Source organism: Lynx canadensis, chromosome E1 (assembly GCF_007474595.2).
Source record: "Lynx canadensis isolate LIC74 chromosome E1, mLynCan4.pri.v2, whole genome shotgun sequence".
NCBI classification, from domain to species: Eukaryota; Metazoa; Chordata; class Mammalia; order Carnivora; family Felidae; genus Lynx; species Lynx canadensis.
Genome location: NC_044316.2, coordinates 22,608,298 through 22,661,458, shown reverse-complemented (window position 1 = coordinate 22,661,458; position 53,161 = coordinate 22,608,298). Strand labels below are relative to the sequence as shown.

Genomic DNA, 53,161 nt, shown 5'->3' with positions numbered 1-53,161 from the left:
CACTCTGCTATTTATTTATCGGGTACTGCACGATGTCAGGCAGTGCTCAGTTACTTACAGATCTTATTCGCTCATTAAATGCTCCCTACAACCACATGACATTGGTATTCTCATTATCGCCATTTACTGATGAGAAAAATATGTTCAGAGAGGGTGAGTGACTTGCCCATGACCACGCAGACAGCAAGTTAGTTGAGGCAGGATTCACACGACTAGCAAAGAATCAGATCTGGAACTCAAACCCAATTATTCTGATCCCAGCCCAGGGCTCCTTCTCTCCTAGCCCAGAATCTCGCTCCCTGCCAGCCTGACTGAAATAATCAGTGACCCTCTGGTAGGCCAAGACACCACCGCCCCGCCCCCGCTTGATCGAAGTCTTAGGGTAGCTACAGTCTCCCGAAGACCCCTCTTCCCCCGCCCTCCCCGGAGAGTTCGGATCAACTGGAGGTGGCTGGAGAGAGAACGGGTGGGCAGGGCGGCGGCGGGCACCGGGCCAGGCTCTGCAGCCGGAGGAAGAGGCTCCGGGACTGCGGCGCGTTCCAGCGGCGGAGCGGAGTGGGTGGGGCCGGAGTGCCCGGCCCCCTCCTCCCTCCCTTCCTCCCTTGCTGTCCAGGTCCTCCGCCGGCGACCCGCCGGCAGGCACTGCCTGGTCTGCACCACTTGGGGCCGGATCCCCGCGAAGCGGCCAGAGGGGCGGCCCGGCGCACCGAGCTGGGGCCCCGGCGCGCCCCTAGGCCCTCCCTCCTCCGCGCGGGGGCGGCGCAGAGCTGGAGCATCCGCGGGGTCCCGGGCACCACTGACCGCCTCGGGCAGCCGCGCGCTCAGCGGCTCCCCACGTGCCCGCGCCCCGTGGCGGGGGCGGCGGCGAGATGGCGGCGCGTGTCGGCCTCCTGCTGCGTGCCCTGCCGCTGCTGCTGTGGGGCGGCCTGGACGCCCAGCTCGCCGAGCGCGGAGGCCAGGAGCTGCGCAGGGAAGCGGAGGTAAAGGATGTGTGCAGGGCGGAAAGGGAGCCGCGGGCTAGAGACCCCCCAGAACTTTGCAGTCAGGTCACCCAGCCGTCCCATCTGAGCCGGCAATCTGCACTACCCTCCCGGTGTCCGCGCTCTACACACTTGCACACAAAGAGTCTGGGGAACATTCTCCCCCGTGCCACGCCTGGGACCACCCAGGCACGCGGATCTGCATTGATTTTCCCGGACGGGGGAAGGAGGGAGCGACAAGATGGGACAGGCGGGCAACAACAGAGAGAGAAGTGGCCTCTGCACCCTAGTTTGACACGGACCTACTGCCCCTCACCGCCTAGGCTGGGGAGACTTGGCCATTCATTCATCCGATGCCCCGAGCCTTCCCAGAGGCTGCAAAGCCCCCCAGATTGGTGAGGTGGAGAGAGAACCGCTGACTGGCCAGGGACACAGGAGACAACACTGGCTTCCTGGGCTGGTGCTGCCACTGAGCCAGCGGCTTGTCAGCGCCCAAGCTCGGGACTAGTTTCATAACTTGTAAAATGGGCAAGAAAAGTATATATAGTCTCAAGGATTGCTTCTAAGGAGCTTTGGAACAGTGCTTCAGGACCGAATTTGACAAAGGGGGCAGAGAGTTGGAGGTGAGCCTTAAACACTTCCCATTTCACTTTCCTCCTTTTGGAATTCAGCTGCTTGCTGTAGATTGCACAAGGGGAACTTTTTGAAGGCAGGGGTGGGGCTCCACTTGGGGTATCTATTTTCCAGATAAAGGTGATTGTAATAATACATCAGTATCCATCTCTGTCTGTATTCGCAAGATTAGAACTGGGGTCTCCACTATTTTAAGAAGTTCTAATTTTTTTTTTTTTTTTTGAGAGAGAGAACGTGCCTAACACAAGCGAGGGAGGAGGAGGGGCAGAGGGAGAGAGAGAGAGATCTCCAGCAGGGTCCACTCGGGGCTTGATCTCATGAACCCAAGATCATGACCTGAACCAAAACCAAGAGTCCATCGCTTAACGGACTGAGCCACCCAGGCACCCCAAGGAGAAGTTCTAAGTTCTTGAGCCCAGTGCTCTGCCCTGAGACTCTTGCTCCCTAAGAGCTTCTTTCCTGTTCTGAAACTGCCAGCCAAGAAATTCTCAGTACCTCCCATTCCTCTTCCTAAGAAGAGGCATGCTGAATCTAGTAAACCTACAGAATGAAGAGGCCCCCATTGAATGGCTCTTCATCCCATCAGCCAGCTCCCATCACTATTCTGGAATATTTGGAAATTACCTTTATTTCAACAAGGGGGTCCTGTGTCAAACTCCTTCACCTGCTCCCCTTCCAAGCACTGTGCTCTCTGCTTTTGCATGTTTGGGAATCACTGTGTTTCACTGAATTTTGAAACTTACAACATCAAGTGCGCAGTTCTCATGGCCCCGGGAGAAGGCTTCTGTCTACCAAGCCAAGTCCTATTAAGAGTCCCGCCCCACCTCCCCCAAAGTCTGGGTCCCAGACAATCCTTGGCAGGAGAACAGAGACAATATCTCTGCCGCCCATGCCTGTGGTGGCCCCAGATGGAGAGAATTTTATCTTGGGGTGTGCTTGGGAAGCATAATACTAAGCAGATTGGGTCTCTTGCAGTCTATTTAACATAAATTGGGGGAAGGGGATTTTTACCTCGGAGAACAAGAAATATTTTAAATGTATAAAAAATCCTGGAAAAGTGTAATGGGTGTGTATGCATCTTTATATGCCTAGGCATGTACATATATATGTATATATAATGCAGATTGGGGGGTGTGAGTGTGTCTGTATGAGCTTCTGTATATGGTCAATTGCATCAGCTTCAGTGTCAGACAGACCTGTGTGCAAACCATAAGTGAATCATTTAATCTGTATGAAGTTTTCTTCTCTGTACAGAGGAGGTTAATAATAAATGCCTATTTCGTAAGACTGCTATGCGGCTTCGTTGAGATAATGTATATAAAATGATCAATACAATGCCCAGTCCATAGAAAGCAGTCTATAAAAGGAAGTTGCTTTCAATATTGTTGCTGTTATTATTTATCTTTATCATTATTTTAGAGAACAGATTAAAGTCCTGGCTTGGTGACTTAGCTCTCCTAGAACAATAACACAGGGCAAAATATGTGAGGCAACTATTTTCAGCATCGGACAAGAGGCAGCACAGGGCTATAATTCCTAAGAGATGGTGTTGCAGTTACTATGGCTACGTTATAAATGACCCCAGAACTTAGTAAAGTAAAACAAACATTTATTATGTTCATAGACACTGTGGGTCAGAATTTCAAACAGGGCACATAAGAGCAGCTTGTCTTTGCTCTACAATGTCTGAGGATGGGATCATCTGAAGGCTCGCTGGCTGTCAACTGGGGGCCACGATTTTCTCCTATGGGCCCATCCACATGGTTTCTCCATGTGGGCTGGTTTGGGCCCAAATGTGGTGGCTGGGTCTCCAGGATGAGTGTGCTGAGAGACAGAGAGAGGGCAGAAGTCCTATCCTCTTTATGACTGAGACTAGGAAGTTGCACAGCATTGCTTCTGCTGCACCCCATCAATCGGCTGGAGCAGTCACAAGCTCCAGATCAAGGGGAAGGAACACAGACTGGTGGCAGGAGTGTTGAAGTCATTGTAAGAAGAGCATGGGAATGTTCTTATTGTTGTGGTCACTTGGGGAAATACAACCATCCACAGAAGGGAACCACACAAAGTGAGCCCCGTGATCACCCTGGCTCTTTGCTCAGGTATAATTCCCTGACTGCGGTACAGAGCTAGACCCCCAAGCAAAGCACAACACTCCTGCTGAGCTTGTGGGCAAAGTTCAGAATTCAGGACTGAGAAGGAAAGAAAGAATAAAAACCAGCTGTGTGATCTTGAGCTAGTCCCCTCACTTCTCCAGGCTACAGTTTCCTCCTTTGTTAAAATGAGGGAGTAAAATTTCTTAAATGACTCTCCCAGAGCTAACATTCTTTGGCTTTGGTATGTTTGTGTGCCAGTGCCTGTATGGGTGCGTGAGTGTGTGTCCATTTCATCTGCCTGTGTGTCCGTGTCTGTCTGTGTGCATGTGTCTGCATTCCCATTCCCATGTCTCCGTGTTTATCCCTGCGTCCTGTGTGCATGGCTGTATGTGTCCCTTGTATGCATACAAAGTAATAAAGTCGAGGGTTTTCCAAAGTGGGCTTTGCCTAGGAGGAGACTGACCTCTCACAAAGCTACATTATGAACAAGTTCATTGTTGCCCACTTGGGAAAACTAGGGCTGCTTACGAGACACTAGTGAGCAGGAAGGGCCTCCACTGCTGAGTTGCAGGATTGAGAGTTAATGAATGACCTCATCACCTCGGACCCCCTCCTGATCCCAATCAGGCCCTACTCTGTTTTTGGGTGACACAGACTGTCCCAAGGGATCTACCTACTGTGCTGTGCTTGGACCTTCTTTAAAACACCCAGGTGGTATGTCCAAGACCTGCCTTCCCCTTGGTGGTCTATGCATATCTGCATAGCTACTCCCATTGTGTCAGTACAATAAGGGGCTGGCTAGTTCATTTCTCCAGGGAAACATTGGAGCTTCTGTGGAGTCTCCACCCCCAGATGCAGTGTCTGTTTCTCATACCCCAGAGCTATTCATTTGGCTTTTTGTGAGTCAGAAGCCCAGAAGCCCGGGCGTGGAAGCCATTCCTCAGCTCAGCTCAGTAACTCATGGGTGCAGGGTAAATAGAGGCTCTCAAGGGTCCCAGAGAACCGTGAGTTGGTGGAAAAGCAGTAGTCAAAACAGTAGAAAACCAAGAAATCTAGCAAAAGCTGGGTGGTGGAAGCAGGAACATAGCAGCAAGATAGGTGGACAACTCTGGTTAGAGGATGATTTCATGCCCTAAATTTAGCCCTGCAATCCTAGTGAGGACCATTCAGTATGATTATTTGGCGTTAGAAGAAGTACAAGAGGGGTCTGGGTGGAGACTGACCAGCTAATTTTTTCCAACTTCCTTAAGGATGCAAAATGAAAGAAGCGGGGAATACAGCAAGAGATATCAAAGCTACTCCCAGACAGAACTTTGTGAATATGAGACTAGGGACAAGGGAAAGAGGGGGGAGAGGCAGGGAGTCAGAGGGAAGGGGAGACTTTGCCCAAAATAAAGGGAAAGGGTCTGAGCTGGTCCGACTGCCCTGGGGCCTTCCGTAGATTCCAGGAGCCAGAGAACAAAGGCAAAGCATCCCGGAAACATGTTTGTCTTTGGGAAGGAACATGCTTGAGTCCTGATGAATGAATACCTGTAGCTTGTCAGAAGACCTGTTTGGGGTGTGATGGGAGATGTGATCCCAGCTTCTATTGAAAGCCAGAGTCCACCACCTAAACATCTTCTTTCCTCTGCTCTGCCCCTGAACCTGCTTGCAGAAGAGGTGGGAGGAATCCAGCTAGAAACATCCCCAGCTTTGCCTTTTTCTCATTTAAGAATTGTCTCCCCAGTGGAGAGAGCAGGTTGGAAGCTTTGCCTTCAGTTTTAAAGCTTCTGAGTCACTTGTTTGAATGTCAAATAAGACATCCAGGGATAGGTAGAGGGGATCTGAACTCACTTAGGATCCTCTAGCAAGGCACTGCTTGCTCTCCTAAGACTTTCTTTCCCCATCTTTAACATGGGATTAGCAACACCCATCCTGCCTATGTTCTTGCAAGGTGATTCTGAAACTCAAAGGTGGAAACCCCTTAAAAGCTCTGCACTAGTCAAGGACTCACTGTGTTCCTGATTACCAGAAAATATTTTTATTTCTAGAACATGCCAAGGCAGAACACCAACTATCATCCCTTGCATCTTGACTTGGTTAATAGTGCTCAAGATGTATTGAATGACAAAGACAATCACAGAGTCACTCTGGAAAGAATGAAATCACAATGAAAGGTGATACGAGATGAAATAAGTCACAGGAAAAGCAACATGGTTTCTGCATAAGCTTGCCATTTTGCAATTTAAAAAGTCTTGGTCTCAGTTTTGCTCCTGCAGTTCTTTGATACTGAGGGTATCACGGCCACTCTTTAGATGTAAGACTGGGCCCTGCCCTTCCTAGACTTACCTAACACAGTTCCTTTCTAGCAACAACTCTCTGTGACTATAGCGGGGGACACAACGTTTTTAATGGGGCAACTACCATAAAGCTCTCCCAAGGCATCTACTTACTGGATTTTTACCACACTCCTGTGAGAAACCTAAAGCATTCTTACCCCCATGTCACACTTTGAGTCACAGAGAGGTTAAGTAACTTTGTCATAGTTCACGTAGCTAATCAGTTACAGAGGCAAGGTCATGATGGTAGATTAAGGTGGAGTACATTTTAGCTCTAATTCAACTCTCTCATTCTATAGAAGAAGAAACTGAGGCCCAGAGAGGCACAGAACTTGCCTAAGGACACACAGTTCTTAGTAGCAAAGGAATAAAACTCAAGACACAGCCCAGTGCTGTTGCCCTGCCAGGCCAGTGACTCAGAATTCTCGACTCAGGCCTCAATTCATTTTGCTACACCTCATTGCTAGTCTTGCCTTGATACAAAATGACCAGAATTTCCCCATCCCTCAAGCACTAAAGGGGTTGGGCTCTACACACCCTCCCACGGCAAGTCAGGACAGACGCAAGGCTAGAACCCCAGAGTTCCAATTCCACTCAGTTTCCTGGGTCCCAGGGAGAATCATTTTCATTTTACCCAGACACCACAGCCCCTCCCAGGACTTCTTAGAGACGACTCCCCGGGGAAGCGGCCCCAGCCCTGAGCAAGTGGGTGAGGCAGGTTGTCACAAGCTTCTAGGTCTGGGCAGGGTGAATCACGGAAGGGCACAGTCCTCCGCCTTCCTCTCTGCTCAGTTCAAGCATTGGGATCTGCAGGAGAGAGGATGGGTGGAGAACAGGGAAAAGAGAAAACGTGGTGTCTGGAACTGCAAGGCTGAGAGGAGCTGCCAGGACACAGCCTCCATGGGGGTGACCCCAAGTGGAGCTCAGGGGGTCCCTAAGAGATCCCAGGAAAAGCCCTAGGAAAATGACAGCCCAGAAGGGAAATGACACCTCCAAGGTGTTAGTGATCAAGCTGGAATGAGAACAGGAGCTCCACCTCCTAGTCCTGTGTCTCTTCCTGGGATCCCTTGGCCACACTGTCACCTGCCCCACACCCCTGCTCTTTATCCCATGCAGACAGGGCATTTCTGTCACCTTGGCAGGCAAAAACTGAGGCTTGGCAAATGGGCTCACAGAAGAGAGTTAGGGGACAACACCCAGGGATGTGGCTCTGCCTCCTCTCTGCAGGACTTTAGAGCCCTCAGCACTGAGGACATGAAGGGGCCCCTTCCTATATGTAATTTTAAAATGTTCATATTAAAAATATTAATGTTCATGGGGCGCCTGGGTGGCTCAGTTAGTTAAGTGTACAACGTGGGCTCAGGTCGTGGGCTCAGGGTTCGTGAGTTTGAGCCCCATGTCAAATTCTGTGCTGGCAGCTCAGAACCTGGAGCCGCCCCCCTCTGCCCCTCCTCCCTCGCTTGTGCACTCGCTCTCCCTCCCCCTCTCTCTCTCTCTCTCTCGTAAATAAACATTAAAAAATTAATGTTCATATTAAAAATAAAATAAGTACAAGGGAATCCTTAAGTTCTGATCATTGCTATTATAATATTTTAGTGCTTTTATGGAAATATAGAATGTCAAATTCTTAAAATTTATTTTTCTCATTCCTTTGGTGTCTCTTGGCCTGGTCACGTGCTCACACAGCCTCCTGGGAATTCAGCTCTGGCTTGCAACCCGCAGGGTCCCAGAGACCAGTCAGGAAGAGAGGCCCAGGATTTCCTCTCTGAAGGACCCCTTAAAAAAAAAAAAAGGCCTCCACCCCCATCCTGCCCTCCACACCACCGTGCCTGCCAAAGTACCAGGCGCGGCAGCCCAGCCAGGAAACAGGAGACGCCGCTAGTCAGTACCCCCTCCCTTCTCCTGCACTGTCCAAGGCCTCATAGTTCCAGAACCAGAGCCAACTTTCTGATAAGGGCTGGGCGGGTTTGCGGGGAGGAGCACAGGGAGTGCCAGCTTGTTAGCCTGTGACCCAGCCTCTCCCAAGTCACTCGGCAAATCTGCTTCTAAGGGACATTGATTTCCTGGCTTCCTTTAGAAAGCCTGGCTGGGCACCTGGGGCACCTGGGTGGCTCAGTCGGTTAAGCATTGAACTTCAGCTCAGGTCATGATCTCATGGTTTGTGGGTTCGAGCCCTGCATCGGGCTCTGTGCCGACAGCTCAGAGCCTGGAGCCTGCTTCAGTTTCTGTCTCCCTCTCTGTCTGCCCCTCCCCACTCGTACTCTGTCTCTCTCTCTATATAAAAAATAAACATAAAAAAAATTTTTTTAAAGCCACTCTATCCATCCTCACCAAGGGAAAGGGAGGAGGCAAGGAAGAGAACAAGGTACCTGGCTGGGGTGAGGCAAGTCTAAGATAGAGCACCCGAATGGAGAACAGAGGTGTAACTGCCTTGTTCAGAGCGTTCGTTTCCCATCTTGTTAGATGGGTTACATTCCAAAAGTCTGTTAGGTTTCTACTAAGGTAAATCAACTAGATCAACTGTTCATTGAGTATTTACTATGCACGCTAGATGTCCGTTGCTTTACTTCATCCTTCTGAGAATCCTTTGAGGCTATTCTTGTTTTCACATTGTGGGTAAAGAAGCAGAGGCTCAGAGATGTTAAGTAGTTTGTCCCTGGCCACCCAAAGTCAGGGTCAGGAACAGATGCTTGATTCCAAGCCTGGTGGCTAGTCCATGATGCCACACTATTTTAGGCAATACATAGTCTCCAGATTAAGCCACTAGAACCCCTTTAATCCATTATGCATCCCCAAATAGTATACATTTGGAAAGAGAAAAAAGAAAATAGTACTGAAATTCTAATAAATTAGTGCAGAAAAATAATCAAATGGACTTGGGGAGTATTCTTTTGTCTAGAATAAGGGTTCCTTATAGGAACCCTTTATTGAGAAGAGGATGTGGAGGTCGCTGAAGGCGGGTATAATGAAATTCACAAAACAGAGGCTGGATACTTGCAAAGGCTTAGGAACTTGCCCATCCTGGCTCTTAGTGTCTCATTTCATTCTCTGTTTGCACTTTTTCCTTGAAACAGCAGCTGTGATTGGAATTGACTTAAGAAATACAGCAGGAGCGCCTGGGTGGCTCAGTCAGTTAAGTGCCAACTTTGGCTCAGGTCATGATCTCGAGGTTCATGAGTTCAAGCCCCATCAGGCTCTGGGCTGATAGCTCGGAGCCTAGAGCCTGCTTCAGATTCTGTGTCTCCCTCTCTCTCTGCCCCTCCCCCTCCCCCGCTCATGAGAGCACGTGCACACTCTCTCTCTCCCTTAAAAATAAAATAAATATTTAAAAAATTAATAACAATAAAAAAAGAAATACAGCAAAGAGGAGCACCTGGGTGGCTCAGTCCGTTAAGCATCCAACTCTTGGTTTCAGCTCAGGTCATGACCTTGCAGTTCGTGAAATTGAGCCCCACATTGGGCTCTGTGCTGACAGCACACAGTCTGCTTGGGATGTTCTCTCTCCCTCTCTCTCTGTCCCTCCTCCCCTGCTCACTTTCTCTCTCTCTCTCTCTCTCTCTCTCTCTCTCAGAATAAATAAACCTAAAAAAAAAAGAAATATAGCAAAGAAAAGTGAGTGAGAGAACAAGGAAGACAGAAAATTATTTCCATATAGGTAACACAGCAAGGAGGGTAAAATTGGAGACACAATGTGTGTCTGCATAAGAATTAAGCAGCTGAGGTGACATTTCTTTTAATCCATTGATGAGGCTTTAGCAGTGACAAGGGCAAGCAGGGAGCCAAGTGCATCGTTTCCCAGAAGGGTAGGGCTGGTGATAGGTAAGGACAGTGAGTCACACGCTTCTCTCCACTGGCCTCCAAACACGTGGCTGCGGGGAGAGCAACTTCCAGGTGTGTGAGGACAGGCAGTGGGTAACAGGCATTTGGGCCACAAGATGTTCTCCAGTTACACTAATTTCCCCAGAGGATCACATGCAGCTGTGATATCATAGCGGTCACATCATCTACATGCTGGAAGATTCTAGCTTTTCCCCTGAGCTTCAGGATCATACAACCAGGGCCGCCTGACATCTGAGTGTTCATCTTTGTCCCAACCACCCCCATCTGTTCCCCCCCTTGGTTTCCTCATACGGTCTATAGCATCGCCATCCAAGGCAAAACTTGAAGAGCCATCCTGGATTCCTCTCTTTCTTTTTTTTAAAAAAAAAACTTTTTTTGTGTTTATTCATTTTTGAAAGAGAGAGACAGAGTGCAAGCAGGGGTGGGGCGGAGAGAGAGGGGGACACAGAATCCAAAGCAGGCTCCAGGCTCTGAGCGGTCAACACAGAGCCCAACGCAGGGCTCGAACTCATGAACCATGAGATCATGACCTGAGCCGAAGTCGGACGCTCAACCGACTGAGCCACCCAGGCGCCCCCAGGATTCCTCTCCTTCTTTCATTCACCACAATTAACCCATCATCAAGACCCAAATAAAACTCCCATTTCCTACCTTGGTGACAGTCCTGCCTCTCCCTGTGGCCTCATCCCACATCCTGCTTCTTCACACTTCTGTGTTCCAGCCTTCCTTCTGCTCCTTGGACACAGCAACATCGTTCCTAGCTCAGGGCTCTGCATTGGCTGTTCCTCTGCCTGGAATACCCTTTCCTACCTCATTGCATGGCCAGTGACTTCTCATTCTTTAGGGCTCACATCAACTATCAGCTCTTCAGATGGCCCTTCTCTGACCTGGTGGTCCTTCTCTGACCTGGTCCTTCTTCCTCCTGGTGGAAAGTTTCTATTTAAGTTATTCTCCATCACATCGCCCAGTTTCTTTTCTTTATAGCACCAAAAGTGCCCCCTTTACTTGTTATCTGGGTTTCTATTGTCTGTTTCTATCCACAAGTGTATAAGCTCCTTTAGGGGTATCTCGCTGACCATTGCAGGGTACCTAGTACATTGTATGAATTAACAAATGAATGCATGAAAACAGAGTGTTGCAGGTTCCTTTTTTTTTTTTTTAGTGTTTATTTATTTTTGAGAGAGAGCGCGTGCACAAGCGGGGGAGGGGCAGAGAGAGAGGGGAACAGAAGATCTGAAGCAGGCTCTGTGCTGACAGCAGAGTGCCCGATGTGGGATTCGAGCCCACGATCCACGAGATCATGACCTGAGCCAAAGTCCAATGCTTAACCGACTGAGCCACCCAGGCACCCCATGTTGTAGGTTTCTAATTCAAAAAGATGTATTTAAATCATCTCTACACCCAGCGAGAGACTCAAACCCACAACCCTGAGATCAAGAGTAGCATGCTTCTCTACCTGCACCAGCCAGGCACCCCCCAAAACGACTTTCCTAAGGAGCCAAATTTTTAGACAAACCGTAGAATTGAGAGCAAGTGCATTTGTTGTTCATAGGGCCTTAAATATATATGGCAGGTTGGGGGGGGGGGATGGGATTGTTTAGGAAGAAGCCAGAATTAGAAAGGGAATTAATTCCCAATCCAGGCATGACAAAGCCCGCAGGTGACCAGCCCAACTTCTGATCAATACAGGGCAACTCCCTGAGCATCTGGGTGGCTCAGTCGGTTGAGCATCCAACTCTTGATATGGGCTCAGGTCGTGATCCCAGGGTCATGGGGTATAGCCCCGCATCGGGCTCTATGCTGAGAATGGAGCCTGCCTGGGATTCTCTCTCTCCCTCTCTCCCTTGCCCCTCCCCACCTCTCAAAAAATAATAATAATAATAATTCGGGGCAGCTCCCTAGAGAGGAGAGATGCTTCAGGAGCAGAGTTGAGGCATATGAACAGTGTATATTTATATTTATAATAGCTACTCTGTATGGACCCCTCCTAGGTGACAGGCACTGTGTTGAGTACTTTGTATTCACTATTGTGATTAAGCCTCACCAAAAAGCCTGTAAGTTATGTACTATTCCTAAGCCCCTTTTACAGATAAGAAACCTGTGATTTACAGAAATAGCTTGCTAACTGAGATTAAAACCCAGGCCGACGTGACTCCAGAGCCCCTAACTCCACTGTGCTGCATGCCCTGCTGTGATTGCTGACCATGCGGTGAAATATGCTGGGTGGGGACTGCTTGGCCAGTTTGAGAATGAAGGACACTAATGTTCAGAAATATTGAGTGACTTGCCCAAGACCGTCAAGTTAGTCAGTGGTGGCCAGGAACTGAGTCTATATCCTTCTGACTTTGGTCCCAGGACTCCTTCCCCTTTGTTGAGATGAAGGTGAGATTGGGCATGATATATGTGCCACTGAGTCTCAGAGACCAAGGGAGGGGAAAGGATGCCACACCATGGGAAGGCTGACACTCCTCTCTCCCCCAGGCATTCCTGGAGAAGTACGGATATCTCAAGGACCAGGTCCCCCAAGACCTCACCTCGACAAGATTCAGCAATGCCCTCAGGTAGGATGGAGGGATGTGGGGAACTTGGGGGTGCTGGAGGGCAAAGCTTGGGTAGCCTCCTCCATCTTCCTGGGAGGCTGGCCTCCCACCTGTGTCCAAGGGCCACACTCCATGGCTCCCTCCCTTCTCTGTCCCCAGGGAAAGCTCCCTGCCCTCACCTCCACCCCCCACCCTTGCTCTGTGACCCTTTATCTCAATTCCTCCTGACAGAGAGTTCCAGTGGGTGTCCCAGCTGCCCATCAGTGGCGTGCTGGATACTGCCACCTTGCGCCAGATGACACGGCCCCGCTGTGGGGTTGCAGACACAGACAGTCAGGCGGCCTGGACGGAGAGGATCAGTGCCTTGTTTGCTGGACGCCTGGCCAGAATGAGGCGGAAGAAACGCTTTGCAAAGCAAGGTGAGTGAGCCCTGTTTAAATCTAGCTGAACTGGGATTCCTCAATACCTGGAAGCCCCGTGGCCGGAGAAAAACCCAGTTCAGCCTCCAAGCGGCTTTGTCTGTAAACTCTTCCCTAGGGCGAGAGAGGGGTGAGCAGTGGGTAAGCAGTGGGTGAGCAGGACCCCTCAACTAGAGGGCCGTGTTTGTGAACACAGACATTTAAATCAGAATTACACCCACGTCGATGAATTTTCATTGGGCACATATTTTCCAGAGCAAATCCCATCAAGCCCTCCATCAGCTGGTGATGCAGGGCAGTTCAACTGTTGCCAACATTTTGCTTTATAGTGTCCCAAAGTTATTTTCGTCAGATTCCATGCCTTTTTCACAAGAATTCTTCAAAAAAGATGTGACTTATTGATCAGTTTTATTTTGTCTACAGCACATTTTAACAGCTTTATTGAAATATAATTCACATACCGTAAAATTTACCCGTTTAACAAGTACAATTCAGTGGGTTTTAGTATATTCGCAGAATTGTGCAACCATTACCACCATCTAATTCCAGAACATGTTCATCACCTCAAAGAGAAACCCCATGCTCAGTAGCAGTCACTCCTCCTCCCCCTCCCCTCCCCCCTACCTCCTATCCCCTCCCCACAGCCCCTGGCCACAGGAAATCTACTTTCTGTTCCTAGTAGAGCAGATTTGCCTCTTCTGGACATTTCATCACAGCTCATTTTACACACCACAGTTTCTGCTATTGTGATTTTCCTTTTGTAGTTTTGTTTTTATCTTTCCTTCTCCTCCTCTTTCTCCTTTTTGTCCAAATGCAATCTTCCAGGGTCAAAAGTTACAGATCTAAGATTTATGAAGATTTGATTACTTCTAGCAATAATTCATCAATAACAGGTTTTACTCTGTGTGGTTTTAACATCTTGTTTGTACTAATTTTCTCTGATCGATGTTGGCAGTTCTTAAGATTTCCAACAAGATAGGCTTGTTCAGTCAGGCTTTCATCTACAATTGAGTTTACCATGAGCACTCTGGGTCATTGCCTTTTTTAATTTGCATTAACCACTTTCGCCGACGATATCTGTTATGAGCAGATCAGGAGGCACATAGGTCGTTTTTATTTCTTAGCTAATCCAGAAGGAAGTCATGGGTGGCTCCCCTTAGCTACTGGAGGGTGGCAGCTATGGGGGCCAGACTCTGGGCTCCAGACATCCTTGGTGTTGACCTGTTCTGCATCCCACTGTGTTTCTGAACAGGCAAGGTGGAACGGAGGCGCAGCCTTCCTGGAGCTGGGGCTCTGGGTTCAGCAGTGTGTCACTGCTCCATTTCCTCACCCAAGACCCAGGCCCTTTCTGCCTGCAGAGTAGAGATGGGCCCTGACCACCCAGGGGAAGGGGCTTGCGGTGGAGGGTGGGGGCAGCCCCAGACACAGTCTCAGCATGCCACCACCAGGTTAAAGGTGGTCTCCCAGAGAACTGGGACGATGCCTCCTGGGCATCCAGGAGCAGTAGGGAGACTTCCTTCTGGCGACATTTTCTCATGCCTTCTCAAGGGAGTATCTGAATCCAATGGAGTCCATTTGTCGCTGTTTAATTTGGAGCCTCCATCTGGGACAGAGATTCAAGCTAAGGCATCTCCCAGGCAGGTGGCCTTGTCCTGCCAGCCTGGCCCCATGCCACTGTCTGACACTGACCCCTGGTCCAGACAGCAGTGGCCAAGTTAGGCAGGGACTGTCCCTCTTGCTCACAGCGTGACCCGAAGAAGCTTGACATCCTTTATCCCCTAGGGGAAGAGGTTCCCTAGAAAGGAGCTGTATGCTTGGTAGGCACTGAACACTTCCTATGTTTTCCTTAGGAAAGAAAATGTAATAATAACAGTTGACCCTTACTGAGCATTTATGATGCGCCAAGCATGGTTCTAAATGGATTAACTCACTTAATCCCATAACAACCCTATGAGATTGGTGCCATTTATCCTCATTTTACAGTTAGGCAAACTAAGGGACAACGAGCTTGGGGAACTTCCCCAGGGCCACATGGCCAGGGTGTGGCCAAGCCTTCTTGTCATTGGGAGGACTGAGTGAGATTCCACATGTGAAAAGCCCCAGAACATGGGCAGGTGCTTTAAAAATGATGTGGATTTCCAGGCCCATGACCGTCTATTCTGTGAAGAATGCTATGCTGACAAAGTCGGGTTCAAGGGTATGATTACCGGACAAAATATAGGATGTCCAGTTAAATTTGAATGTCAGATGGACAAAAAATAATTGTTTTGTTCTCACTTTTATATTAAAAGAATTATTTGTTGCTTATCTGACATACAAATTTAACTAGGTGTTCCATATTTTTAATTGCTAAATCTGGCAACCTCATTCTGAATGTCTGGTCCCCTCTGTGCCTGCAGGGGAGATTTTCAATCCCCCTTGGTCCTTCATGGAGCTGGTGGGGGGTTGGGGCTGGTGGAGGTTGGGGGGCAGGGCACAGGGGTGAATCTGGTGGGGGTGGAGGGGATACAAGGGTGAATCTGGTGGGGGTTGGGGAGGCACAGGGGTGGATCTGATGGGAGTTGGGGGACATAGGGGTGAATCTGGTGGGTTTGGGGGACACAGGGGTGAATCTGGGGTGGAAAAGGAAGGAGAAGTGAATGGATATTTACTGAGCACCTACCATACGCCCAGCAGCTATATGTTGCCATTTCATTTGCCATTTCATTTTTACCAGAAACAAGTCTTATAAATTGCACTTTGCAAATAAGGAAACTAAGGTTTGGAGAGATTCCATAATTTGCTATGTAAGGTTATAAGTAGAAGTACTAGGATTCCAACCCATGCTCTTTCCTCAGTATCCATTGACTGTTGGACGTCAGGACTCCAGGGTCCTCCCCAACAAGGTGTCTGCACTCCTCCTGGTGTCCTTTACCTTTCCTCTTCCCTTTTGGATTTTGGAGCAAGGGTGTGGGGGATGCACTGCCAGGTGCTTCTGTGGCCTACAAGTCGTTACAGAATCCAGCCTTACCTGGCCTGGAGTTCAGGATGGGGCCGGAGGCGGCCAGCCTGCTCTAGGATGGACAGAGGGCTCAGGCTGCTGGCCAGGGCATTCCTTCCTTCCTGGCGGGCACACCAACAACCCCTCCCAAGAAAAATTAGCCATTTTCTTCTCTCAGTCCTGTTCCTGTTTGTCCTCCCCATCCTCCCCAAAACACATGCACACACACACACACACACACACACACACACACACAGATTCAGAGGATTTTTATCCTGTGAGCTGTCACCTTCCCTGGCTACCTACAGTGAGAGAAGTGCCCACCCTCTCCCTTTCTTGTCCAGGGAGTAAGCCCCCCCTCCCCCACCATTGGCAAAGAGGCAGAAGGAGCTGCCTCACACTTCTAGAAGCTTGAAGGTGGGCGGGGAGAGTCTGGGGGTCAGTCATCCACAGCGAGGTGTGGAAGTGCCCAGCGCCAGCCAGTCCAGAGCCCTCTGAGGCACCTCTGGACCCCAGACCTTCCCTCTGCCTTTCTTTTCTCCCTCCCTTCCTAAGAATCCCTCCCTCTTCCCTCCCAGAGGCTGGGTCACTGGCTGGGAGGGGTTGGGTGGCCGCCAGGCCAAACAGGCCCAGGGAGGCAGCATTGCCTTGAATGGAGCTTGGCTCAGGGTGGGAGAAAAGACCCGCCCCTCCCCCACTTCCATGGGGGATGAAGGGGGGCGCCGGGGAGGGAAAGGGCATTCAGCTCCTCTGCTCTCTACCACCCTCCCTTCCATCTGGAGAATTTCAGCTCATGCAGAGCCCCTGTTTTGACTGAAAGGAGCCATGTTTACACAAATGTACAAGCCCTGAGTCTTAGCAAATGTGCCTGCTTACCTGTGTAGTATAGTGGAAAGTGCACAGTGTCAGATGTCAGGGCCTGGGCTCAGGGCCTAGCTTGGCTACTCACTCATTCTGTGACCCTGGACAGGTCCCTTCCCCCTGGTCTCAGTTTCCCGAGAACACAGCAGAGAGGTTGGTAAGGAGATGGCTTTAGCCCTCTTCCCCAGTTTGGGCAAGGACTTCCCCAAGACAGAAGGGCAGCAGGTCTGAATCTTCAATTGTTCCTCCAAGGAAAGAGAGGGCTGTGCTCACTGGCCTGGCCACCTCCTTGTCACCCGTACATCAGGAATTCTGGTCCATTTGGGAAACTGGGGCCCCCAAAATAGCATGATACCTGTGCACTCCCTGGGCCCATGAGGTCTGCCTCTGAGCTGTGAATCTTCCACCACCTGGGGTCACCGTCTCAGCCCCTGAGCTTACAAGGCTCAGAAATAATCTGTGAAAAACTCGGGTTCTGGACCTTCTAAGCACCCTGGTCCTGGGTGTGTGGTGAGCTGTAGGGGGTTGACCTGAGGCTTGGGCAAGAGTCCAGAGTCTTAGGCCTAAGGGAGGAATTACAATTCTGGGCAAAGGAATAGAAACTCGTAACTAAGTGGAGATGGAAAAATTTCTCTCTGTCAGTGAGTGACAAAACACACCCTTTGTTCTTATTTGTTTTCACCTCCGAGCTCTTGAGAGTCCCTGAGGAAGTGGGGGGTGGGGGCTAGGGGTCAGGGAAAGACGCTAATAAATGGGTCTTGGTAGCTTCTCTGGCAGCAGGCCTGAGGCACTGGAACGGGAGGGGCAGGTGGGCCTGAAGAGTAGAGAGGAAGAAGGGCTGAGAGGGGGTCACAGCTGTGGCCCCGGTGGCCCCATCTTTCCTCCAGCCCCTGACACAGTAGGCAGGGGTAGGGATTTGTCGCCAGCAAGAGGTGCAGACTTGTTTTCAGGCTCAGCCCAGGCTGTGGGGAAGAAAAAGACCCCAGACCAGAGAGTCCTTCAGGTTTTGGGGGCTCTTCCTGGGCAGAGATCACATTTTCCCCGGGGACCTCCCCCGACTAAGCCACTAGACCGGGGACTCTCCAGGACAAAGGTAGTCCTGTGTGCAAGAGAGCAGTGTCTCCCCAGCCAGATGGGATCTTCCCAGGGCAAGGGCTGTGCCTTTCTTGCCTTCACATCCAGGACTCCCTGGACGAGGGCCTGTCTCCCCATCATACGGGTCCCCGGGGACCAGCACCAGGTTCTGCAGGCAGGTATGACTGATGTGGCCTCTCCGGCTGGCAGGCAGCAAGTGGTACAAGCAGCACCTCTCCTACCGCCTGGTGAACTGGCCACAGCACCTACCCGAGCCAGCAGTTCGCGGGGCTGTTCGAGCTGCCTTCCAGCTGTGGAGCAATGTCTCGGCGCTGGAGTTCTGGGAGGCCCCAGCCACAGTCCCCGCTGACATCCGCCTCACCTTCTTCCAAGGGGACCACAACGACGGACTGGGCAACGCCTTTGATGGCCCAGGTGCTGACACAGAGGCTCTCTCTCCCATGGCAGGAGGGGAACCCGGTAGAAAAGGCTGTTTGGGGAGGGCAATGGAGCCTAAACTCTCGCTTTGGCCTTGACCAAGCTGCATTCCCTTTTAAAGAGCTCTCAGGCTCCTCATCTATAGAATGGGAACAATGGTTTCTGTCCAGTTGTGTGCCACATGGCTGAAAGGACAGCCAGATGAGCTTCTGCATGGAAAGTGCTTTGCAAATTCCAGAGTATTTTCTGGGAGAATCTTCTGAGGTCCCGTCATCCATCCTCTGCTTCTAGAGAGCCCCATGCCTCTCCTGTCCTCCAAACATGGATATTCTCCAGACCAACACCCTGAAAACACCCAGAGGCCACCGCTACCCCATTCCTACCCTCCCTGCACCCACTACCACAGTCACTGCCACAGGGCAAGAGGCATTCTACCCCCTACCTGTCACGGAAGTGCTTCCCATTCCCACAGCCCAGACAGTTCTCCTGTTTGCCCCCAACCTAAAGGCAGTTTAAACTGCTCTCCTCCCATTCTGCCCAACACTGGCCTTCAGAACCTGAATGCAGGCTCCCTGTGCATCTCCTCCTGCTAATGAGGGAAGGAGACCTGATCAGATCCCTTCATGGTGGGGACTTGAGACCTTGCGTGGCCTGGGCAATAGGGCCCACACCTCCCTTACACTCCTCTGCTTCCCAACAAGCCCACTCAGAGCAAAGCCAACATCCAGGCCCTGCTGGTGGTACCCAGGGCAGGACTGGGAGAAATCTAAGCTTTTCAGGAATCCACATGTAACACATACGTATTCTTACATGTGAGTCACTTCACCCATGATATCTACATGAGATGTTTATGTCCACACCCAGGTGGGGTCCGGTGGCTAAGAGGGTTCTGGACTGGGAGAAAGCTCTCTGATTTAGAACAGGTGCTTTGTCTTCTTGAGTTTAGGCCTTCTCCCTCTGAAACCTGCCACCTGTCTCCCAGGATTACTGGGAGAATTGAATGGAAAGGGCTAACATTGCTCGAGGCATATTCAAAACAGGAGGCATGTATTCCTCGTACACACGGCCCATTCCCCACACTCCCTGCGGTTCTCCTTTAATGGCAGGCATTCCCCGTTGGCCTGGGCCCCAAGAAGGCAACGCTGGAAGCACCCTCAGCAGGCTTCTAGGCCAACATCATCACTGCGCAGTTCACTGACCCCTGCCCCTGCAGAAAGTGAACTGTGAACCGTGAGGTCCTGGGAACTGCATGACTGATAAGTTCCCTCTGGGGCATGTCACAAGCTTGAACATCACTGATCCAGCTCACTCCCTCTGCTCACTCCTACTACAACCTGGCAGGTAGAGACCCACAAAGGGGCCCCGGCAGAAGAAGGCAAGAACACAAAAATATATATACTTTTAATTAAAGATACTATACACACCCATACACATATCCAGCACCCAGATCAAGAAACAGTACCAACATCCGTAAGGTCTCATCATGCCCACCTCTGGGATAACCACTACACCTATTCCCATATCTTTTTGAAAATAATTCCTATGCAGCATTTATTACGGGCGAGGCACTAAATATTATACGTAACACACACATATACCACATCCCTCTTTAATCCTCAGCATAACCCCGTGAGGAAGAAGCTCATTATCATCATTCCCATTTCAGATCAGAGGGGGTGCTACTTGCCCAAGGTCACGCAGCTAGAAAATAGTGAAACCAGGATAGAAGACCAGGCAGTTTGGTCTCATGCTGTGTGTATACCACGCTGCCTCTTAGGCGCCTCCACCCCATAGCCTCGCCATCAGTTCACCGCTCCACAGTTCAGCCTCTGACAGACGTCGTTAGGAGGGGAATTACGCAGCAGAAGACAGCCACACCCACCCTTTGGCCCCTGCGCGGGACGGTGGAATTTGGGGGTGTCGCGGGCGGGTGGCTCCCCCTGACCCTCTGCGCCGCCTGCAGGGGGCGCCCTGGCGCACGCCTTCCTGCCCCGCCGTGGCGAAGCGCACTTCGACCGCGACGAGCGCTGGTCCCTGAGCCGCCGCCGCGGGCGCAACCTGTTCGTGGTGCTGGCGCACGAGATCGGCCACACGCTCGGCCTGGCCCACTCGCCCGCGCCGCGCGCGCTCATGGCGCCCTACTACAAGAGGCTGGGCCGCGACGCGCTGCTCAGCTGGGACGACGTGCTGGCGGTGCAGGACCTGTATGGTGAGCCCCCGCCGCCCCGCCTCCGGGGCCTGGACGCCCGCGCTGCAAGCCGGCCTCCCCGCCACCGGTCCCTCCCGATCCGGAAGCCGCAGGCTCCCCTCAAATCCCAAAACCTTCGCCCTCCTGCTGTCCCCCATGCCTGGCCTCTCGATCCCGACTAGGTCCCGCGCCGCACAGCCTTCCCTTCCATGCAATTCCGGATTCCCGCCCAGCCCCGGTCTTGGCAGTTCCTCTCGCATCCCTGCCCAGTCACCCAGACCCAGCCAGGGGTCCCGCGTCTTCCCCCATGCCAGCCCTCGCTCCCGCTCCGCTTGCTCCCCCCCAGCCTCCCGCGTCGCTGACGCTGGTGCCCACTTCCCTCCAAGCCTGGGCCTCTGCCTGGAGGTAGACTCAGACGAGGTCTGCTCCCCAGGATGAACTGACCAGTGCTGCCGCCCAACCAGGGCTGTCCTCCCTCAGAGCGCACGGTGCGTGGGCAGGGCCGAGAGCCCATGCCATTCGTGCTAAGCAGCTGCTCTTGGGCAGAGCATTTACCCTCTGGGAGCCCTCAGTTTCACCTTCTGCGAGATAATAACTGCTTACCTCACAGGGCGGTAGTACTAGTGGCCGTGAACTTCTCTTGTACCCTAAGAAACCTACACAAACAGCTGCTATTTCATGGATGTATATTACCGGCCAGTCACTTAACATGCAATACACTCACGACATAAGTATCCTTTTGTCCACTGAGGAGGAGAATGGGGCTCAGAAAGGTTAGAACACTTGTCCAAGGTCACACAGCTAGAAAGCTGTAGACCCAGACGCAGGAGCTGGTGCCAAATTCTAAGCTTGTTGGACTCTGCCTCAGTCTCCTAAATGAAATAGTGTTGTAATTATTATAATTGCTGTAACTATCACAGCCTGGGCCCCCGAACCATGTCCTCATGCCATCTGTGTTGCCCAGGACTCAGGGAAGAGAACCTTCTGCCCTTCTTAGTGCCAAACTCTTGTTTGGTCCCCCACTCCAACGGGTCCCTCTCTCCCAGACTGTTGAGCAGAAGAGAGGACTTTTGAGTTTAGTGCTGTGGTTAATACCAACAACCAAGGACCATTCTTAACCCACCCCCACCCCCACTCTCCTTCCCTGCCTCTCATACCAGATAAAGATGAAAGGAGCCAAAGGGGAGGTCTTGAGCCCTCGACACCCGCCCCAACCCGTGTGTGTTCTCTCCCTCTTCTCTCCTTCCCCGTGAAGGGAAGCCCCAGGGGGGCTCAGTGGCCATCCAGCTCCCAGGAAAGCTGTTCACTGACTTCGAGGCCTGGGACCCCCACAGAACACAGGGAAGGCGCCCTGAAATTCAGGGTCCTAAATATTGCCATGCTTCCTTCGATGCCATCACTGTAGGTAAGATGGTCCCACGTGTGCCTCACTTCCTTTTTCCTTCCTCCCCCACATCTCCAGGGGTCTCCAGAGCTGGAATACAAGGTGGGGTTATGAATAATAAAATCCAGAAATCCCAAGCCACAAGCATCCTGCAGGGTAGCAAGCCCACGCCAAGCAAAACCCTGCTTCGTCCTGTGCACTTCCCTCTGTCCCCGCTGAGCAGGCCACATCTTCTCTCCTCTGCCTGGGAAGCACCTTCCCTGGAAGGAAGGCAGGAGGCCAATGGTCACTCCTCAACTCTCTTGTCTCCGCACAGATGGGCAACAGCGACTGTACGTTTTTCAAGGAAGCCACTTCTGGGAGGTGACACCGAATGGCAATGTCTCTGAGCCACACCCACTACAGGAGAGGTGGGCAGGGCTGCCCCCCCACATTGAGGCTGCTGCAGTGTCACTGGATGATGGGGACTTCTACTTCTTCAAAGGTACCAGCCCTGGGGCAGATGAGAAAATTGAGGCCTAGAGAAGGGAGGTGTTCTGTCCAAGGTCAACAGAAGGGAGGAGTCTCAATTCCAACCTGAACCTGTGACCCCAGGGACCTCTACTAGGAGGTTCCTTCAGTGATGGGTTGGGGGGCGTGGGTGTGGAGGTTGTTCCAGAGAGAGAGGGTGGGAGAGCTGCAGAGAAGAGTCTAGAAGGGGAACAGAGAACCACTCCCAAGCTCTGCAATCCAGCGGAAAGTCCTACCTCCTTGGCATCCTGGCTGTGTAAGGTTGGGCCTGTCACTTAACTCTCGGACTTGAATTTCTTGAATGAGGAAAATAATCCCTCACGTTTCTTGGGGAAGGAGAATTCAAACAGCATGATGTCTGAGGAGTGTGCAGTATATTGAGTAGTTTCATTTATCCAACAAATATTGAATGTCTTGTATGCATTAGACACTGTTGGAGGGGTTACAGCTACAGTAGTGAACAAAACAGAAATCCCTGCCTTCATAGAACTCTGTAGAAAAGATGGTGACTGGCCTTCCTGATAGTCCACTCCCTACCCAGGGAGGGGCTGCTTCCCGCCTCCCAGGGATGGGTTCCCACAGTGCCCTCTGCCCTCTGCTGACACCTGCTGGAGATCTAGGCCACAACAGTCCCTCCGTACTGGGTGTAACGAATTATTAGTGCTGTGTGATCCATTTTGATTATCACAAATACTAACCACCTTGGGCTCTAGGATGAGGGGGAGCAGGGGAATGGGAGGACACAGGTGAGGTGGAGGACCAAAGGGTGAGAGCCACCCGCTCACCCTGGCTCTCCCGATGCCCTACAGGGAGCCGATGCTGGAGGTTCCGGGGCCCTAAGCCAGTGTGGAGTTCACCACAGCTGTGCCGGGCAGGAGGCCTGCCCCGCCACCCAGACGCGGCCCTCTTCTTCCCTCCTCTGGGTCGACTGATACTCTTCAAGGGTGCCCGCTACTACATGCTGGCCCGAGGTGGACTGCAGGTGGAGCCCTACTACCCCCGAGGCCTGCAGGACTGGGACGGTGTCCCTGAGGAGGTCAGTGGCGCCCTGCCCCGGCCCGACGGTTCTATCATCTTCTTCAGAGATGACCGCTACTGGCGCCTTGACCAGACCAAACTGCAGGTGACGGACTCGGGCCGCTGGGCCACAGAGCTGCCCTGGATGGGCTGCTGGCACGCCAACTCGGGGGGTGCCCTATTTTGAAGACGCCCCCACCTCTTAGTGAATTGATGCCCTATGGCCAACATGTGTCCCCTGCCCCAGGGGCAAGCCCTGTCTTGGAAGCCTCTGAGCCTCCCTGCAGAAGACCAGACCACGTCTGCATCTGTTCCCTGAAGAATGTGCTCTCAAGACATTGAACTTTGTGGGATCAATCCAAGCAGAAGCCGAAAAGGGTCTCAAACCTTTCCCCAAAAGACTTTCCTCCCTAAGCCTTGGGGATTTTGTTCCTTCTGCTAAAGGTGCACTTCCTGTCCATGAGGCTGTGGCACTGGGCAACCGGGGAGGATGTAAAACTCCATGGAGAGGTTGCGACCACTTGGCAACCTCTCCTTCCCCTCAGGACCTCCTGGCTCAGTTCTTGGAGAATTGTCTTAAATGAGAGGCCTCACCTCCAGGAAGCTTGGGTGGGTTGGGTACAAGGATTTCCAACCTCAGAGAGCCTTGGGTGGGAGGGAAGGGGGTGGTTAGGACCCAGAGCAAGAGGGAGACTGATGCAGGCCTACTGGGCCTGACTTTTGGTGGGGGGTGGGGAGGCTGGAATAAAGAGGTGCCCCCCCCCCAGCTTCTGGGCCTGGAGGTGGGCATCAATCTTCCTTGGGATGGTTGCCAGTGAAGAACAGGTGGGGCACGAATGCTGGAGAAGCTGGAACCATGTTCTTTCATCCAAGCCAAGACTTGTGTGTGAGTAGTTGCGATGCGGAGAGGGGGCCTGAAAAAGCAACATGTCCCTGCCCTCCCTTACCCCCCAGGCCAGATGGAGAGTCATGGGTGGCAAGGAGAGGACAGGGGCCTCTCTGGAGGGCTGCTCTGCTGCAGGCGCTGGGGTCTCTGCAGGCTGGGGGAGGCCTGGTACTCACAATGGCCCCATTCTTCGGGCCACACACGCAGCATTCCAGGAGCTCCTGCTGGCTGGCCAAGAATAGCTGGGATTCCTGGAGAAGGAACCAGCTCCCCAGCCTCTCTGTCTTCTGCCTCAGGCAGTCTCTGTCTTAGCATCTTGTCTCTTGTCCTCCCCCCTCCACACCTGCCAGTGCCTCATTTGCACACACATTGACCTTGGCAAGACCAGGCTTCCAGCAGAAGGGGAGAAAGATCTGGCCAGATTCAGCCCTCAGCTCCCCACGGGCATTTCTGGCCCTGCGCCTTCATTTTCTTCTCTGTGCAGTGGGGGGAAATGGCCTTTGACTGCCCTTGGATGCAAGTGCTTTGTTCCGCCCAGTCCTGGCGGGGATAGAGGGAGGAGGCTCTTGGCCTGCCCTTTTCCCTCTGGCTTGAACCCTGGGGAGGGGAAATGAGGGTCTTTATCACCCTCAAGGGAGCCGCCTGGCCCCCACCTCAAGGCACTGACACTTTGATTAGAGGCTTTATTGAATGAGGGGCAGGGGCAGGTTTCTCAGCGGTGAGGGAACCCAGGGGTTAGTTTCTCTAGGCAATGCCTCTGCCCACTGGGTCAGACGGACCTGAAATACCCAAGAGATGAATGTGAGGCTGTGCCAGGGGGCGTGAGTCATGTGGGCGGTAGGCACTGTGTGCCCCCCGGGGCGGAAGCCCTCGGGAGGCGCTAACGGAGGCATGGAGCTCCAGGTGATGCTGGGCTCAGCCTTGGGTGGACGCTCGGTGACAGGTGGGCCCACTCGCCGGCTCAGAGGAGGCGCTCCGGACAGGGCGGCTCTGGGAAGGGGCTGTTCTGTGGAATGTGCTGGAGAACGCCCCGTGTCAGAGGAGAGAAGGTGGCGGGGAGGCTGGGGTCAGGCGAGGACGGAGGGCACAAAGGCTGGCAGTGGGGGCGCTCAGGGGCCCCCGGCGGCCCCCGCGCCCCCCGAAGCCCGCGCCTCACGCAGATCCGGGTGTTCCAGAAGGCAGTGCGCCACGTAGGCCGGGTGGCTGTGCAGGTTCCTGCACTTCTTGCAGAAAAGGATCTCGCAGCGCGCACAGCCCCCGGCGCGCGGCGGCCGGCGCCGCGTCTCTAGCACGCACGGCGGCTCCTGGAGGCTCCGCTTCCTGCGCGGGGCCCGGGACGCTCAGTGCCCCGCGCGGTCCCCGCCCACCGCGGCTTCGCGCGTGCGGCCCGCCCCGGCCAGGACGCGCCCTCACCTGTCCGCCGGAGCCGCCAGGCCGCCGAGCAGCACGAAGGGGCTGAGCCAGCCCCAGAAGCCGCTGTCCGCGCGCCGCAGCAGCGCCACCTGCTGGGTGCTGGACTCCTGGCGCAGCGGGCAGTAGGACACGGAGCCCCGCTCACGACCCTCGCCGCCCTCCGCCTCCCGGCACTGCGCCTCGCCCTCGGCCGCCGTCTGCTCCCGCGGCCTCTCCTCGTCGTCGTCGTCGTCCTCCTCTTCCTCCAACCCCTCCTCCTCCTCTTCCTCCGCCGCCGCAGCCTCTCTGGCCTGCGGCTCTACCAGTTCCTTCTTCCACAAGGGAGTCTTCACTCCTGCGAGAGGGAGGAGGTCAGCGCGGGCCCGCTGTCCCCGGGGAAGAGCCGGGTACCCTGACTGTTGTCCACAACCCGACCCCCCAAAAAGGCGCCTGAAGGACGGTGTGCACGAGACGCACCAAGCTAGTAGGATTTCGAAGAGAGTGTTACGGAGTGTGCAGGATTTTCCCGGGCGAGACAAGGCCTGCAGGGCTGTCCCCCCACCCCCCGCCATTTCCTAGGTTTCTACTCCTCCTTGCTGAGGATTCGGGGCAAGTCATGTCAAGCTCTGTGTCCCCATCTGTCAAAAGCGGTGCCCATCGTGAGGCAGGTATCAGGTCGCATCTCTGTAAAGTGCCCAGCCCAGGGCTTGCTGGGAGGCAATCATCAAGGCGCAGCAACGAGGGCTGCGAACCCGAACCCGAACCCAGAGGCTGTGCTGGCTCATCACCACCTTCCTTCTCATTGGCTCTAGGGTGGGAACTGATCTCTGTGTAGGCTGTCAATAAACATTGAAGTGCAGCTTTTCTAGAGAGTTGTTTAGATTTTGTTTTCTGGGTAGGATTTCCTTCTTCAAAGTGGGCCTTGCCTTAAGGAAGCCCAGCTGTGATGAGGAAAATAATTGAAAAAAGTGCCCCCTCTGGGCAGACTAAAAACCCCACTATAGGGGCGCCTGGGTGGCTCAGTCGGTTAAGCGGCCGACTTCGGCTCAGGTCATGATCTCACGGTCTGTGAGTTCGAGCCCCGCGTCGGGCTCTGTGCTGACAGCTCGGAGCCTGGAGCCTGCTTCCGATTCTGTGTCTCCCTCTCTCTGACCCTCCCCCGTTCATGCTCTGTCTCTCTCTGTCTCAAAAATAAATAAACGTTAAAAAAATTAAAAAAAAAACCCACTATATACACACACCATCAGCACCACCACCTACAACAACAACATGGACAGGCCAGTTAAGAAAAGGAGTGGTGCTGGGAGTGAGCCAATTAGGAAAAGCCTCCTTCCGGGCTTGACCCCAATTGCCAGCTGGATTTCAGCCACCACTGTCCCTCCCTTGTTGAGAGCACAGACTTCATAACTCATCACAGTAGTCTTGGCAGGCAGGAAGTTCCCCCACCCGGTGCGGGGGGTGGGGGGCATTGAAAGTAACCTGGCCTCTACTGGGAGGTGTCCACTACTCAGCAGCCTCCCTCTCTTCCCCTGGCACCACCGTGTGCCCTGCTATCCGCTGGATCTGGGGAGCTAGACTTCTAACAAAAAGCAGGGGGAGGAGGGCAGGGAGGATACAACCATGGTTTTCCCTGAAAAGGTCAAGAAAATTGCAATTGACCCCTGCCTGTCCTGTTTAAAGAGGTTGGGGACAAAGGAGAATGATAAAATTAGTGTTCCAGCTCACATGTAATGAGCACCAACTCATTACGACTCACAGTATGCAATCACTGTGCTAAACTCTCCATACATTGTGCCCCTTCTTCTTCACAACCATCTCAGGCAGGGACGAGGTAGGTAACAGAGGGGCCTCTGAATTTCATCCAAGCCTTCTGAAATCTTTCCCCAAAAAAGTTGTTTCAAAGATTCTGCCAGTTCTTGATGTTGCTGAAGCTGGAAAGCCAGGGACCACTGCACTTTTCTTTAGGAAAACACACTAAGGAGCTTTTTGGTCGTAAAAGGCCAGACTTAGCGCGCAGCCAGAAAGGGGTGCTGGAACTTTTTGAAATGGGAATAGGAAACGACGTTAGACAGGAAGGTTGGGACTTTGGGTGACAGGCTGTGGAGTTTGGACTTTGTCGTTCCAGGGTGGAGCCACTGGACATTCTGATGGAGGGACATGCTCAGAGCTGTGTTTTAGGATGGCCTCTCTGCAGGACAAGGGAGACCCACTTAGGCGTCGTCACCGTGGTTCGGGCAGAGAAGACAAAGTTCCCGAAAACAGCAGGTGAAGATGAGGGAGCAGATGTCGAGAATATTCAGGAAAGAGAGAGGAGAGGGCTTGTACAAGTAACTGAGAAAAGGCTGGACTTCTACTCTGGTGTTGCTATGGTGACGGGTGAGTTGGTCCACACTGGGTTTGCATCCACACTTAACAGGAGTCAATGGCCCTGTCTTCAGTCCCCACCCTGCCTCCAGCCCCACTCACCATGCTTATCCATTCTTGCCAAGGCTGGGCTGTCCTCTTCCCCTGATCAGGGACTGGGATGAGAAGGAAGTCCCAGGACACATAGAACTTTGATCTCCAGGGCCTCTGTTGGATCACAGGGGGTGGGGCTAGAATTTTACCTGCCCAAAGGGTCCCACCAAGGAATAGCTGCCTTTTCTAGAGCCTCCAAGAGCACTGAAACCTTGGCGTCCCCTACCTTCCCCTCTTGGCAAGGCATTATAAGAGAGAAAGGAGTGGCTTTGGCCTGCCGCAGGCTGGGTTCAAATCCCAGCTCAACCACATAAGCGTAAGATCTATCTGACCTTCAGCATGTTGTCTCTGACCCTCAGTCTCTTCATCTGTAAATCAGAGATAGTCACACAGTACCAGACTTTACCTGGCCTACAGAAAGCATTCAAAGCATTATGTTTATTTGTATCATTATGTTCTCTCCTCCCTTTTCTGTCTTTATCCTTCCTCACTCTGGCTCCCCCCTCAACTTACTTCCAGCTCATTGCCTTAGCTCCAAGAAGCAGAGGACACGCCTCCAAGTCCAGTAGGAAGCAGGGCCCAGGCAAGAGCTGTGTGTAGCTCCAGAATGTGGTGTAGGTGTGTGTGAGAACTGGAGCTGGGGGAGGGGACAAAATCATGGAGCCTGGAAATGAGTTTTCCTGGCCTTCACAGCGGCATGTGTTGGCAGAGACAGGAGTATGCAGAGGGGTCAGAGGATGCAAACCCAGCTCTGGAGAGCCTCAGTCTGACGGGGAAGAATGATTTGGTTTCCCTTCAAGTCTGAGGGTGGAGGAGAATGGGGTCACTCCCTCGGGCATCTCCCAGTTTGGTGGAGGCAGGTGGGTGGGACGGAGGACAAGGAGAACAGAACGGCTCCCAGGAATGTCCTAGTCACATGGGGACAATTCTGTCAAGAACTGTGGAGGGTCTGAAGTTTTGCTCTCAAATGCTAACGAGTTAACTTGCCCGAGTGTCATGGGTGTGCCAAAAAACACGAGGCTCCTGGGTCAGAGACAAGGACTTGATTCCTCATGGCACAGCAACATCAGCATATGTGTGTCAGCACCTCTTGCTGACATGGGTGTCACAGGGATGGGTGTCAGTGAATGCCTGCATGTGCACTGGCTTGCATTACAAGAGAAACTCTGAGCTTAGGAACACAAATCTTTTTATTAACTTTTTTTGAGGGAGAAAGGGGCAGAGGGAGACAGAGAATCTTAAGTAGGCTCCACGGGAGCCTGACACGGGTCTCAGTCTCACAACCAAGAGTTCATCACCTGAGCTGAAATCAAGAGTCAGGCGCTTAACCAACTGAGCCTCCCAGGGGCCCTGGAACACAAGTCTTTTCTAATGGGCAGCAAGCAAACCTGCTCTCTGCTCCAGAGAGAGACACGGTCACTATCTTCCAAAGGTTGTTCACTATATAAACATCCTTGAAAAGTCCGTGCCTCTATTTGTGACACAGGCAGAAATGCAAAAGACCCATGGAGAACTGTCTCCCAACAAACCTGTTCTCCTTACATTTCCTAAAAGAGCTTAGAGCCACGAGGATTCCTCATTGCAAAATTCAAAAGCTCACTCTGGCTAATTTATTTATTTTTAATGTTTATTTTTTGAGAGAGAGAGAGAGAGACAGAGCATGAGTGGCGGAGGGGCAGAGAGAGAGGGAGACACAAAATCCAAAGCAGGCTCCAGGCCCTGAGCTGTCAGCACAGAGCCCGACAGGGGGCTTGAACCCACAAACTGGGAGATCATAACTCTAGCCAAAGTCAGACACTTAACTGCTCACCTGACTGAGCCACCCAGACACCCCTACTCTGGCTAATTTAAAGAGACAGAGCAGCGGGAGCTCACAGAGTGGCCAATTTGGCAATCGGACAGGAACTATAGAAGGCTGGTGAGGGCGAGCACAGCTGAGAGTACACCACAGGAATAATACAGTTCAGAAGCCACTGCGGGGGACACCTCTGGTCACTGGCGCCATGAACAACCTTCTTGAGTCACTACCTAAGATTTAGTGTCCCTGGCCAGGCACATCCAAACCACTGAGTCTGTGCCGTGGCTTTTTGGGAGCATCCCACGAACAACCATGACAGGGTGTCCCTCATGTCTGGTCATTCACCTCATCCTGCCTCACCCACTTCAACTTGCCCAGGGGTCCTTTGTCATCCTTAGGGTGTTCATTCACTTTCTCAGGGATATTCTGGGTTTCGTGGGACCTTCATAAAAAGCAGGATTGTCAAAACAAACAATACCAGCATAAAACCCCATTGGAAATTGATCACAGAGTAGTAATAGAGTCAGCAGGGAAAGCACGAGAACAGACAGGTAATCCCACTCCACCAGGGACATAAGCATGCCTCCTGGACTCAGATGCCAAACTGGGAAGGCCCCTTGAAAGGGGAGAAACTGCACTGATGTGTGAACTCAAAATTGGATCTCTATCCAGAAGAAACTTCTTAAAACCGGAAGAGAAGGAGCTACATTTTATTGGTAAGCATTATTTCCTGCCATTCCCAGAAATCTGGAGAACAAGATGAGGTTGAGTGTCCAAAGTAAAGCTATAATTTTTGTACTTTTTAAGATTTTAGTATGTAAATTAATGGCACATATAGCACATTAACTTGTAATGACCAGGTATAACACGGAGATTCCATGTTCATTTTAGTTGAGCAATAAAGGTAAGTTACAAGAAGAAATATCCAATAAGGTGGTATGTAAGGGTTACCCAAGTGGGAATATATATATATATATATAATATATATACACATGTATATACACACATATATATATATACATACATACATATATTCCCATATATGTATATATAACAAGATTTATAATATATTTTTTAAAATATATATTATACATATTAAATATATAACAATATTTTATATTTAAGAGATTGGAGCCTCTTACCCTTTGAACATCATGTCAGTGAGGCCCTCCCTTGACCACCTCCCATAAAATTCCACCCACTGCTCCATCTCCCTTAGTGCTTTATTTTTCTCCCTGGTATTTATCACCATCGGACTAACTCTTGATTTATTTGTTTGTCACCTGTCATCCATCCCCCACTAACATGTATGTAGCCTCCATGAGGTCAGGCACCTCATTTACTGCTCTGTCTTCAGGCCTATAATAGTGCCTGGCACACAGGAGGTACTTGATATTTATTGAAGGGATGTGCTGCTGTGGCCAGGGTGAGGTACGGTGGTTGACAGCCCCAACCTGCTCTAGAAGAATCAGTGGTGGGAGGGGAGGATGGAGCAGGTTCTCAGAGAAAGTGGAGATCACCGGGCATAGAAGGGGCTGCTGGGAGAATCAGCGAGAGCTGGGACCCACCCAGTCCTGTGTGTGCGTGTGTCCTGAAACTTTCCACCTACATAATTCCTTTAGTCCTCACAACACCCAACAGAGGTAGACATTCCCATTTTACAGTAGAGGAAACTAAGGCACAGAGAGGTTAGGTAGCATATGAAAGTCCCAGGAGGATAAAGGAAAGGGGCCAGGGCTGAGTCCTGTCTTTAGCTCCTATCACTGTCTCTTTCATCCCCACCTTACAGTGCTCACTAACACCGAGGGCCTCGGCAACCCCTGGCCCTGCTTTTCTCCCACAATTCCCAGAATCCCCCATGCTTCCAACAAGAGAGAGAAGCCCGCCCCAGCCTCTCCTCCCTGCTCCATTGGATCCCAGGGCAGGCTCTGCAGGGCAGTCCTCGGCTGGCTGCCAGGAAGGGTTAACAAGGAGTGTTTGTAGCAGCCGCTGTCTCCAAGGAGAGGAGGGGAAAGCAGAGTGGAGAGGCGGACAGCCGGACAGCCGGGCTCCGCCAGCCGCTGGGGGGTGGGAGGCAGCCAGTGGACCTGTCTAGTCCTGGGGGGAGAGAGCAGTGTCCTCACCTCCACCTGTCCCAGGAGGTGGCAAACTCTGAGAGAACTGGGCAGCCCAAAAGTGAGGTCACGGCAGGGCCACCAAGTAGGGAAAGTTCCGGCAGGGACTGAGGAATGTGGGGGGGCGGGGGACCAGGCTGAAGCCAGCAGCAAGTAGCAGAGCCGGAAGTTCTGGGCTCTTGGAGGGTAGACGGGGAACCCCTGAGTCAGGGTCAGCCACAACCCAGCAGGTAGTAGTGAAGACACAACAGCGGCAGAGAGGAGGCACCCACCTCCTCCCTGTTGAGGGTCCAACCATGTCCAAGCCTAGGGGACGTGGGAGGAGGCCTGGGACTGTTGGGCCACCAGTGTGTAGCATCCGGCCCTTTAAGTCCAGCGAGCACTACCTGGAAGCCATGAAGGAGGATCTGGCTGAGTGGCTTCGGGATCTCTATGGGCTGGACATCGACGCGGCCAACTTCCTGCAGGTCCTGGAGACAGGCCTGGTGCTGTGCCGGCACGCCAACGCCATCACGGAGGCTGCCCTGGCCTTCCTGGCTGAAGCACCTGCTCGAGCCCAAAGGATGCCCCTGCCTCGGGCTGGGGTTTCCTGCAATGGGGCTGCCCAGCCGGGCACCTTCCAGGCCCGGGACAATGTCTCCAACTTCATCCATTGGTGTCGAAAGGAGATGGGCATCCAAGGTAACCACCCTGCACCCTCTCCCCAGACCCTTATCTTGCCAGGCATCCACCTACTCTCTGAGGCTCGGGCTGCAGCTGGAGTCAGGAGCCAGGGTCCTCTTTCCTCATTTGGGCCAGCTCATCCCTTCTCGTGCCTCAGTTTCCCCATCTCATAGTAAATCTTCAAAAAATAAACGTGTTGAATGATTCATTCATTCAACAAATATATAGTTAGTCCCTATCTTTGTGCCCAGCACAAAGGACCAAGAGGACTAAGACTCAGTGTCCAAAGAGCTCATGGTCTTAGAGAGACAGATGCATAGATACACAGATTACAGTCCAATGTGATAAAAGCCCAAAATAGAGGTGTGTGTGCTGGGCAACCAGGAGAGGAAACAGCTACCTGATGAGGTGGAAAGTGGGGGCCAAGAAAGGCCACTCAGAGGAGGGAGACTTGAGCTGAGTCTTGGGGAACAAATAGAAGTTTGGAGGAAAGGGAATTCTAGGCAGGGGACTGCAGGGGCACAGGCACAGAGATGCTGTGTTTGGATGACTGGCAGAAGCCAGTGTGGGTAAGGGCACAGGGCTGGGGTGGGGGTGGGGGAGGACAAGGGGGGCAGGCAAGTGGACATTAGGGAGAGGCAGTCGTGCTGAGGCTTGTGAGTTGCAGAGGAGTAACCTGCCAGGATCCCTCATCTCCTAGGCCTTGGATCCGGCAGTGGGATGAAGCTGGATATTGGGCCATCCTCCAGGTCAAAGGCAGAGTGGGGTGAGACAGAGGGAAGAGTCAGGCCAGCTGCTGGCTGGTGGCAAGGCAGGGCGGCTCAGGATTGGAGGGCTGAGAAAAGCTAGTGTCTCACTGAGCAGTTCCCATGTAGCCAGATTTCGTCTGCAGACACTTAACTGTCTTTACAACAACCCCATGGTATAGTCTACGCCCCATCTGACAGAGGAGGAGACTGAGGCTCAGGTTCTAGCCCAAGGATACACAGCTGCTGGGTGGGAGAACTGGGACGCCAACCCTGACAGGCTCCAGAGCCTGCACTCAGCCCTGCCTGGTTAGATGTGGGCTGAAGGTTGAGTTCCAGATGTCTGCTGGATATTGGAGGTGGGCTGCGTGGGTGGGAAGCAGAAGTGCTCCTTGCTCCTACCCATTTTGTCAAACTGAATAGGAAGAAGGGCAAGGTGGAGTTAACCCACAGCTGGGCTCCTGGCTCCTGGCTTGGCTGTGTCACCTCCTTCCCACCCCAGCCTCCCTTGTGAGACGGGCCACCTAGTCTGCACTCAGTGCCTGTGCAGTTCTGCTCAGACCCCTCCTAGGGGGCTGGCCTGACTCCAAGATCCCGCCATCCGAGTCACCCCCTCGGACCTCCACCCGGGGCCAGGGATGGCCCCAGGGCTCTCCCAGCTGCCTGCCCCCTTCCCCCACCTCCGCTTGCCAGAGGTGGTGATGTTCGAGACCGAGGACCTGGTGCTACGCAAGAACGTGAAGAACGTGGTGCTGTGCTTGCTGGAGCTGGGCCGCCGAGCCTGGCGCTTCGGTGTGGCGGCGCCGACCCTGGTGCGGCTGGAGGAGGAGATCGACGAGGAGCTGCGGCAGGAGCTGGCCCTGCCCCCGCCGGACCCCCCGCCGCCCGAGCCCCCTGCGCGTCGGCTCTGCCACTTCCGCAACCTGGACCAGATGGTGAGGGGCTGGGGCACGCCCTCCAGGCCCCGCCTCCCTCTGCCACGCCCCCTCCCCCAGCCCCGCCTGCCGGATCCGACCCACGCCCTTCTCGAGCTCCAGCCCCCACCCTGTCTGAATTCACAGCGCGGCTGTAAGTCCTGTTCCACTCTGAGCCTCAATCCTCATCGCATATAGTAGCACCTAAATCGCTTATTACGTTTTTATTACAATCCGGCGCTCTAGACCTCTCTGAGTCTCTGCGGGACGGCTTTTAAGAACTTTCTGACACCTTGGTTCAAATCTTAGTTCCACTGCTCCCCGGCTGTGTGACTTGGGGCAAATTATTTAACCTCTCTGTGCCTCAATTCTGTAGCGTGGAGGTGTAATAGTACCTTATATGACTGCTGAATATTAAATGAGCCAGTGCGTATGAAGTGCTGGGAACAGTGTCCGGCACAGAGGGGGCGCTTCATAGGAGCTAGCTCTTACTGGGATGAACCCATTTCTGCTATCCAGGAATCGAGCTCAGGGAGGCTCCTTAACTTGCCCAAGGCCTATGGTGCGGTGGAGACAGGACTCCAGCCGAAGCCTGTCAAATTCCAATGTCCATCTTCTTCACCATTACATTCCACTGCCTCTGTCAGCTGACCCACAGACCACTGGACTGTAGGTGACTGGACTATAGGTCTTGTTTTCACTGGGTCATTAAAAGTCTTCTGCACTTGCTTCTCAGCCCCCAGCCCTGACCTCAGCAGAAGCCAAGGTGCTGGCTCTGGGGACAAACCAGCTCCCTCTCCCGGTGCTTGATCCAGGGTGGGGAGTAGGGAGCTTGGGCACCTGCGCAGAGGGAGGGCTGAGCCCATCGTCACTACCCACAGGTACAGAGCCTCGTCAGCCACTGCACGTGCCCAGTTCAGTTCTCCATGGTCAAGGTGTCTGAGGGAAAGTACCGCGTGGGGGACTCCAACACTCTCATCTTCATCCGGGTAAGTCTGGGACAGGGGTGGGGATGTCCCCCAGGATCCGCAGAATAGAGTTTCCTTTCATGGGAACATACCCAGGACTGAGGGCAAGGACAGGAACTCATCATTCACTCCAACTTATCGGGCCTTAGGGCTTTCTTTCTCTCCCTTGCAGAATTCCGAAGATTGTTGGCAGAGTTGGCAATCCTATCCCCTCCTCCCATTACAGCAGCCAGAACCCTGTCCCCGTCTGCTCCACCTTAGCTGAGTGCAGAGGGGTGTCCAGGCAGAAGTGCAGTGTGAAGGGTACTGCTGAATTTCCTTTGCCTCCACTCCATCCACATGCCTTGTCAGAGCAGGGGGCCTGAGAACCCCAAGTTGTGTTCAGTGCATGGCCCAGCCACATGGGCCCCATAGTCCACCCTTCACATGCCTGGCTTGGTACATTCTGCGGAGTGAGCAGTAGTACAGGTCTGAAACGTACCTCCCATACCCACACCCTCATACCTGGCAATGCCTTACCAGAAACAGATCGTACCCAGAGGCTTGGCCAGCAGCTCATAGGTATGCACGCCCTTTCCTTGATCACGGGTCATGCCTGGGGGCAGAGCCAGCTCCCTGGGGCTCTCACCCAGACCCTGGGCCAATATAGCTCTGTGAAGTAGGTAAGGACAAGGGATTGTGTTCCTCAGTTGAAAACTGAGGTGAAAAATGGAAGCCTGGAGAGACTGTGACTTGCCCCAGAATGGGGTAAGACCGGGATTCCCAGGGATTCCTCGACACACACACACTATAGAGCAAAGCCAGGGCCATGTTTCTGACATAGGCATGTGCAGGTGAAGGGGGAGAGGAGAGTGTTCTGGGGCCAGGCTGCCCAGTGCTTGGGAGATCCCTTGTCCAGCTGTGGGGCAACTCTCTGTCAGCCTGGTCACCACCCTTAACAACACATGCTATCCAATGCTAGTTGTGGAGAGGCAGGCTGCAAAATACACACCTGTGCGGAGTACCTGCGTGTGCATATGTACATGGATGGGAGTGTATGCTGGAAAACTGTGGGCCGCTCCAGGAAGAGGGAAAACCCTCCATCCCGTCCTCAACCTCACCCTTGTCCTCTACAGATCCTCCGGAACCATGTGATGGTGCGTGTGGGGGGCGGCTGGGACACACTCGGCCATTATCTGGACAAACATGACCCCTGCCGGTGCACGTCCCTCTGTGAGTCCTCCGAGAGTCCCTGTGGCTCTGGGTCGGGAGGCTGGGAGCAGAGGTGGGAGGTAGGTCTGATCTCCAGGGCCAGGAAGTATGCAGGGGATGGAGAAAGGAAGATACTATAGAAGGTACTGGTGGAAGAAGGAGAAGGAGGAGAAAGAGAAAAGGAAGAAGAAAGAAAGAAAGAGGAAAGAGGAAGGAAAGGAAGAAAGAAGAAAGAGAAAAGGAAAGGAGAAGGAGGAGAAGGAGAAGGAGGAGGAGAAGAAGAAGGAGGAGGAGAAGAAGAAGAAAGAAGAAAAAGATAAAGATGGGATGCCTTCAGACATGGGAAGGAAGGTGGGCAGCCAAATTGCAATACCAATTATACCCACAAGATGACGCCAAACACACAGAATCAGCATTTGGTCAGGGTGCCTCTAGGCAGAGCGTGGGTCAGCCTCCAAAGCACCGAGTATGACTTGGAGGGGTCTTCAGTCCTTCCATAATTTCTATTAGCACCTCAAGCTACTCCATATAAACATGCAATCTAAGTAAAAGATTTGAGCTTGCAGTATAAATGCAGCTTTAAGCAAGTCCCCCAGCTGGGCCTTCTGACCGGATTTCATCTCCTGAACCCCTAAAAGGAAGCTCTGGCACCGGCACTGGTACTGTAGGTCCCACTGTCTCTAATGTGGGTTGTGGGCGGGGGGGAGGTAGGACAGTTGGGGGAGGAGAACAGTGGGCTCCATCAGCAGGAATTTAACCCCTTCTTCCTCTCTTCTCTCTGGGGGCCTGTGTTGGTAGCACACAAGACGGGCAGTTTCCAGAAGCCCCCTGTCCCACCGGTGCAGCATGAAGTGAGGGTGCAGGATGGGCCCTCGCTGCCTCAACCTACAATGACTATCAGCCGTTCCCAGAGCCCGCTGCCCCCCGTGGACTGGAAGACATACACCTCTTCAGGCCGAAAGCTGAGGGCCCTCACCTCCTCCTCCCCTAGAGCCCACAGTAAAAGAGGAGCAGAGGTGGGACTCCCCAGAGAGACGGCATCACTCCTGAGGTACAAGGGAGAAGGACAGAGCAGGGTCTCTTTCCCCTACGGAGTCCATATTCTCAGGGGGCCACCCCACCCCAAGATAAGGGAAGCAGGTGTCCTGGCAGTGTCCTTATCCCAGGTGTTCAGAACCAAAAAGGCATCCAGTCGGCACCATTGGAATCATGTAGCTTTTTCATATGCTCTCCCATTTCACAGATGAAGAAGCTGAGGCCCATAAAGGGAACAGATTTCTCAAGGTCCTTCTGCCACTTTACAGTAGAATAGATAGACACTCCCTCCCCCAAGACTGGTGACCTTTAGTTGTGGGACCTGAAGTAATTCGGGGTCCAAACCAGGCTTCTTTCTATCTGCTACACAGGGAATGAGGGAGAATAAGTCATAAGGAAGACTCGGGCAGACACAGAGGGAGAGAGCATTGGTGTCATTCAACATGAAGTCTGGTCCCCTTGGTGTTCTGGCTGGGGAAAGGTCCTCCCTTCCCAGAGCCAGGGGAATGGACTAGATGATCCTGTCAACCTTGTGATTCTCCCTTTCAGGTGCCAGGACAGGTCACCTACCCCATCTCGGAGGCAGTTGCCAGCTCGGGACAGCCCACCTGGCCCCCAATCCTCATCCCCCCGTAGGAGCCAAGACCCACAGGGCACCTCCTCAGGGAAAAAGGAGCAGAGATACTCCCCTGAACACCCCAGAGGAAGGACTCCCACATCTTGGGTTCATGACGGGATAGACAGCCAGGGAACTCATGCCAGAGCCCCCACCTCCCAGAGATTCCGAGCCCCTGAAGCCACAGCCAAAAAGACACCAGTGAGAGGACCATCCCCACTGCCTCGTTCCTCCAGCCCAGCCAAGCCCGTGAGCCTCAAGCCACCACCCAGGGGTGAGGCTGAGGGTGCTTCTGCCCAGCTCAGGGAGCCAGCAGCTGTCCGCTCTCCAACCCCTGTTAAAGGGCCCACCAAGATCCCTGTCCGATTGCCCCCTGCCCGCCCCCCAACTCCAGGAAGTAGCTTCCCAGGTCCTGCAAGTGTAGGTACCATGACAGAATTGGGGAGCGGATCCATCCCAGTAAGGGCTGTCACTGGGGACCCGGCTGGGTGGAGACATGAGGACTCCTTTGTGGATGCGAAGCAAGGGGACCAGAAGCTGGACATCCAGGTGACAGCAAAGGCTGGGGAGCCTCGGGGCTTGGGCCCACACGAGTGGGAGGGGCGATATCCTCCCCTGCTCTTGGGTGGGACCAAGGATCAGGCCATGTACCACACGCTCGAGGAAGAGCTTTTGACCAACATGAAGCTGCTAGAGGTGGGAGTTGCCTGCCCCCAGGGCACAGGGTCTGGGGTCATCCCTCGAAGTGGAGTCTATGTCCCCAGCCTATGTGGGCGATGGCCTGAGCCTGGGGGTCCTTATGACAAAGTCATCCAAGAACTGGCTCAGGGTCCCCCAGCCCTCCTTAAAGTGGACCTGGGAGCCTGGAAGGCAGCCCCTACAGGTTCCCCTAAACTAGCTGCTACCACAGGCCCAGGAAGCCCTAAAGGGAAACTGGGAGCCCTTAAGAGTGAGCCAAAGGTAAAGGCAAACCTGAGTGCCAAGGTCACCAGAGTGAAGAAGGTCCCAGCTCAAGGAGGGCAGGACTGCTCAGCTCCTACTGTGTCTGCCAGCCTGGAAGCCCCCTCACCTTCACCCTCGGACCCCAATTCTGACAAAACCAAGGTATGTCTGGGCAAGGCCAAGAGAACACTCCGAAAGCCCCAGAGAGTTCCATCCATCTACAAGCTGAAGCTGAGGCCCAGGATCCGGCCCCGGAGAGACCACAGGCCCGAGAAGCAGCCTTCACGCATCCCGAAGCCACTGGCCTACCTCCACCTGGGTTCAGCCAGGGCACTCCCCAGAGGCAGGCTGGTGAGAGCAGTGCTGGACAGCAAGGGAGTGGAGTCCCACCCAGTGGATGGCGCCTCAGCAGGGGAGGAGGAAGAAGGAAAGAAGTGGAAAGAACCAGCTGCTCCACTGAAGAGCAGCCTCCAGGCTTTGGAGGGTGGGGGTCTCCAGCAGATTGATCAAGACCCACTCCAACCTGAGGAGGAGTCCTGGGTCTGAGGAGGGGCCTTCTCAGACCTGAAGCTGTGGTTCTGGGGAAGAATGGAAGTGAAAAGGATGCCATGTAGCTGCTGGACCCCAGTTTTGAACAGAAAGTTAGGTCCCTCACCTCTATCCAGGGCCTTTGTCGCGGTGGGGGGGGTGGTGAGGATATGGGTGGGGTCAGAAGACAAATATAGACTCAGTCTGCTTGTTGACCAAAGGGACCACTCCAACTCCAGGGGCACTGGGGCCACCCAATGTCTTCTTGCCTTCCCCCAGAACAGCTCCCCAAACTCCTGGCCTCTGGCCATGCCTACCATTTCCACAACTCTTATAAGTTATTAAACACTTCCTGAGCCCCCAGCTTCTTGACTCCCCCACTCTAGCATTGTGGTGGTGCAGGAAGGTAAAGCTTCAAGTGTTACCCACTGGAGTGGAAGGGGATGAGGCGCAGGGAACTGGGGGTGAGAGATGCTTCCTCTCTTGAGGTTCAGTCAACCTAGCCAGACAGCCAATCTCCCCAGGAAGCTGCTTGTGTGTCAGCACCATGGACAGGGGCAGAGCACTTCAGGACTTCAAAACTTTGCTCTGGGGTTTGGGAACTGAGATCACTCAGTCAAGAGGGATGGTTGCGATTGTTCTTATCCCATTCACAGCCACAAAAGGGCTGCAGAAACTTGGTCACGAGTGGGAACAAAGACACAGCAGCAGGAGCTGGGATTGAGTCCAGTTATGAAAGTTTTCCCGAGAGTGGGGCGGAGGGTGAGACCTTTCGCTTCCCCTCAGGATGGTTTTGATCAGTTGGAGGGCTAGGGGGCTAGGGAGAGAAGATGAGTCCCAAACTCTTCCTCTTAATTCTCCTGGTTGCTCCAGGCTCTGGGACTCAGAGCCACCTCATTACCCTGGCGGTCCTTCCACAGCAGATCTCAGCAGGCAGGCCCTCTAGGGAACCCTTTCCCTCTCAGGGCAGGAACTGAGCCAACACATTGTACAGAAACGAGGGAAAACACTCCCTGATTTTTAATCTGACTTCCAATCACAGCGCAATGGGCATCACACACACACAAACTTCCAGACCCTGTGGTGGGAAACCCTGGGTGGGTGGGGACAGAGACTCAGAATGGGAGTGCAGGGAATCAAAATCAAATACCTGGGGTGCAGTGGAGGGGGTGAGGGGGGTTGGCCAGGCAATACATTCCAATGGCTCCCACAAGGGGTAGCCAGAGGCCTGGGTTCCCCACACCCACCTCAGGTGCCTCAGCTAGGGGTGACAGTGATGGGGCAGGTGAGATGCTGCCATCCCTCACCCCAGCCCCCTGGCGAACCAGGGGGCAGGGATGCAGGGGATAAAAGAGGGCAGGCCCTCTTCCTTACCCTCCCAGCCACTCCCAAGGTGTGGGGAAGGGGAGCCACCTCCTCTGTTTCAGAGGGAGGCTCAGAGAGAGCGGGTCACTTGCCCAAAGTCATGCAGCAGAGCAGGGACTAGAACCCAGGAATATGGGACTGCCCCAGGTCAGGGCAGTCACTGCAGGGCTGCGGATACACCCCATGGGTGGAGGGAGAATCAGCTGGGGAAGTAGAAGGGAGAATCAGATTCCCTCTCACACTAGATCTGGATAAATTCCCCACCCATGACCCCTCCCCCAGACTCCGTTCCATCACCACTCTGGGCTACCTGATTTTTCTGGTCTAGACGCTGCAGCTTGGCTACATCGAGGCTGGGTTGTTCTATCTGCCCGTCTTCTAACAAGGGACCTTCCTATCTTCTCACCACACCAGGGCTCAGGGCTCAGCCTCAAGGAGCACTCAGCTGGGGGCAGGGACACACGCCATTGGTCCCACCCTCCGAGTACCCCAGTAATCCCTCAGGCCGCTCCTAGTATCTTCAATGGATTTTGTTATTTCTAAATCGGTACAAAACTGACAGTGATCAGCTCCGGTGACGAGAGGTAGAAACCGGCCAGGTGGCCGGAGAAAATGGGGTGGAGTGAGTCAGGGCATAGGGCCAACTGGTGTTGGGACAAGGGGGCATCAGATCCTGAGGGCCTCCATCTAGGGGTGGGTATGTGGGCATATCTCCCCCAAGGACAGGGGTCTCCATAATTCTTATCCTGGCTCTGCCCCTCCCCAGATTTATCAGAGAAATCTGAGATTCAAGGCAGGTAGGGTCTGGGGCAGTCAGATTGGAGTGGGATGGGGAGATAAGAGTCTTCACTAGCACAACCTAACCCCTCCCCCTCACAGGGCACCACCTTGCCCACCACCAGCTCCCCAAACCCAACATCCCCCAATCTTGCAGACCACCCAACGCAAGGGGGAAGAGAGGGCTGGAATCTGGCATCATGGAAATAAATTTATCCTTTGGGGGATTCCCTCTCCACACTGTCAAGGAAAACAAAAAGTTTTAACCCAGGGGGTGATCTGGCTTTGGGGTCAGGAAGGGGATGAGGGGCACCCGGCAGGGATGGACCATCGAGTTAAGGCTGGAAGGTAGGTTGTTGTGTCTCTGGGGGCTGCTGGGCGGGGAGATCTCCCTGGAAGGGGGAGAACTCAGCCTTCTCCCCCTGACTGACCCTTGACCTCAACCCTCGGACCCTGACTATGGTCCTTGGGCCACCCGCATCTCTCTGCCCTGTGCCCGTGGTGCTGACGGTCCAAAGGCTGGCCTCACAGAGAAGCTGCCAGGATCTGCGACAAGGGGGTGAACGAAGTGAGAGCCCTGTGAACGGAGCCGGGGGCGGGAAGGTGGACCGGAGGGTGGATAAGACAGCTAAGGGCCAACAGACGCTTGGGCAGACAGACACAGGAGTAGACGACGCAGGGCAATGACAGACACACTCTCTGGAGAAGACGGGTGGGGGCCCCGGCCAAGGCAGCACCTCCCCACCCCCACCCCCATACCCCGCGCTCACCGCCAATCCCCAAAGGCTGAGGCGCCCCTTGGGGGCCTGGCCGGGCACTGCGCTAACTCCAGCACTAAGGGCAGCGGGCCCAGGAAGACCGCTGGCCCAGGAGAGGGCTTGGACTGGGCAGTTACCGGAGGCTCTCTCGTCCTCCGCCCCTCACCGGGAGGCGCGCGGCTGCGGGGCCATCGCAGGCCCGGACCGTCAGAGTCCTACCCCGCCCCTCCGCGCCCGAGCCCGGCAGTCCCCGGGGAGGTCCCCGCCCGTCGGGATGCGGCCACGGGCGGGCGCGTTGTCACATGATGGCGCAGCGGTTGCGGCGCAGCGCGCCCTGGAAGCGCAGGGCGGCGTGCACGTGCTTGCAGCGGGCGCAGCCGACGCTCTTGAGCAGCTCGCTGAAGAGCAGCAGGATGTGCCAGTTGTACTTGGCCGAGCACTCCACGTAGCCGCACTTCCAGGTCTTGCGCACCAGGTGTGACACGTTCCAGCGCGGGATCACGCGCCCGCGCTGCAGGTCCCGCTTGTTGCCCACGATGATGATGGGCGTCTCCGAGGTGCCGATCACCCTGCGGGGGTGAGGGGGGAATCTCAGAACCCCACAGTCCGGTCTCACAACCACTGGACTTCGAGAAGGGCAGGCTGTGCCTCGTCAATACTGCTACTACCATACTTGTGTTCCACCTGCAGCGCTAAGCCCTCGGGATACCTTATATTGTCCAATCAGAACAACTGATCTGAAAGGTAGGTACTATTGTTATCCCCATTTTACAGATGAGGAACCTGAGTCTAACCTGTTAAGTGGCTTAAAGTCATGCAGAAGAGTGACCCTGACACTTTTTTTTTCCTCCCCAGAGCCCCTGCTCTTAAGCACTGCACTAGACTAGCCACCCCCTGGTAAGAATCCCAAAGTGAGTTATTAGAAATGGGGACATAACATAGTGTGAGTGTGTGTGTGTGTGTGTGTGAGAGAGAGAGAGAGAGAGAGAGAGAGAGAGAGAGAGAGAGAGAGAATGTGCGGGAACCAGAGGATATTTCATCTAGCAACTCTGCGCGCACCCCACTGTTGCACCCTTAAACAGGAAGTAGCCAGCATTGGTATCCCAGCCCCTCACCTCGTCTCTAGGATCTGCTGGCGGATGGTCTTGACGTACTCAAAGCTGTCAAAGCAGCAGATGTCGTAGACCAGGATGTAGGCATGGACGCTCCGGAGTCCCCTGCAACAGGCATCTGCCCACTCCTGCAACACCCCCAGCCAGTGCCAAGGTCAGGGCCACTCGGAGACCTCCCCTTGCCCCCAGCCACCTCTAGCCAAACACTGACAGCACTCTCACCTGCCACTGCACCCCAGACCTTCCACACCCACCCATCCCAGGAAGCCTGGCCCAGGAAAATGGACAAGCTCGGTATTGGGGCTCCCCCACCTCCAAGCCAGGATAGGGAAGGTCACACTATCTGACCTCCAGAGCCAATGCCCTCACTGTCCTGTGCACATCTGGAGCTGAGATCAGCCTTGTCCCATTTTTATCACCCAACCTGTCCATCCATCCATCCGTCCATTTGGACCTTTGTTCCAGTACATTTACTAAGTGCCCCTAAGAGCCCAGCCCTCTGAGCTAGTTGATAGATCCTGTGAAATCCTGCATCTTCCAAGGCTCAGCTTAAATGCTTCCTCTTCCTCCAGGAAGCCTTCCTGCAAGCAGAAGACTATGCCTTTCATCTCCTGTGTTCTTCTTCTTCCTTTTTTTAATGTTTATTTATTTTTGAGAGAGAGAACATGGGCAGGGGAGGGACAGCGAGGGAGAATCCCAAGCAGGCTCCATGGCACCAGTGCAGAGCCCAATGGGGGGCTCGAACTCACAAACCGTGAGATCTTGACATAAGCCGAAGTTCAGAGTCAGACGCTTAACTGACCGAGCGCCCAGAACATCTCCTGTGTTCTGAGAATCCTTTAGTTATACCTTGGTTAGAGCTGTTTCCATCCCCAGTTCCCTGCTTCTGTTGTGAGCTCTTGAGAGGGCCCTAGCCAGGTCTTCCACATTTTTACACACCTCCTTCTCCTCCCTGCTGAGTGCCTCCCAGCTGTGTTGGCTCTCAGCAGGCTCTTTAATTGCACTGCCTAGACTGGTGAGCCCTCTGCAGTCTTGAACCCTACCTGTTCCATGCTGGAATCAATGCAACACCCGCCTATAACACTGCCCTTGGATTGCTACCCGAATTGTCCTTTCTGTGTGCTCCACGCTGCCGTCAGGGTCGAGGAGAAAAAGACTGAGACTGGACGCACAGTGGGGGCTGATGTGGAGCAGGGCCCAAAGGCGGCTCCGGGGAGTCAGAGCATCCTGAATGCTTGTCGCAAATTCTCAAGGAGGGGCCGCAGCTCAAGAGGAGTAGGCTCCTGGAAAGGCTGAAGTGTACTAAAGGGAAGGTTCCTTAGGAGACTAATGAGCTGATTAACCTTCCAGCAGATGGCAAATGCAAGAGCAGTTGAAGGCAGCTGGTGTGTGAACAAGAAGGGGGTCCCTGAAGCTGGGGGAGGGGAGGCCTCCGAGGACAAAGAGACCCAGGGTCTTCTGCCTTGAGGGCCCTGGCAAAAGACTCGGAGGAGGTGCAGACATGTCCCCGTGGTGCCAGCTTATGAGCTTCGCTGGGGCAGGGGCCAGGCTTGCAGGACTACAGCTGGTTCTCCACCTCAGAGCAGGAAGAAAAGAGGCAGGGGTAGAGAGTTAAGTCCAGCTCCAGAAAAGCACTTCCCAACTCAAAGGCTTAGAAGCTGCTGCAGTGGATTTCCCCAGGGAGATGATGTGGCATCTTTTCTTTGTGCTGAGTTTTAACTCTGGTGCAGGGGGAAGATGCTGAGGACAAATCTAAAACCACAGGGAACCAGGAGCTGGCTTCTCAGGCCAGGGAAGACTGCACTCAGCTGGACACGGTGCCCTCTGGGAGCCTGGGACCCCCATGTGCACACAGTTCCTCCCTCATCTCATGCAAGGGTTGGATATCAGCGGGAAATAGGAGGGACGGGGAGACAGGCAGAGAGGCTCCCACCTTCTTCCAGCCCTTCGCTGGGGAGAGGGAACAGCTGCCGGCCTTTGAGGGTGATAGCCCACCTCTCCCCCAACACGCTGCCTCTTCCAGAGGGCCTCCAGCCTGCCCTCCCGCCCACTGCTCTGGGGGGGGGGGCGCCTAAAAGGGAGAAGAGGAAGTCTCCTGATTGTCTGGGTTGTGCCTTCACTCCTGATTGAAGGGAGGGAGCAAGAAAACTGACCTTTCCTTCCAGCTAGCTCTGTGCGGGGTTCCAGACTGTAAGAAATCATCTTGGGGCTGTGTCAACAAAGAAGGAGCACTGAAAACTGAGTCCAGTTCTAAGGACACCTGGCTGCTGACCATGCATTTGTTGCTCTAACCTCAGCTTCCTCCTCTGGTAGGAGAGGGACTACAGAAGGAACGACTGAGGCTCAGAAAATGCCACTCTCTTCTGGGCTGGATCTCATCTGTCATTGGGGAAGAATGTATTTCTCTTTTCTTTTCAGACAGTGGCCACTGGGTTTTTATATTGATCTCTGGGCATGCAGGGTCCTTTCTCTATATTTCTCTGCTCAGGGTCCCTTTCTTGTGTGAAGCCTGGATAGCCTGGAGAGTCTAAAACTCAGGATCAATCAGGAAGAAAGAGGCCAACAATCCAACAGAAAGATGGACAAAGGCATTACTAGTTGTCAAAAAAGAAACGCAAAAGCCCTTACACATATGAAAAGATGCTCAACTTTGGTCACAACCAGAGATGCAAATAAAAACTATTCTGAGAATATCTCATCTCATCCATTAGACTGTCAAAACTCCAGAAGGTGGACAATACATCCTGATGGCAAGGCTTTAGGGAAACTAGCATTCACGTACAGTCCTCGCAACACAAAATGTGCAACTTTCTAGAAGGGGAGGGAAATCTGGCAATACCTTCCAAATATAGCTGCATTCATCCTTTGACCTGGCAATGCCATTTTGGGGGCTCGTTTTCACAGAAACACCTCCCTGTGTGCAGAGAGACTATGAACAAGGCTATTTGTGTGGCATTGCTTAAGACAGCAAAAGACTAGAAACAACCCACTCATCCAACAAGAGGGGACTCCATTGTACATCTCTCCGATAGGGCACAGTGTGGCCATGCTACTGACATTCAGGTACTAACACTCGGGGAAGATCTCCAGGTTAAAACGTAAAGCAAAAAGACAAGGTGTAGAGCAATTTTTTTTTTTTTTTCTGTAAGAAAGGACTAAGAATACATTTTCTTATTTATCTATAGAAACACTGGAAGTGGGAGTAAAAAACCAATTGACAATGGCCATAGAGAGTGGGGCAAGAATCAGGGTGAAGAAGGCAGGGGCGAGATTGAGATTTCTCTGTATGTACCTTTTTACAGTTTGAACTTTTTAAAAAAAAAGTTTGGACTTTTTTTTTTTTTTTTTTTTTTTTAAGAGAGAGAGGGCATGAGCAGGTAATAGGGCCAGAGGGAAAGAGAGAGAGAATCTTAAGCAGGCTCCAGGCTGAGCATGGAGTCCGATGCAGGGCTTGATCCCATGACCTTGGGATCATGACCTGAGCCGAAATCAAGAGGTGGATACGCAACTGACTGACCCGGTCAGGCACTCCACAAAGTTTGGACTTTTAAACGATGTCTTACCCATTCCAAAGTCGATATTAAATTAAAATTAAATCTACAACAAAATGTGAAAAAATAAGCCGCTCAATGTGCAAAACTGGCACAAGATCTGAGTATCCACTTGGGCCGCTGTTCAAGTCCACCGTGGAGGAGAACCAGAAGGCCCTGACCCCAGACGCGCTGCCCTGATCTCACTTTTTCCAAGAGGCCCATGTGTGGATCAGGTTTTTTTCTTTGGTGTTAATCCCCCACACCTGGGGTGGGACAGACAGGTACCCTTGGGCTTGGGCCAAGGTCCTCCTGCCCGGAGTTGCTGAGACAGTGCTGAGACCTAGCCCCTGCCCCAGAGATTGCTGTATTTGTGGTCACAACTGGCCAAGCTGTGGCCCCTGCCTCTCCTTCCAGAGGAACTTCTGAACGCTCTGGTCAGGGGCTTCCTTCGGTGAGCAGATATGTCTTAGAGCTAAGCCTCCACTCGCACCCTATCCCCTCTCAAGCCAGAGGTAGAGAGACGGAAGGGGGGCCTGGTCCCTGCAGTCTGGGGAAAGGGGCACTATAAGCCAGGACACTGGGGGCATCTGAATCCACCCCCTGCAGGAAGGGTGCCCAGTGAGCCAGTCCTGAGGCCAGGGGGCGGGGCATCACTTAAAGAACGGCCTGTAGGCAAAGGACCTCCAGTTGGGGCCTCCAGTATCGGAGAACATACCTTTCCCAGGCCCTGGCTTTTTCTTCCGCTGTCCTAGATGAGAAGGGTCTGAGGCCACGGTGGGCACAACCCAGAGTATTAATAGCACCTAGTGTTCCTGCCTTTCTCTCTACTGCCCTTTACCTGCCCAATCTCACTGAGCTGATGCCAACCACGGCATTTACTGTACTATGTAATAATTGCCGGTTTGCCTTCTCGCCCGACGGTGAGTTAGCTCCTGGAGAGCAAACTGCACATCTGTTTTGCCTGCCATTCTGCCCTGGTGCCCACCACACGTTATACACTCATTAAAGATGCACTGAATAAAGCCGCACACACGTGATGGCTCGAGACAGGGTGGCCTGTGGTGCTGCATGGAGCCCTCAGAGCCTGAAGGATGGGGACAGGGCCAGAGCCTGGAAAAGGCAGGAGTCCAGCGCCTCCCCCACCCCTCCACTCCCCGGCTGGCCACACCAGCCGGCCCTCCTACCTGCAGTGTGTTGACAGGGAAGGTGCTGATGGGTGGGAAATCGAGGATCTGGAGGTCGTGCACGTGGCCGTTCATGACGACAGCAGGCAGGTAGAGGCGGCGGGCGGTGGTGGGCACGCAGACCTCGCTGAACTCGTTGTACAGGAACTGGCGCACGATGGCACTTTTGCCCACGCCTCGCGCCCCCAGCACGGCCACCCGGTAGGTGGAGACCATGCCTCCCGCCCCGCTCCGCCACCGCGTCCTCGCCGCTGCCTGGGGCTCCCCCGGGCTGCATATTCCAGGGGCTGGGGGCTCAGCCACCGTCAGGACCCACCATTGCTGCCCCTGTTTTGCCCCGGGCCCTCTGCGGCCTCCACCTGGACTGTGGGGACAAGAGGTGGGCTTGGTGGGCCCGCTTTTCCCTGGACCTGTCCTGTACTTCCCCAGCCCAGGAACTTGGCTGAAGCTGTTACTGCCTCTCAGAAAGCCTTCCCTTTCCCAGAACACCTAGCTCCATCTACCCAGAGCCTCTCCACCCTCCCTTCTCCATTTTTTTTCCTGCCACCCGCCCACCGGTGGGAATCACTCTTTCTTGTGTTATGATCAGACATGTGGCCACTTCCGACCCCCCCAGCCAGGCCAGGCTGCAGAGCAGAGTGGGACGCACCCTAGACTTGCTCCAATCCCCACTTTCCCATAGAGCCCAGGATGAGCCAAGGCCGAGCGTGTCTCATCAGAGACACTCACAGCATTTTGTGGAGAGAGTCCTTTGTTGGGCAGGATGTTTTACATCCTGTTGGGAACCCTGGCCCAGATGACTGCTCTGGCTCTGGAGCACACTACTTGTTGAACACTTAGTGTTAGCACAGCCACATGGTTATCCATAGTCAAAACAGTAGCCCTCAGGGATGGGTAACCATCCCCCTTTCCAGAAGACTCAAGAGGGAGCGAGAAGCATGCCCAAGGGCACACAGCTGACAGCAACAGCCTCCCCTCCACAAAGTTGCAATACCTCCGACCTCCTCTGAGTTTAGTGCTTCTAGCTGGTCAATGCCTACAGGCCAAGGGCTATGTCTCATTCTCTGGCATCCCCCCAAACTCAGAGGGCCTGGCACATAGCAGGTGCCCAGGAAAGGACTGCCACAGGCTTGGACCTTGCTATGCTCAGTTTCGGTGACTTCAGAGCTTAGGGGTAAACCCCGGCTATGATGTTTCCTAGCTGTGGTCAGAGGGCAAATCACCTGCCCAGTCTGCACACATATAAAGTGGGGTTAACAGGCCCTACTTCTGGGATAATCCAAGCAAACCTCCTAACCAGCTGCTTTCTCCTTCTGTTGGGGATGGTGACCAGGGAGGCTGGTCCACGCCTGAGACCTCCTGTCCAGGGACTGTTCACGGGAGGGTGACACCAGTGCCTACTATGTGGGCCCAGGGCAGACGGATTTGCTGGATTCCGACAAGGCCATGCTTTTCAGGTTATGTGCATGTCCTCTCTGTGGATATATGTTCTTTCCATATATGCACAGTTCACAGCTGAATGTCCCTCAGTCTGGCCTGGCTCAGAAAATCCAATCTATTGGGTATGTGTACAGACAGTAAACAGAAGGCAGGATTTGGGGTGAGACCCACCAAGGTTTGGTTCCCAGCTCTGCCACCTAAAATGTGTCCTTGGGCAAGAAACTTCATAGGGTGTTGTGAGGTCATGAAAGTAAAACCCAGTGCCAGGAACAGCAGGTGTTCAACTAACAGCGGCCACGGTTATGTACGGGGGTCCTTCATTCACCTGAGGTTTACTAAGATCTCAGTGGGACCTCCTAGCAACCCCAGGATGGGTCACTATCCACTGTTGCGCTGTTGTTCACATATATGTTGTATGGTGTGTGTGTGTATGAGAAAGAGAGGGAGGGAGAGAGACTCTTCTCCCTGTTTTACTGAAGGTAGAACCAAAACCAAAAACCAGAGACTCAGGGAAGTGAAAACCATACAGCCAGCCGAGCTATCAACCAAACGAGGACCCTGATCTCCTTTCTGTCCCATGTGGTGTCCTTTCCCCAACAGGTGTTTATCCACTTCTATGGGCTTCCCACTGGGGTACGTACCAGTCCCTCCTCCCCCCAAATCCCTCCAGGCCCTGGGCCCCTCAGGCATCCCTGGACACTGTCAGCTTGGCAGAGAGCCTCAGCTGGGTTAATTACATAACCAGCACAAGCAGGTGAGGAGGGGGGCATACTGGGGGAGGCAGGACAAGGAATGCAAGAAGAATCCCTGACCTCTCTCTGGGTGTGGCAACTTAGAGGTATCTAGGATGTGTCCTACCTGCAGATTCTCCCGGACGCCACGCTCCCTGCACAGAAATCAACCCTTTCTGGAGAATTGCTGGGAAATAAACGGGGCATAGTGCTGGAGCCAGGGAGGGGATGCAAGAGAGGCCCCTAGGCTGGGGCCACCCTCCTGGAACTCACCAGGCCCAAGTGTGGCCCTGTCCCTGACTCAGAGGTGACTAGTGTCCCCTCCCTCTTCTCAGGCGGGGGTCCTGGGTCTAAGTGCCTATTAACCCAACATCCCTAGTTGGGTGGGGACTGAAGAGGGCTGTCCGGAGCATCAGGGCCCAGCTCCCTGAGGGCTCCCTCCCCAAGGCCTGCGCTCCGCAGTGAGTCTGCAGACAGCGCCCCGGCAAGAGACCGGGGACACACACAGGGGCCAAAGCCTGCTTCTTGTCCCCTCCCCTAGGCCTGGACACAGGAGTCCTGCCCCAGACTGGCGGCCCTGGCTTTGCGGTCCCATGGGCAGAGTCACACGTCTGCCCGCTGTCTGTCCCCACACGTTCATATGGGAGTGGGCGGGTGGGGGCGGCAGAGGATGCTGGGCTCCCCATGACCTGATTGGTGGGAGTCTGGGGGGGATGCCGGAGCCCTGCCTGCTCTCCGCCTCCAGCACCTTGCAGGCAACCCCCCCCCCCTCCACCAGCTCCCGCTCTCACGTGGCCGCCCCGCGCCGCTTCCCCGCCAGCCCGCCGTCCCCCTCCACCCTCCTCGCCCTGGCCCCCGGGCCCGACCGCCCCGCTCCCACCCGCCCCCGGCCCTGCCCCGCCCGCCTCCCCTCCTCCCGCCGCTTACCCGGGGCCGTCCTAGCTGCCCCCGGCCCTGGCCGGCCGGCCGGCGGGGCCGCGCTCCCCCCGGGCTCCGGCGCTGCCCCCCGGCTCCCCGGCCCGGGGGGAGAGGGGTGGGGGCGCCCCCGGCTGCCCAGTCGGCGCGGGCTCAGCGGCGGGCGCGGAGGGCAGGTGCGGGCGCCGAGGGGGCAGGAAACCTCCAGCCCAGCTCTCCCTCCGGAGCGCGCCGCCCGCTCGCGCCGGCTGGAGGGAGGCGGAGGGGAGCGCGAGGCCGCGGGGAGGGGGGTGGGGGGGGTTCGGGCTGGCGTTCCGCTGGGTCCCTGAGCCTGACAGATTCGCTCGCGCGGCCCTGGACGAATTCTTGAACCCTGCGCCTCTAGACTTGCACCCCCTCCCGACTCCCCCTGGCAGGTTTTTATTTCTCCCCTGGAGGGGCGGGAGGAAGGCGCCAGAGAGGCCCTAGAGCCTTTTGCTTCCTTCACTCCAATTCCCGCCCCCCACCCCCACCCCGCGTCCACCCCAGCTGCTCTCTCTAGGTCCCCTCTGACCCTTCCCACGCCACAGTCCGCTGCAGGGCGGGCGCACCTGTGTGCCCTGCACCTTGTGCCGTCCCGCTGGAGGACAGAGTGCAGGGTAGTCACTCTCGCCCTTCACCGCAGCAGTGCAAGAAGGGCACACCAGGCTGGCCGCAGAGCGCAGCGTATCTCCTGCCAGTGAATGACCTCCACTCCCCTCAGCCCACTGCTCCCCTCTCTTCTCCACACCGGGAGATGCCAGCATTTGCAGGGGCTGCATGCAGGCAGAATCACCTATATATTTTTTTCTAAAACCAGCGGCCACAGTGTCATTCATCATAGCTAGCATTTGTGGAGTGCGTCCTGTGTGCCAGACAACGGGCTCTAAGTTTTACCTGCGTCCTCAAACTTAATCCTCACAATTCTGTGAGGTCGATTCTTTTAAAAAAATTTTTTTTTTCTTAACGTTTATTTATTTTTGAGAGACAGAGAACGAGCAGGGGAGGAACAGAGAGAGAGGGAGACACAGAATCTGAAGCAGGCTCCAGGCTCTGAGCTGTTGGTACAGAGCCTGACACAGGGCTCAAACCCACGAACCGTGAGATCATGACCTGAGCTGAAGTCAGTTACTTAACTGACTGAGCCACCCAGGTGCCCCATGTGAGGTCAGTTCTACAGATGGGATAGTTGGGGACTGAGAGGGGTGGAGTGACTTGTCTTACTGAAGGGCAAAATTTGGAATAGAAGATGGGGATCTCTAGTTGGGTGGCCCTCCCCGCCCGAGGGGGAGAAGCTGGCCCAGCAGCACTAATTATGTGCTGTGTGAAAAGCCAGGGTTCTGGAGGGAGGGCGCAGGGAGGGGACCAAATAGTTAGGGGAGTCAGTGGAGGTGTCAGAGGAGGCAAGTTTCAAGGAAGGAGCCTTGAAAGAAATGGATTTGGGGCGTCAGGGTGAGAGGAGGTTGTGGGAGAGGAGGGCTACAGATGAGAGAAGATGGGAGCAAGTACAGAGCTTTGAGAAGGGAGCCCAGGGGGCTGGCAGCTTGGCGAGAGGAGGCAGAGAGGGGGCTTGAGGTGAGGTCTCAAAGGCGGTGGTGGTCGCTGGGTAAGGAATTTGGACCTAGCCCTGTGCTGGTTGGTAAGGTAATGAAGGGTCTTGAAGCAGGGCAGTGACCACCTGGCCAGAGTCACATTGTACTTGCCTGCAGGGCAGAAGAGGAAGGGGAAGCCCAGAGAGCTCACCCGTGTTTTTATCCCTGGGACCCAGCATACCCCCCTGCGACTTTCTAGACTTCCTATTAC

General features: G+C 53.9%; 4 protein-coding genes across 4 annotated transcripts; 2 read left to right on the top strand and 2 right to left on the bottom strand.

The window, feature by feature from the left end:
- Window positions 1-869: 869 nt before the first annotated feature.
- On the top strand, window positions 870-23,968 carry MMP28 (matrix metallopeptidase 28). Its single transcript, XM_030296763.1, has 8 exons — window positions 870-980; window positions 12,346-12,425; window positions 12,636-12,823; window positions 17,949-18,173; window positions 20,140-20,385; window positions 21,620-21,769; window positions 22,065-22,232; window positions 23,068-23,968. The coding sequence occupies exons 1-8, from the start codon at window positions 870-872 to the stop codon at window positions 23,460-23,462; spliced, it is 1,563 nt and encodes a 520-aa protein (XP_030152623.1). The 3' UTR covers window positions 23,463-23,968.
- A 1,302-nt stretch (window positions 23,969-25,270) lies between these two features.
- CE1H17orf50 (chromosome E1 C17orf50 homolog) lies at window positions 25,271-28,032 on the bottom strand. Its single transcript, XM_030295948.1, has 3 exons — window positions 28,020-28,032; window positions 25,575-25,908; window positions 25,271-25,481 (listed from the first exon to the last, which is right to left on the bottom strand). The coding sequence occupies exons 1-3, from the start codon at window positions 28,030-28,032 to the stop codon at window positions 25,271-25,273; spliced, it is 558 nt and encodes a 185-aa protein (XP_030151808.1).
- Window positions 28,033-31,822: 3,790 nt separating this feature from the next.
- On the top strand, window positions 31,823-39,870 carry GAS2L2 (growth arrest specific 2 like 2). The gene is made up of 6 exons (XM_030296906.1): window positions 31,823-32,603; window positions 34,025-34,266; window positions 35,127-35,234; window positions 36,329-36,425; window positions 37,203-37,455; window positions 37,989-39,870. Exons 1-6 carry the CDS (start codon window positions 32,219-32,221, stop codon window positions 39,541-39,543), a joined length of 2,640 nt encoding a protein of 879 aa, XP_030152766.1. The 5' UTR covers window positions 31,823-32,218; the 3' UTR covers window positions 39,544-39,870.
- Window positions 39,871-42,714: 2,844 nt separating this feature from the next.
- On the bottom strand, window positions 42,715-51,203 carry RASL10B (RAS like family 10 member B). The gene is made up of 3 exons (XM_032591167.1): window positions 48,255-51,203; window positions 43,541-43,665; window positions 42,715-42,994 (listed from the first exon to the last, which is right to left on the bottom strand). The coding sequence occupies exons 1-3, from the start codon at window positions 48,468-48,470 to the stop codon at window positions 42,724-42,726; spliced, it is 612 nt and encodes a 203-aa protein (XP_032447058.1). The 5' UTR covers window positions 48,471-51,203; the 3' UTR covers window positions 42,715-42,723.
- Between the last annotated feature and the right edge of the window lie 1,958 nt (window positions 51,204-53,161).

What these genes read in the sequence shown, in the direction of transcription:
- MMP28 (XM_030296763.1), top strand. Translation starts at nt 870, where the DNA reads ATGGCGGCGCGTGTCGGCCTCCTGCTGCGTGCCCTGCCGCTGCTGCTG. An exon ending in CAACGCCTTTGATGGCCCAG is followed by an intron (nt 18,174 to 20,139) that starts GTGCTGACACAG and finishes CGCCGCCTGCAG; the next exon opens with GGGGCGCCCTGGCGCACGCC. An exon ending in GGCGGTGCAGGACCTGTATG is followed by an intron (nt 20,386 to 21,619) that starts GTGAGCCCCCGC and finishes TTCCCCGTGAAG; the next exon opens with GGAAGCCCCAGGGGGGCTCA.
- CE1H17orf50 (XM_030295948.1), bottom strand. An exon ending in CTGGCGGCTCCGGCGGACAG is followed by an intron (nt 25,482 to 25,574) that starts GTGAGGGCGCGT and finishes GGCCCCGCGCAG; the next exon opens with GAAGCGGAGCCTCCAGGAGC.
- GAS2L2 (XM_030296906.1), top strand. Translation starts at nt 32,219, where the DNA reads ATGTCCAAGCCTAGGGGACGTGGGAGGAGGCCTGGGACTGTTGGGCCA. An exon ending in ACACTCTCATCTTCATCCGG is followed by an intron (nt 35,235 to 36,328) that starts GTAAGTCTGGGA and finishes TGTCCTCTACAG; the next exon opens with ATCCTCCGGAACCATGTGAT. An exon ending in GAGACGGCATCACTCCTGAG is followed by an intron (nt 37,456 to 37,988) that starts GTACAAGGGAGA and finishes TCTCCCTTTCAG; the next exon opens with GTGCCAGGACAGGTCACCTA.
- RASL10B (XM_032591167.1), bottom strand. Translation starts at nt 48,470, where the DNA reads ATGGTCTCCACCTACCGGGTGGCCGTGCTGGGGGCGCGAGGCGTGGGC. An exon ending in TCCCTGTCAACACACTGCAG is followed by an intron (nt 43,666 to 48,254) that starts GTAGGAGGGCCG and finishes GGGGTGTTGCAG; the next exon opens with GAGTGGGCAGATGCCTGTTG. An exon ending in CAGCAGATCCTAGAGACGAG is followed by an intron (nt 42,995 to 43,540) that starts GTGAGGGGCTGG and finishes TCACCCCCGCAG; the next exon opens with GGTGATCGGCACCTCGGAGA.